Source organism: Leucoraja erinacea, chromosome 1 (assembly GCF_028641065.1).
Source record: "Leucoraja erinacea ecotype New England chromosome 1, Leri_hhj_1, whole genome shotgun sequence".
Taxonomy (NCBI): domain Eukaryota; kingdom Metazoa; phylum Chordata; class Chondrichthyes; order Rajiformes; family Rajidae; genus Leucoraja; species Leucoraja erinaceus.
The window spans coordinates 103,881,789-103,953,877 of record NC_073377.1 but is presented as its reverse complement, the minus strand read 5'-3'; the positions used below and the strand labels follow the sequence as shown (position 1 = coordinate 103,953,877).

Here is a 72,089-nt window from a genome sequence, read left to right as displayed (position 1 = left end):
TAGGCCACCCCTACCCCAGAAGATATCCCAATGGTTTATAAATCTAAACCCCTGCTCCCTGTCCCAGCCCCTCAGCCACATACTCAGATCCCCTATCTCCTTGTTCCTGCCCTCACCAGCACGAGGTACTGGAAACAATCCAGATATAACCACCCTGTCAATCCTGCTTTTCAGCCTTCCTAACTCTCTAAACTCACGTTGCAGAACCGCCTTCCCGACTTCGTTCGTGCCCATATGCACACCCACGTTCGGCTGCTCACCTTCCCACTCAAGGATGTTCTGAAGTCGGTCCAAGACATCTTGAACCCTGGCACCAGGGAGGCAACAGGGAGACCATCCTCAAGTCTCCTGTCCGCACCTCAGACAATGGAGTCACCCACCACTATGGCTCTGTCTCCAAACTGAAGATTTTGTAAATGTTCTTAATAACATACTTCTTCCCTGTTGCTGGCACAAGGAATTGCAGATGCTGGAACCTTGATCAAAAATTAAATTGCTGGAGGAACTCAATGGGCCAGACAGCATCTGTGGAGTGAAATGAAATGGACAGACAACATTTTGGGTTGGATCCGTTCTTCAAATTGATTGGAGTAGGGGGGGGAGAAGGCTGGAAAAGAGAGTGGCGACGAGACAAAGCCTGACGGGTTGTAGGTGATTACAGGGGGGCCAGTATGGGTGTGAAAAATGACAAAGATTAGAGGTGAAAATGAGACAAAAGGATGTCAAATATGGAAAGAAGGGGAGATGTGAAAATCTAAAACTGGAGGAGGGGATATGGGTGAATAGGGACATATTGGGGAGGTGGGGGGAAGAGGGTATAAAAGTGAAATTTGGGACTTGGGAAAGGGTGATGTGTGTTCCAATGTGGCCTCCTATATATTGATGAGACCAAGTAAAGACTGTGCAGTTGTTTTACTGAGCACCAGCGTTCCGCCCACCAAGACCTGCTGGAGCTCCCGCTTGCTATCCATTTAAATTCTCTTTCCATTTCCCATAATGACCTTTTTGTCCTTGGTTTCCTCCTTTGCCTGAGTGAGGCCACACACAAACTGGAGGAAACGCACCTTATATTCCAGCTTACATTTAAATGATATGAACATTGAATTCTCCAATTTTAAGTAATAAAGTCCCCAAACCTCCCCTCTCTTTCCCCTGCCCCCACCCCTGCTAATTCCACGGCTTTTACTGAAGAGTCAGCTAGCTGCTCTGATCTGTGCCATCCAAGTTCTGCATTGAGGCTTGGAATAATCATAAGATTGCTCATCCATCCATCCATCCATCCATCCATCCATCCATCCATCCATCCATCCATCCATCCATAAAACTCTGTGTGTGTGTGTGTGATTATTTTTGCCTTTGATTCGTTACTCCGCTAAAACCAGATGCCCGCCCGCCCACTCCACCCTCCCCCCGTACTCGCGGTCTGAAGCGCCGAGGATGCGAGACCATGGAGCTGACGCTCACTCTGAGGCCGCCGGCTGCTGGATGGTCCTACCCCTCTCCTCCCTCCCTCTCCTCCCTCCCTTCTTAATATAATATCAATGGGGGTGGTTAGCGTGTGTGTGTGTGAGAGGTTGGTTAGTGTGTGTGTGACGCCTCAGGCCGCCCCCTCCCCTCGCAACCGCGCGTTGCGGGAACAGACCCAACGGATCTGCACTTGGTCTAGTTTAATTATAAATGGCTCCTAACGCTGAGCGAGGCAGCCACCAGGGCACTTCAAAGCCATTGACTTTTTAGACTTTATTGAGGAATAAGACAGTTGTCTCCTGCACTCATCTTCATTGGATAGAAAATACTGGAGCTATTGAGTAGATCAGCAATCAGGAATACCACTGACCTCCAATCATCTACAGAGGTTGCTTGATCTGCAAAATCGATGAAACTTATTTAGAGCAGAAATGAAACGTTCCTTGGCATTTCTCTGTCGCATTAACCTCAACTGAAAGCTGGAACGAGTCCGGTGCATGGATGAGTGTATTAATACTGTCTATTTCTCAATATGGTGCATTTAGCCCATATTTGTAAAGGGATATTGGATGAAAGTCCACCAGAAAAAAATACCCCCAAAATGATAAAATTACCATACATCTCCAAAGGAGGGAGCCAAAGGTCCTTGAAAAACTGTACAATGCCGAGAACTATATTCTGCATTCTATATCTCTCCCGTCACTCTACCTATTGTACTTGTGTTCAGCTTGATTGTATTTATGTAATGTATGCAATTGGATAGCATGTAAAACAAAGCTTTTCACTATACCTCAGTATACATGACATTACTAAACCTAAACCTAAATGTAAACTATACAAGTGGATCTATACCACTATACACAGTGGTTCGATAGGGATAATGTTCTTCAGATATGGTTGTCAAAAGTGGATCAAGGTGATGGTTTGTGGGAAGCAACTTCTTAACCCTGGAGGGAATGATTCTTCGACTCCTGTATCTCCTTCCCAATGGTAGCAGTGAGAAGAAAGTACAGATAGGATGGTGTGGGTCTCTGATGATATTAACTGCCTTTTGAGGCAGCACTTTCTGTACATCCCTTCAACGGTGGGGAAGTTGGTACCCATGATAACCGAAGCAATGTCCACCACTTTCTGCAGACTCCTTCATTTTTAACCGTTCAAATTTAAAGATGGTGTTGGAACTATGTCTCTCTGCACAGTCATGGGTGCAGAGAGAGTAGAGCAAGAGATTGACCATATAGCCAAATGTTCCCCTGTGCTGATGGCCACTGAGGAGGATTAGTGTTGCCATTCTGAACTGATTGAACAGCTGAATAATGCATGGTTTGGTTCTTAGTAGAATTTACAGCAACTGAATTGAGATTGATTATTTTTGCTGCAGTAATCTGGTAGCAACAAATGAACTACATCCTTTATACTGCATATCGTGCCCTTCAGAATGTTCACTCTAACAACTTTTAGACCTGGTAAGTCACAAAATGCTGGAGTAACTCAGCGGGTCGGGCAGCATTTATGGAAAACATGAATAGGTGAGATTTCAGGTCGGGATCCATTTTCACACACACCAGACATGGTAAATTTACAACGATAAAAAGTTTTGATTACCTGGTGCCTTTTGTATATTTTCTGAACATTTCATAGTATGCCTTGAAGTAGTGTAGTCTGCTGTGGTATGACCAGAAGAGCAGTGACTTGTGCACACCAAGTTCCCACAAAGAGCAATGTGATAATGACCAGACCTGAGGTTTAGGAATGTTGATTGTAAGATGAATAATGGAGGAACCTTGCAGATAATTCCCCAGCTCTCCATCAGAATAGTGTCAATGGATCTCTTATGCACACAAGAAAGAACAGACAAAGCCTCAGACTAACATTTTAACATTTCCAATAGAGAAGCTCTCCTTCACTTTAATACTGGAATGACAGCCTCCAGTATAGTCAAGTCTCCAGAGCATGACTTGAATGCAGAACCTCTGACCTTAAGGTGAGAACACCACCAACTCTGTTGATGCCAATTAATCTTTATCAGGCATGACTTCCCAGGTGCAATTGGAATACAGCACATCAAGGAAAACTCAGAATAGTCATGCGGCTTCTAACTGTAAAAGGTGAAAACACTCTGTTTTAGTGTTGCAATATATTAAACATGCTTTATTAGAAACAAGGAACAGCAGATGCTGGTTTAAAAAAAAAAGAGATGAAGTGCTGGAGTAATTCAGCCTGTCACCAGTCTGAAGAAGGGTTTCGGCCCGAAACGTTACCTATTTCCTTCCCTCCATAGATGCTGTTGCACCCGCTGAGTTTCTCCAGCATTTTTGTATACCAGCTGAGACCCGCTGCGTTACTCACATTTTGTGTCTGTCTTTATTACAAAGCTGTGGGGTAATATTTATTTAAAAAAAAACAATTTAATGATGAGTATCCTGAGCTGCTTTGAAATTCTCGCTAGACTTTGAAATTCTCAACCAGCTCTGCAATGGGCTAACTGCTCGTCTTGGATAATGTAGTAATTGAGGAGAAATGTGACAGTCACGTGGTTTAGCCTGGTTGAATCTGTCTGTCATCTGTAAGCAACATGTACCATAATGTATTATGTGCATTCCACCACTGCTGGAGTGAGGCCACACCCAAACTGGAGGCATAGCACCTCATGTTTCACTTGGGTAGTTTACAACTCAATGTATGAGCATTGAATTTTCAAATTTTAGTTAACTAACCAAATCAACCCTTCCTACATCACCTTCCATCTAAATCCCTTCACCTGGCTTCACATTTTGCACTGCCTCTCCCCTTATCTCCTTATCTCACAGCCTTCTTCCCATCTTGGCCCTTTGCTCACCCAACTGGTAATCAAACCCCCCCCCACACCTGTATTCACCGTTCACTTGCCAGGCTTTATGCCACCCCCACTCTCTTCCAGCTTTCTCATCCTTGCTACAATCAGCCAGCAGAAGAGTCCCAATCCAAAACGTTGCCTATCCACGTCCTCCGGAGATGCTGCCTGTCCCACTGTGTTGCTCTTGCACTTTGTGTCTTTTACTGTGAATCAGTAATTTGCACTTTCTTGCATCTACCATGTATTAAAATAAGTTTAGTTTTGTTTAGAGGTACAGCATGAAAACAGGCTCTTCGGCCCACTCAGTCTGCGCTGATCACCATTGTGCCACCATGCCGCACCATTCATTTATGGTTTGGACCCAAGGAAAAGGCTTCACCTGCTACAAACATGTATGAGGCAGATATAGGCGCAATGATCATGCTTTTTTGTATCAACAGCAGAACAATGCAGAGACTGATCTTCCAATATGTGTTTGCCATTGGACCCCACATGGAGTGTACTACAAGTTTAGACTCCACTCTTTCTAATCTCCAATGTCATTTTGCTCTTGCACTGTATCTATAACCCATGCTACTGAGGAATTTTTGTACTAATTATTCCTCATCTAGTTGTGAAACTGGCAAGCTGAAATATCATCACATTATAACATTTATGAATAGGCTATGCTTTTGTTGTAAATATGCATTAATGAGCAATAAATCAGATAATTGACTGAAATGATCAGGCAGTATATCAGTCCATGATGCTAGGAAGTAACTAACCCATGCGTCTAATTTGCTTCCTGATGGCGTTCAGTGGCTTGTCAGTAAACCTTTGCTCCCTGACATTTGTCCTCTGCATAACCTTTTAAAGAGGATTACTTTCCACAGATTTATTGTTTGAAATATTAAGGCAGCAAAACTGAATGATGCATTCCTAAAATGCTATAATTTGGTACACATTAAAAAAATTGTTTTCTTATTTTTTCTGCTGTAGAAATGCAGTTGTGCTGTTGGCACATCAGTTAAATACTGAAGTAGTTTATTTCAAATATTGATAGCTTAGACAGTAATTTTAATTAATCCCCAGTTGATGGATGATTGGTCATATAGCTGCCAAGTTAGAGTGTCTTTCTCAGCTTTCACTTCTTTTACAAGTGGTGAAAGAGAAGTTTAGAGTAGTATGTATTTCACAAAAGGGGAAAAACATTAGGCTAGGTGTTACAGGAATGTGATTCAAATATCATTACCTCTGTAAATGATAACATGATGAAAGGCCCACTGAATAAGTAAACATACACTATAAATCCTGGATCGGACAACAAGTTACTTACAGACAAAGGAAGTATAGTTACTTCTTCTCAAAGCCAAGGCTGTATGGAACACAAAAAAGATGAAATCTACAGTAATAAACCATCCAACAGACCAGCTGTAAAGGAAATTCTCTCCGTTAGGGCCTTGAAGCATCTCCTCCATTCTCCTGTCCCAAAGGTTAAAACAAGCCCATGAGAATTTTTAAGGTGCTTTACTGACTGACTCTCATCGTTAACATTAAAACAGAACTTCTTTTTAGTTATTTATAGTTAACCATCGACAAACTATACAAAATATTCTCTAGGTATTCAGATTCAGTGCTCTTTCCAACTGCATTGCTTACAAGTCCGAGGTAGAGTGAATATCAGACTAATGGAGAAGAAAGTGTTTGAGGTGAAAATATGCACACAATTCACCAGGCTTCATCATTAATTTTCTTTCACTCTGATTGATTTGCTTTCCAGTAAACCTCAATAAAAAACAATGAGATCTTCAATATTCCCTCATAGCTGGACAAATGATTGGTGTAAAATGGATTTAAAAAATGGTTAACTCTTGTTTAGGAAGATCTCAGAATTAGTACCAGCATTCAATTAAAAGGGAACAAAATGAATTTTGGCGACATTTATATGAAAGCAATGGCATTGCCAGGCCAGTGATGTCTGCCTAATGTTTCAGTGATGATAGATTCCTATCTTCCCATTTGAACTGTTTTAAGCTATGAAACACACACATTATTTTGACACTGGCAATGGAGACAGTTTTGCTCTGTACAAGCTTAATTCAAATATACAATGGTTTCTGCAAAAAGATTAATCACCACCCAGAATGGGATTAAAAAAAAAAAGAAATCTTATGTTGTGGTATTGATTTGGTAAGTACTGGACAAGGTCTACATACACTTGGTTCAGTCATTGCTTTCTAACACAGAAGGTTATGATCTCATGTTTCACTTTATGACTTGATCCATAATCTATGCTGATGTTTCGATACTGTGCTGAGGAAGAGTTTTAATGATGGATTGTATCACATTTCACTTGAGCTGTGAAACCAAATTTGATTGTTCAGTTGATATCAAATGATCCCATCATACTGAATTCTCCTGCCTTCAACTCAATCATACACTTATAGTGCCCTGCAGCACAGAAACAGGCCTTTCAGCCCAACTTGTCCAAGCCCAACACGATACCCGTCTATGCTTGTTCCATTGGCTCTGCATATTGACCCATATGCCTCTGAACCTTTTCTATCCATGTACCTATCCAAAATCCTTTTAAATGTTGTTATTGTATTGTATGCTATTGTATTGTATATTGTATGCCTCAACCACTTCATTTGGCAGCTTGTTCCATAGATGTACCACCATCTGTGTGAAAATATTCACCACAGATCTCTACTAAATGTTTCTCCTTTCAATTTTGGCCAACTTTGGCCCTCTACTTCTTGATTCCCCATCACTGGAAAAAGAACTGTGTACATTTATCTTATCTATGTCCCTCATAATTCGATACACCGCTGTAACATCACCCCTCAATCTCTTATGCTCGAGGGAATAAAGTCTCAGCCTACCCAATCTCTCCCAATGAATTAGTCCATTGAGATCTGCCAACACTCTCCTCAATCTTTCCAAACTCGTTTGAACTTAATGACAACTTTCCTATAGCAAAACTTAAGACTATGGTCCAAAAGCAATCTCACAAACATCTTGTACAACATCAATATAATGTCCCAAATTCTGTACTTAATACCCTTTCTGATGAAGGTCAGTGTGCTAAAAGTCAAACCTGTGAAACCACTTTCAGGGAAATATGTACTTGTACACTTAGGTTCCTCTGTTGTACAACACTCTCCAGGTCCTACCCTATTCACTGTGAAAATCCTACCCAGGCTTAACTTACCTTGCACTTATCTTAATTAAACATTGTTTGTCATTCCTTGGCCCACGTACTCAGTGTTGATATCCTTTTTCACCATCTACGATACCATTTATTTTGGTGTCATCTGCAAACTTAAGCCCCTGTCCCACTTACGTGTCCTTGGCACGCTCATTACGCGACCTTGCGGTCGCATTGAGGCGCGACGGTCCCGCGAAAGTCGCACACGTTTTAAGGCGCCCGCACAGCCGTCTGGAGCGCGTGACGTCATTTAAAGATAGACACAAAATGCTGGAGTAACTCAACAAGACCGGCAACATCTCTGGAGAGAAGGAATGGGTGATGTTTCGGGTCGAGACTGTTCTTCAGCCTGAAAAATTTCGGAGGCCCGCGCGATGTCGCGCACAACTACATACCCCTCCGCGCTTCTCAGTGGGACCGGCCCCGCGCAGCCACACGATGCCCGTGCGCCTCAACGCGATGATGAGGTCGCGTAATTTGCGTGCCAAGGACACGTAAGCGGGACAGGCCCTTTACTAACCAGGTTTTGTGCTTTCACATTTAAATCACTGATATAGATGACAAAACAACAATGGCTTAGCACCAACCCATGAGGCACACCACTAATCCTTGACCTTTAGTAAAAAGGAACAACCTTCTACCATCACCCTCTGCTTCCTACCATCAATTATACACACAATTAGTTACCCCTCACTAGATACCATGTGATCCAACATTCCAGGATAAGCTACCATGTGGAACCTTATCAAAGGCTTTGCCAGTTATCTTTCAGCTGGCACTAGCAAAAATAGACTATTTGTATTTTGATTCATAATTTAAATCTTTGCCACTAGAGTGACAAGGAAGTATATCATCTGAATGTAGTATTAAACTGAGCTTCATCTTTCCATTAGTTCCTCTTCAATTAGGTATCAAACATCCATTCATGGCTTTCGAGGAAGAATACAGAGCATTCTGGGTGTCATCATTCTCTCAATAAACATCATCTCATTGGCTTCTGTGTTTGCATCAACCTGCAATTCTGAATATTATCCATGTGAAGTGCTTTTAGATATTTATTAGCTGTATGATGATGCTTAATATAACTGGACGGTAGTCTATCCACTTTGTTCAGAATTCCGCAAGGACATTGAGATTATATTGCAAATACTTAAGCAGAATCCCATATTGCTGCTTCATGTAATTTCACCCATGATTCAGAGGACCTGTTCTGGGTATGCACCCAGCACTGTTTTGCTTTGCCTAAATGTAAAATGGTTGTGGGAATTTAGATAGAGATCCTGGCCACAGGATCAATGCACATATTTATAGTTGTTTCCTCATCTAACAAAGTGCTAAATTAAAATGCTGAACAATGTTTTATGATATTGTAAGATAAGACCATGTCTGCAGGTCATTAATGTCTCATATGTTTTCTGTCCTCCACCAGTAACAACTTCACCACTGTCTTCTTGTGTATCACTGTACTTTTTTGTTCCATGACTTCATCTGGTTTTTAGCAAAATAATTTGCTCTTGAGAACATGTCAACTCATTTCATATTCAAGAAAATGCTTGAATCTGCATATAAGCTTCTTATAAACTTACCAACATATTCAGTACATCTAAATACACAGGCAGTCTGAAGAAGGGTCCTGATCCGAAATGTTGTCTATCCATTTCCTCCACAGATGCTGCCTGACCTGCTGAGTTACTCTGGCACTTTGTGTTTTACTCAAGATCCAAGCATCTGCAGTTCCTTGGGTATCCAATATACATATTCACTGCCTACCATGACCACCGTTGAAGGGAAAGGAGCCGACATAATCAAGAACCCCTTGCATCCCAGTCATTCTTTCTTCTCCCCTCTCCCATTGGGCAGAAGACACAAAAGCCCTAAAGAATCAACCAAAGGATTGTACCTAATTAAAAAATAGTTTCTACCCGCAGTTATCAGATTTTTGAATGGACTCTCATGTGCTCAGGATAAATTCCCGATCTGCTAATTTATCTTGTCATGGCCTTTGAATATTATTATTTGCTCATTCACTGTAGCTGTGGCACTATATTCTGAACCCGGTTTTGTTTCTCTTTTGCACTATCTGTGCAAAATACATTCCTACTCATGTATGGTATGATTTGCCTGGATAGCACGCAAAACAAACTCTTCATTGTACAGGTGCACAACCTTTTATCCGAAGTCCCAAATAACGAAAACCTCCGAATAGCGACATTTTTTCAGTCCTTGAAGAAAGGTCCTTGAAAACGTGCACCGAGGGCGGCCCGCAGAGGTGACAGCGGAACCTCCGGTCGGTCCTCGAAGAAAGGGGAACTAAATCCCCATTCATAAAAGAGAAGGTGAGGGTATATTGCGCGGGAGGGTTAATAATTGACAATCTGCTGCTGCCTGCCCGCTCAGTTAAAAAGTTCCCACGGTAGACTCACGATACACAGTGCATCGTGAGTCTTGCATGAGAACTTTTTAACTCAGCGGGCAGGCAGCAGCAAATTGTCGCTCCCTTCAGTTTCACCCCACCTACACCCCTCTGCTTCCCGGCCATGTGTGTGACCCCTTCCCTCCCCTCTCCAGCTCCCCGCCCATTGCACCGGCGCGGGGGTTTTGCACTGTCTTCATGTCGGAGCTAGTGCCAATCACCGGAGACGTCAGGACCAACGGGACATCGGCCCCCAGGCCCACTGCAAGCACGGAGATCCCAGAGACCCACAGCCAGCAGCAGCCCAGCCCCGCTCCAACTACAGAGGAACACGCTCCCCGTAGGGACAGAAGCTGATGGTGTGCAAGGTGCGTCTTGGTCTTGAGGTTGCGGATGAGGGGGCGCAGCTCGGGCTGTGATGTCTCCGGCCACCCCCTGTACAGGAGCTGAGACTGGGAACTGTGGGGTTGTTTGCAGTTGCAGAGGGAGGGGGCAAGGGCGGTACAGTTCCCAGTCTCAGCTCCATTCCAGGGGGGTGACCGGAGACGTCAGGACCAACGGGACACCGACTGCAAGCACGGAGATCCCAGAGAGTCACAGCCAGCAGCAACTCTAGCCCAGCCCCGCTCCAACTCCAGAGGAACCCGGGTTGCGGATGAGGGGGCGCAGCTCGGGCTGTGGGCGAACTGCCACTTGTCGCTGTAGCGGCCCATCGGGGAGCGGGTTCTTGTTGGTCCTGACGTCTCCGGCCGTCCCCCTGGACAGGAGCTGAGAGACGTCAGGACCAACAGAAGCCGCTCCCCGATGGGCCGCTACAGCGACAAGTGGCAGTTCGCCCACAGCCCGAGCTGCGCCCCCTCATCGGGACACCGACCCCCAGGCCCACTGCAAGCACGGAGATCCCAGAGACTCACAGCCAGCAGCAACTCTAGCCCAGCCCCGCTCCAACTCCAGAGGAACCCGGGTTGCGGGTGAGGGGGCGCAGCTCGGGCTGTGGGCGAACTGCCACTTGTCGCCGTAGCGGCCCATCGGGGAGCGGATTCCTCTGGAGTTGGAGGGGGAGAGGGGTACTGTGCTGTTTGATCGCCCCCTGCTATCCCAGGGACAGGGAGACACAGCGGCTTTTGAGAATGGTGGGCAATCACTTCCAAAGTTCTGCCCACACAGTCAGTACACCTCTCCTACACTTGTCTCCCGCACTAAGATTATCTCACTAAAATGATCCCAGCCTAACCCTCCCTATTCTCTCCTATTCTGCAAGAAAAAACTACATTGAAGACTCAAACTCGCGATCGAGTAACTGCCGGGATCGAGGCGCAAACTCGCGACCTTGCGGATATGAGCCGAGCACTCTACCACTGAGCCAGCCGTTAAAATCTACGCTAAAAATCTTCCATTCCGAAAGCCGAAAAATTCTGAATTACGAAAAGTGTCTGGTCCCAAGGCTTTCGGATAAAAGGTTGTGCACCTGTACCTCAATACACATGACAATAATAAACCAACACCAATACCAATAGGGCCTATCTCCTTCGCTCCATAGATGCTGCTGCACCCGCTGAGTTTCTCCAGCATTTTTGTGTAGCTTCGATTTTCCAGCATCTGTAGTTCCTTCTTGAACACCAATACCAATAAATGATTCAGAGCAACAATACATGGGAAATTAGGAAACTACTTCATCTCTGCTACATCATTCTATAATTTTAATCCGTGAATGTTAATGCAAGTCAAACTAAAATTGTACCATCTTACATTCCTCTCCCTCTGACACTCGGGGAAAGAATAGTTCTGGTTACTATTGTTAGTGACATGGTAAGTTGGGTAAATTTGGCAACATTCCCTATTGCTAGAAAATTAAAAAAGGTAGAGAAGTAAAAATACAAGCGTACAACCCACAATCTCGTGATCATTAATCTCTGCCAACCAGGCCAGTTGACAAAATAGTGACTCAAAGAATATACCTCAGGTGCGCACTTTTCCTACACAGAGTGACAACTGCTGTTCTTCCTCCACTATTGTTTCTAGGTAGAAAGATATCCTGAAAATGTATTGAGTATGACGCATTAATTTTCCTTGCTTCTTCTCAGTTTGTCAGAAAAAAAATATTGTAAAGATGATGCAATACTTTGGACAATCTGAATTGACTTTTACAAGTACACTTTATAGAGTAATGTCCTCACACTAAAACAATAAAGCTTTGTCCTCCATAAAGTGATGGATTGTAGAATCATCAAACTAAGAGCTTACATATGCACTTTTTTTGTAATTTAACCACCTTTTATTCTAAACTAATTAAATCAAACATTACACATATAATCAAGTAATTAGCAAATATGTAGAAACATCTTTGCACTTAACCCTGTGATGGATGATAGAGAAAAGGTTTACTCACGTACATAAACAGATTTAAAGAACTTTAACTTTACGTTGATTTGGTTTGCAGATGCAAAGCAGATATGCTCCAGTCCTTGCCCAACCTGCACAAAAATTAAATGAGGTTATCATATTTTTGGAGAATTGTCCTGAACTCAGATATATTTAAATCAACATTTTTTTAAATGTTGCTAAATCTTTTATATTAAAAGACGTATAACAATTACACCACTATTTATAAAAAGACCTGTAATATTTTGGAGATTAATTTACATGTCAAATGTTGTAACAAATTTGTGTTATACCACATAAGTTACGGCCAATAATTTAGTGAATACATCTTAACGAAAAGATAAAATGCTGTTTGGTTTGGCTCTTTCTGCAGTATTTACTCTTTGACTAACCAAACATATTGTGTGAGCATGGTAGTGGTTATTGTTACCAGATTGATAATCTAGAGACCTGAAATCTGGCACCATGCATTCAAATTTAAAATCACCTCATAAAATCAATCAGAAATAGGAAAAAGGTCTCGAATGGTAACCATGAAGTTACTGTATTATAATTGAGTAGTCTTTGTTTCACCAACATTATAGAGTCATAGACTCATAGTGAAATATAGCCTGTGGCCACACTGTTTAATGCTGACTACAAAAACACACATTTGCACTGATCCCCACAAATTCCATTATATTCTCCCTGCATTCATATAACACTCATCTACACATAAGGGGCAACTTACAGTTTCCAATTAACATACCAATTCCATGTGTTTGGGGTGCAGGAGGAAACCAGAACATAAAGAGGAAATCAATCTAGTCACAGGGAGAATGAGCAAACTCTATAAGACAGCTCCTGAGGTCCAGATTGTACTGACACTGTGGCTGTTGCTTGCATGATGGCAACTCCACCAGCAGTGTCACTGTGCCACCGAATGAGAAAGATGTTTATTAACTTTACCAAGACTTGCCTAAACATGATGTCAGATGCACGAGAATGTGGTTACTTTTGAAGTGGCCCGAGATCCTCTCAGTTATATAAAACAACTATGAATTACATGGCATGGGCAAAGGCGCAATCAGTCCATATTACTCAGAAAGATCCACATAAATAATTGGGAGAATTGTCCTACAGACAGATTTAGAAACATGTGGCAGACCTGGCCTTCACCTGGAAATGTGCCTCATGGTTCATCCATGGTTACCGGTTAGAGAACATTCGGATTGTCTTCTTCGGCACGCAGTCTTCTACGCACTTGCTGATGAAATCAGTCATGGCAGTGGTGTATTCATTCAGGTTGGCTGCAGAATGCCTGAAGATGGACCAATCCACTGACTCAAAGCAGTCACGTAAACCAACAGCAAAAGAAAACCTCACCTTCAGCAATTTATTTTTCAGAAACATATATCTTTGACAGTGCTAGGATGATTGGCACCACATAGTAGAAACAAAATCCACTTTATATATGGAGAACAGCCCCCCATCATATTTTATGGATCCAGCCATGAGATAAATGGAGATAATTTTAGAACATCTGAAAATGGTATATTTATGGAACATCAGAAGCAGCAGTATTGATTTCCATCACCATCTGTAATTCCATGGTCTGGTCGATTCTGTTAGGTCATTGCCATCAGGTTAAGAAACAATGTGGACTGCCTTGGCACAATGTGGACTGCCAACCTGGTGAAACTAGAATGCAAGGAAACTAGTATTGTGATAAAGAGAAGAAGTAGGATGCTCTAGTGAAAGAGAAGATTTCCGACAGATGTTTAATCAACGTAGAACATGTCCTTTCTTGTTTATTAAATGGAACTAGAAAGTATTTCACTTCAGGTTTTGATACATCCAAGCATGAATGCTAGTGGATGATTTTTTTCGTTCATTATAATGAATCTTTACTTATTATGGGATATGTAAGTGGAAAGCTACCTCCATGTCGCTGTAAATTTCAAATGCTCTGTAATCTTTTTGTCTCTCCTTAAAAGGTTGATGTCTTCAACAGTCATGAGATACACTTAGTGTTGTCAATAAATAAACAGGAGGTGTGATCTCAGAAAAGAAGGAGTTGACAAATGGCCAGCTCGACATAGATTACAAAACCTACACCAAACCCAAACCAATTAGGAGCAGATGAGGGCATTCAATCCAATTTGAGATACCAGCTACCAAGACAGACGTGTACAGCAATTCATTCTTCCCCCGCACAATTAAAGCAGCAATTCATTCTTCCCCCGCAAAATTAAAGCATAGAATAGTCTTCACCCTACCATAGTGACCCAACCAGATGCAACTAAATTTAAGGTAGCTCTTTCTTCCCAAGAACCTTTTCTGGCTTAAGTCCTCCCTCCACCACCTCCAGTTTAAATTCCATTTGGAATATTTTGGAGGGCCAGGAAACCAAGAACCAAGAAGACTAAATTACATGAGTGTTTGATGCATTCATGTGTACATATTTTATTCTGTGAAGATATTGGTGCTACCTAATCTCTTGGAAAAGGCAAACACCCTTTCCAAATACACTGTAAAACTTCAAGAAAATAAATTAATGAAACCTTCAAAACATTTGGAATACCATCATTATTCCTTGCAAGATTATAGGTAGCTTTAGCCTGTACCTGGCATTCATTAATATTGAACTACTAAAACTCAACAACCCATCTGCAATTGGAAACATTTGAATGGCAAATCATATTAGATAGGAGAAAAGAATCACAATGGTGTGTTGTTACATTGCACTGGTATATGATGCTCATTCCCACATGATTATGGATGAGGCTTTTCTCCTGGTAATATGTCATACAGCCACGTATTTATTGATAATACTTTGCCCTGCCGTTACATAGTGAAGGCAGTTGGGGCTTCGGAGTTCAAAGCTCACCAAAATGATTGCTATGTGTTTTAAATTAAAAATATTGATATCATTAAAATATTTAAGGGAATGAAATATATACTGTGGATGGCTCGATTATAATCTGATATAGTCTTGGAGGAAACCTGAAAACATCAAGGCAGGAGCTGGACGAGCATCTGGAAAGAATGTATGCGGATGACAAGAGACACCAGAAGACAGCTATTCCATCGGACATTCCACCAATTAAACAACCAGAGCACCAGATGGACATTAGTCCTCCAAAGTGGAGGGAGGTGGAACAAACAATAAAGCGGGCAAGAGCATCTTCAGCCCCAGGGCCAAATGGGGTTCTGTATCGACTCTGCAAGGGTGCTCCTGATGTTCTTCGCTTCCTGTGGAGGCTAAAGAGAGTGGCTTGGGAGAAGAGAGTCATACCCAAAGCATGGCATAGGGCAGGAAGAATCCTGATTCCAAAAGAGAAGGAATCCACAGATATAAGCCAATTCCACCCAATCAGTCTCCTCAATATAGAGGGTAAGATCTTCTTCAGCATCATAGCTTAGAGGATGACCAGCTATTTAGAGAGAAACAACCTTGTGGGTACAACTGTCCAAAAAGCAGGCATCCCAGGGTTCTCTGGATATCTCGAACATACAGTGCATTCTGAAAGTATTCAGACCCCTTCACTTTTTCCACATTTTGTTACGTTACAGCCTTATTCTAAAATGGATTAAAGTCATTTTTTTAAATCAGCAATCTACACACAATAGCCCACAATAAAATAAGTGAAAACAGGTGTTTAGAAATTTTTGCAAAATAATTAAAAATAAATAACTGAAATATCACATTTACATAAGTATTCAGACCCTTTACTCAGTACTTTATTGAGGCACCTTTGGCAGTGATTACAACCTCAAGTCTTCTTGGGTATCACACTACAAGCTTGGCACACCTGTATTTGGGTAATTTATCCCATTCTTCTCTGTAGATCCTCTCAAGCTCTGTCAGGTTGGATGGGGAGTGTTGATGCACAGCTATTTTCAGGTCCCTCCAGAGATGTTCGATCGGGATCAAGTCAGGGCTCTAGCCGGGCCACTTACGGACATTCACAAACTTGTCACAAAGCCACTCTTGCGTTGTCTTGGACGTGAGCTTTAGGTCGTTGTCCTGTTGGAAGGTGAACGTCTGTCCCAGTCCGAGGTCCTAAACGCTCTGGAGCAGGTTTTCATCAAGGATCTCTCTATACTTTGCTCCGTTCATCTTTACCTCGATCCTGACTGGTCTCCCAGTTCCTACCGCTGAAAAACATCCCTACAGCATGATGCTGCCACCACTTTGCTTCACCGCAGATATGGTATTGGCCAGGTGATGAGCGGTGCCTGTTTTCCTTCAGACATGACACTTGGCATTCAGGCCAAAGAGTTCAATCTTGGTTTCATCAGGCCAGGGAATTTTGTTTAGGTGCCTTTTGGCAAACTCCAAGCGGGCTGTCATGTGCCTTTAACTGAGGAGTGGCTTCTGTCTGGTCACTCTACAATAAAGGCCTGATTGGTGGAGTGCTGCAGATATAGTTGTCCTTCTGGAAGTTTCTCCCATCTCCACAGAGGAACTCTGGAGCTCTGTCAGAGTGACTATCGGGTTCTTGGTCACCTCCCTGAATATGTTAGTAAGTCTCTATCCTAAGGCCCTTCTCCCCCGATTGCTCAGTTTGGCCAGGCTCTATGAAGAGTCCTGGTGGTTTCAAAGTTTTATTTAAGAATGACGGAGGCCACTGTGCTCTTCGGGACCTGCAATGCTCCAAAAAATGTTTTATTCCCTTCCCCAGATCTGTGTCTCAACACAATCCTGTCTCGGAGGTCTACAGACAATTCCTTCGTCTTCATGGCTTGTTTTTTGCTCTGACATGCACTGTCAACTGTGGGACCTTATATAGACAGGTGTGTGCCTTTCCAAATCATGTACAATCAATTTAATTTACCACTTGTAGACTCCTATCAAGTTGTAGAACCATCTCAAGGATAATCAATGGAAACACGATGCACCAAAGCTCAATTTTGAGAGTCACAGCAAAGGGTCAGAATACTTATGTAAATGTGATATTTCAGTTATTTATTTTTAATTATTTTGCAATAATTACTAAACACCTGTTTTCGCTTTTATATTATGAGGTATTGTGCGTAGATTGACGATTAAAAAAAATGACTGTAACCAATTTTAGAATAAGGCTGTAATGTAACAAAATGTGGAAAAAGTGAAGGGGTCTGAATACTTTCTCAATGCACTGTACCAGCATGATTTGGCACCAAATCCCGACTGCAAGAAAAGAGAAGAGAGATCTGCATGTCATTTTCCTTGACCTTGCCAATGCGTTCGGAACTGTCCCTCACAGTTTCCTCTGGGCATCCTTTGACTTCTTCAGGATACCAGACTATCGCAAGCCTTGTCAAGGCTTATTTTCAAGAGCTGCAGCTCTGTTTCACCACTCCTGACTTCACGACCACATGGCACTGCATGGAGATTGGCATTATGGCGGGGTGTACCATCTCCCCATTGATTTTTACAATGGCTATGGAAGTCATCATAAGGGCCTCCAAGTGGGTAGTGGGTTGCGAGCGGCTGAAGTCTGGATTCCATCTACCACCTAGCAGGGCCTACATGGATGACATGACAAAAATTCCATGAAGAACCAGGTTTGGACAGCTGGAGGCAGCCCGGGATTGGCAGATGCTGGTGGATGTGGACCAACGGCTTACAGTTCCATCTGAGATAGCCATCACCAACTTGAGGCCTGATCTTGTGTTCTGGTCAAACTCTCAGCGCATGGTGTATCTTGTGGAGCTCACAGTCCGTTGGGAGGATGCTGTGCAGGAAGCCTTTGAAAGAAACAAACTGTGATATACAGAGCTTGCAGCGGAGGCAGAACAGCGGGGCTGGAGAGCTAAGATCTGCCCGGTAGAAGTTGGATGTTGAGGATTCGTGGCAACATACACCGTAAGACTGTTGAAGGACCTGGGGATCAGCGGACAAGCCCTACGCCCAGGGCTGGCCTTAAGCCGATTGGACCGTTTGCTCCCAATTGGGCCCCGCGAGTAAGGGGGTCCCACGCCAGAGTAATCTACTCTCGGCTCGGGTAGGTCTACCCAGGGTGTAGGGGGGAAAGAGGGGCGGAGAGAGAGTAAGAGGGTGGAGGGGGAAGAAAGGGGTAGACGGGGAGGGTGGTGTGAGGGGAAATGGAGAAGGGGGAGAGGGTGATGTGGGTCATCCTCTCCAGTCGCCGTGCTTCACACACACAGCCCTGGCTACACCCCTCTCTCCCCGGGGAGACACGGTGATCAATACATGGAGGGCCGGGCCAAGCTGGGGGTTGGAGCAACGTTTACAATCATCGGCCTCAGCTCACACCCGTCTGCCCGGGCCCCGGCATCTGCTCCTGCCACTGGCCCTCTCCCTCTCTTCTCTCCTTCCCTTCTTCCCTCCCTCTCTTCTCTCCTTCACTCCCACCTTCCTCTCTCTCTTCCCTCCTCTTCTTCCCTCCCTCTTTCTCTCCTTCCCTCCTCTCTCTTTGCCCTTATCTCCTTTCCTCCCTCCCTCCCTCCCTCCCTCCCTCCCTCCCTCCCTCCCTCCCCCCTTCTCTCATTCCCGCCCACACACACATCACGCACAGACAACTAACACACAACTCAGTAAAGATAGGGTAGAAGTCCAAACAGTAGGATGGGGCTGAAGCCCAAAATGTAATGGGTTTCGGCCCGAAATGTTGCCTATTTCCTTCGCTCCATAGATGCTGCTGCACCCGTTGAGTTTCTCCAGCTTTTTTGTGTACCTTCGATTTTACAGCATCTGCAGTTCCTTCTTAAACCCAAAATGTAATGCCTGGACTGGTTTTTCACCAATGGTTGTTGGTTTTCCAGGAACTATTTAATTAAATCACTTTTTTTATTCATTTCACTGTCACTAAAACAAGTGGTATTGTAACTATGTACTTTTCAGAGGTGATCTACACATTTTGTTTGTTACTTGTAGGCTTACATGTATGCAATTTTATATTAAAACTAGACCAAGTGCGTGTGCACGATTTTGGTGCCTTTGAAGATGGTCATCTAAGTAAGATTGTTTCATATTTGTTTCAGAATGCTTCAAACTATAATAACTGAACATTTCTTTCAGTTCTCTTAATTTTCAAGACAGTTATGGGCTTTTGACAGTTCTCGATAGCAGCTTTTTTGTTAAGTCAATGGAAAAGCAATAGGGAACAAGATGCTAATTTCCGAGTATGAAAATGGCCATTACTTTTTTAATACTGAAGATATGAAAGATCTGATGGGATAAATTGCAGACTTGATTTTTAAAATCTCAAAATTTTGTAACATTGCTACATTAAGTCGCATGCACTTTTTAAAGCGCACATTTTGATTACTTTCCATTCTACCATAGAGATATAAAGTCTATAATAGACTTTAATTATATTTCTATGAATCTACAGACCTTGGCTGGGAACCTGGGGCTCACCAAAATTGTTCCCAATTGGGCCCCGCACCTACTAAGGCCGGCCCTGCCTACGCCAGGCCATCAAAGAAACATCACGGGTGGCAGAGCGGAGTAGCCAGTGGCTCTGGCTGAAGAAAAAAGACCCCATTTGGCCTCCCAAATAACTGACTAGACAGATGCAGAGGGGGGTGGTTCTGGGACGCCAGAATGCACCTGGTGAGCCTACTGGAGACGTCGTGGGTTCAATCAGTGAAACGTCGATGAAAGTAGGTGCCCACTTGATAATTCCAATGACGTGTCTGCCTAGCCTTTCTCAACATCCGAGGAGCATAGGTGAGTGCAGAAGGCTCCCATCACCAGCATTTGGCGCTTTGGATTTTTAACATCTTGTCCTGTGTATTTGTAAACATTTCCGCTGACTTGTTAGCACGTAACAACTAAACTAAACTAAACTAAACTAAACTAAACTAAACTAAACTAAACTAAACTAAACTAATCTAATAAATAAGACATTATTCATTTTCATGGCACTCTGGCACTACTGGTAGAGCTGCTGTCTCATAGTGCCAGAGACCCATGTTCAATCCTGACCTTGGGTGCTGTTTGTGCAGTTTACACATTCTCCCTGTGACCACAGAGGTTACATTCGGGTGCTCTAGTTTCCTCCCACGTCCCAAAGTAAAGTGGGTTTGTAAGTTAATATGCCATTGTAAATTGCCCCGAGTGTGGATGGGAAAATGGGGTAACTAGTTTAGAATTAGTGTGAATGGGTAATCAGTGGTCAGAATGGACTTGGTGGGCTGAAGGGCCTTTCCCCATTCTGTATCTCTAAAAACTAAACAAAAAGTATAAAATAACAAAACATAAATTATTCCTGATAAATGCCCTCTGAGATACCACCAGGCAGATTTGCAGGCCACAAAGGTATAATAAGCTTCTAATAAGTAAGATGACCAGTAAATCTTTTGAAATGTGCAGTGCTTTCTTACTAACAAGTAAATAAAGATATCCCTCATATTCATCAAAGGGAAAAATATTTATTTTCCATAATCCAATCCCCATTAAATTAAGGTAGCAATTTATTCCAATAAAGTATTATTAAATAAAGGAGAGCATGGCAACAAGATTATGGGACTTTTGTGGGATGTCTTATTTTATTGCTCTTGCCAACTTTTGTGAAAGCGCTAAAGAACTTTTATGAAGCACAGAAGATTTTAAGTGTGCATCACTAAGTAACTCTTAACATCCAATGGAATGGACAGTTAAGTTAAGTCAAGTCAAGTCAACTTTATTTGTCACATACACATACAAGATGTACAGTGAAATGAAAGTAGTAATGCCTGTGGGATTGCGCAGAACAACAGAACAGACCAGAACAGAACTAGTATTTACATTTTTTAAAAAAAAGACACAACAGTAATTACGCCCCGGTGAGATCAGAGTTTACAGTCCTGATGGCCTGTGGGAAGAAACTCCGTCTCATCCTCTCTGTTTTCGCAGTGTGACAGTGGAGGCGCTTGCCTGACCGTAGCAGCATGAACAGTCTGTTGCTGGGGTGGTAGGGGTCCTTCATGATCTTGCTGGCTCTGGATCTGCACCTCCTGGTGTATAGGTCCTGCAAAGGGGGGGGGGGGGGGGGGGGGGGGGGGGGTATAGTTCTCATGGTGCGTTCAGCCAAACGCACTACTCTCTGCAGAGACTTCCTGTCCTGGGCAAACAGTTCTTTTTGGTTTGAGCAATGCCTGCAGGTCTCAAAACAAGTAGAATTGTCAGATATATCAGAAACAAAAATGATTACACATAATCACAGAACATGGTACATATTGGTAATGTCAAGGTGATTATCACAAAGGCATTGTAATTCTGGTTGTTGGAGACACTCTGATAAAGCACCAAGTCCCATTTATAAGCATAAACAGCAATCGGTTAAGAAGCCTTTGTGCATTAACTCTGAGCCTTAACATAAACCAGACTTACCTATTGTTCCTTGCACTTTCTTGCACCTCTTGAATATTACTTTGAAGAGCTTACATTTATAAACTGACTTTCAGAATACCCAAAATATGTCTGTGCCAGTTTATTCCACAGCGTCTTGCTGATTTGTTCCCTGTGACCTGCTGATATTTAGTTTGATAAATGCAAGCAAGCTCAGGATCTCATTGCATGGGCATTCAAGTGGGAATGTTCTTGAATGTTCTTGCAGACTCTGGGCAGTGAACCTGAAGGAACACTTTGCAGCTGGATGCGGCAACAGAGGGGAGTGAACCTGCTGCGTTTCACTCAGATCCTTCACCAGGAAGAACCATTCATTTCAGTGGAGCTTCAAGAGGAAAAATGTTACCTATATTATGTATGCTTTCAACGCTGGCTAGAATTATTTAAAATGTTTCATGTGATTTTCTTTAAAAAAATTGTTCTGAACATTGGGGAGTCTCAAAAATCTATATATTACTAAAACTCTCATCTTGTTTGTTTGTGTGTGAGTTTTCCTGAAACTCTGCCAAAACGGCACATGATAGTGCTACAATGTTTGGCCTACCTAACTCACCATTGTCCTGCGATGTAAATGAAACAAGTTTTGTTCAGATTGATGCTATATTTTACAAGTTATTGACATTTAAAACATAAAATAACTTAAAACAGCACCCCCACTTGCCGGCCGCACCTGCACAGTTGGGGGAGGCCCATCAGCCCCACAGTTTTGGGGGTGCGGAGAAGACACGCTGGGGACTTGGGATGGGGCTGGGTCTGGGGGCGGTGGCGCTGCTGCTCTGGGCCCGTGGGGAGGGAAGGGAGCGGGACCCAGGACAAGGACTAGGCCACAGCCACAGCCTCTGCCTCTCCCTCCCGGCTCCAGGCCGCTCGGCCCGTTCCCCCCCCCCACCCCCCCAACAGCACCCGCCTCAAGTACAACCGACGTGATGGAGAAAACGTGGCCAGCGGTGGTTTACATCGAGATCCTGGGAAGGTGAGGCAGGTGAGTTGGGGGGTTGATGGAGAGGAGGAGGTAAGGAGGGAGAGGGATGGGAAAAGTGGGGGAGGTGAGGAGGGAGAGTGGGGGAGGAAGGGAATAGAGGGAGAGGAAAGGGGTGGGGGTGGTAAGGAGTGGGGGATAAAGGGAGAGGAGTGAGGGAGGTGTGGAGGGAGAGTGGGGGGTGGGATAGGGGGGAGGTGAGGAGTGGCGAGGAGGGGGATAAATGGAGTGGAGGGCGGGAGGGAGAGGTGTTATGGAGGGAGGGAGGGAAAGAGAGAAAATAAAGGGGAGGGAGGGAGAGGAGGGGGATGGAGTTCTGGGGGGGATGAAGGGAATGGAGGTGGATAGAGAGGTAGGAAGAGGGTTAGTAAGGAGGAGGGGTGAGGAGAGGGGGATGAGGGGAATGGAGGTGGATAGAGGTAGTAAGGTAATGGTGAGGAGAGGGGGAAGAGAGAGGAAGGGAGAGAGGGGGTGAGGAGAGGAAGCAGAGGAGGATTGGTGGAGGGTAGCGAGAGGGAGCATAATGGAGGAGGGCAATGGGAGACTGAAGAGGGAGAGTGAGATGCATTCACAGTGATCTTATTCTTTTACATTATTGCCATTTTAAACTAAAAAACATCAGCCATGCATGCCTGCGCAGTTGGGGGCTATGGGTGAGTGGTGGAATATTGCATTGTGGGAACGGGGCCCAACGGTTCCCACTTGGTCTAGTATTTTATAAATGTGACAGCTTTGACAAAAGGCAAAGCCAAGGGCTATGTGTCAAAGAATTCAACAGCCGTCTTTGTAGGTGTAGTTTCTGGCCTGCCCATGTGACCTGAATGTGCCATACGATGCATAGAGTCTCGCCAATCAGTTTGGCGTCTTCTTGGCCAGTGTTAAGCCTGTTTAATCCAAATCAGGTTTATTTGTGACAATGAAGATACATGGAGGGAATGGGACATCGGCAGCACTCTACAATGTCCATATACTTCACTTTTGTTGACTTATTCTATCAGGTAGCATAATTTGCTCTCACTGGCAGTAAATATCATTAGTTGTTTGTGTTTATCAATGTTATCTCGTTATCAGTGTTAGTTATCTATGTTTTGGTGCCATTTATTTTATTGGTTGATGAAGATACCAGGAAAATTCACCCATGTTCTGCATTTGAATAAACAAAGCAAAATAGAGATCCAAATTGGATCTGTATTTTCAGCACTACACAAGTGAATTTGTTTCCCATTTTAATCACAAATTGTGAACACAGATTATTAGCACAATTTGATCTAATTGGCACCAGTAAGAGTGATATGTGTTGCACGTACATGCTAGGCGTTTTCCAGAATAGACATTTAAGCATCGAATTCCATGCATCGTCGATTAGATGCACAACTAGTGCTCTGTTGCACATTTTGTATATTCATTGCCAAGAGCTAAGCTCTGGTAATCCACTCATTTTCATGCAAGGTTTCAGCAATGGGAAGAACCTCCACCCCTCCACAGCAATCCTTGCCTCAAAACTGTACCATTTGCAAGGATCTTTATTCCTCAATGACTTGCATAGTTGATGGGATTTTAGGGTCTAGAGGACTGCAATAAGTTATAGTTTCATGGGTAGGATATCATTGCCTGACAACAGTGTTGCTGGGTGTGAAGTGGCCAGAAGGCAGAGGGAGAACTGAAAGAAGGAATTTGGCCAAAAAGGCCATTTCTTCAAGAAATTTCAGTAAGCACCGATCCAGGATATGTTGTTCTACAAATGGGAGGTGAAAACTGTCCTCTACTTGTTGAGGGGGAGCATTGCAAGCACCTGAGTTTACAGATACACGTGGTGCTGGAGGTGCCAGACTGTACAAGATGTTTGCTATTCCTCAGGTATTACATGGAAATTTCAGACTGTTCCTGGAGTGTGACTCAATTCCCCATCCTTCTCGCCGACCAGAGGGCGAATTTCAATTTTACCTAAGAGATAGAATTTCCCTTGGGAGCTCATTCAAATCGAAGACAAACTGATAGGATTAAAGTCTTCTCTCTGATTGATAACCTTACACATGCAGAACTAAGGAATCAAATGTGCAAGAAGGAACTGCGGATGCTGGTTAACACTGAAGATAGATACAAAATGCTGGAGTAACTCAGCGGGACAGGCAGCATCTCTGGATGGAAGGAATGGGTGACGTTTTGGGTCAAGACCCTCCTGCAGCCTCTCAGTTACTCCAGCATTTTGTATCTATCTAAGGGTTCAAATGTCAGCCCACTGACTTTGAGGAATAAATGTGTGAAAAGAAAGAACCACTTGTCAATGCAAAAGTATTTAACTCAAAATATGGATAATTGAAGACACATCTAGCTGTACATTTGTGGTTGTGACTAAAGCTCTTATTTTAGAATCATGTAAATGAAGCTTCATCACCCAGGCTTGGTTTTCAATATTAAATATTTCAATATGGGTCTGTGTAATGATTAAAACTTACGCTGGCCATTTCAATGTGCTATGCTGGAACATATTGTCTCAGATCAACTGTGGCTTCACTGGTAAAGATGTTTTGTTTTAAGGAAAGTAATAACAGTACAAAGGTGCAAATATACACAGGTACCATGACTGCCTCCTGGCATCTGTACCAAGAAAAAGTCAACTCTACTGCCACTTCATTACAATTAAGTTCCTTTACAAGTTATTAACTGGCTTTTATTTACACCCCCTCCTTTCGCTGATTGAGTCCAATTACATGTTAGATTGGTTCAAGCCTCCCCTCACCCCAGTGAAAACAGATGAAGAAAAGTTATACGAGGAAAAATTCAGTGAAGCTTGAGCCTTCATATGGACCAAAGCGAATGTAATAATAAAGCCCTTCATCAAAGTGACTTTTTCGCTTGGCCAGAAAGTTTCCAGCCACTCCACAAAAGTGACTTTAACCATAAACGTGCTGTACAAATTAAATTTGGTTTCATTTTCCACTCTGGGCTACATCAGGAACCTATAAACACTAAGTGCCAGAGTCATTGAAGATTGAAATGTGTAATTAACTGTCGTAATTTTCCTCACAAATCAAACATACAAAGACCTTGAAAGTTCAAGATGTTAAGAGGGTGCGTCAAAGTGATAAAAAAATGTTAAATGATACTGTCATATGGGATAAGCCAGGAGAACGGAATTCATCAAGCTGCCACAAGTGTAATGTCAGCAATATTTAAAATGGTCCCTGTTCTGTAGTCCCAGAGATCCCCAGTGTAGTTCTTTGTTGACTGCAAACTCTGAGATCATGAAATAAAAAAATATTGTTCTGTGCAATAAAAAAATCAGTATGGAACAAGTCTATCCAAAATGCAGTAGGTATCAAACATTCCTAATTAGATACAATTCTGGTGCTGTGGTATTTGTTCAGAGAAAGTAACCAAAAGATAGATGCATCATTCAAATTTACTGTTGCAGGCAATTTCTAATTTTGTTCACCATATAGACAGGATACAGATGCAAGGTTATCGTTAAATCTCTAAAGATTTGTTAGGAAATAAGAGCATTGGATTAGTTTCTGTCCAGAAACAGCAATTTTCAACCATGTTTTATCAACCAAAGATTGTGATGCAGGACATTTAAGCAAATACAATAATATAATAGGGTTTTATTTAATATCACTACATTGAATATCCTGGGCATCAGTCACCAATTTAATAGGCTTGAGGCATGAGGGTTGGGACCTGTTCTCAACCCACATGGATGTTTGAACCACCTTAAAACTAGCCTGGGTCCTTTCTCATGCAGGACTGACCTGAAATAAGCATGGCCCACACTTTATGCTCAATTTCTAGCTGGAATTCCTTCAAAGCTGGAGGCTGTCATGAAAAGAACCTAAATCTGTCCCTTTTGTGGGCAAAATCAGAAGGGAGAACCAAGGAATAATTCCATAGAATAACTATGCCTTTTGCAAGGCCCCTCATTGAATATCTTCCCAATCACTTATGAACATTTGACTGACATGCAACATGCATTGGATTTCTCATCTGGGAGGTTAATGGTTAATAAGATTGATATTGGACTAATTTAGGATGGTTCTTGGATCTCTCTATTCTGGGGTAATTGTAATGTTGTCGGAATCACTTCTGTCCTTTGATGCCTGTAAACTGTGGTGCTAATTAGAAAATTCACTTAACGTTATGTATCCAAATAAATAGTTCTTTAAAATATTTTAATTCCAGGCATGAAGGTTCTGCTGAAAAATGAAGTAATTATGCCCAATCTCATGGGCCATGAGATAATGGTGGTATGCAATGTTCTTGTACCTCCACAGGCATGTGGTTAGGGTTCTTTTATGTGTTGTTACGTAGAGTGTTCTAAATGATGATATAGAAACAGCAATGTATTTTCAAGTCAAGAGGATATGTGATATGGGGCAGATCTTGGAGTGGTGGTGTTTTCATCTGTCTTTAGTCAATAGATGGCAAGGAGATGAAAGGTGTCGGGGCAAAAAGTTAATCTTGCTCACATGAATAAAAGATGCAAAATGTTGTAATGTGATTCCCTCTGGCTCTGAAATTTGGTGCCTTTGAAAGCTAAGCTATTATATGACATACTGTATTTAGTGCAGGGGTCGGCAACTATGGCCCACTGGCCGGATCCGGCCCATACCCGAAATCATCCGGCCCATGGGCCATAACACAATCCGAGGGTAGTTCTCACACACACAGCCAATTCCATATCACACACTTGTCGACTCACTCTGTCCCTACCCTCCCACCACCTATTCCATCCTCCCAAATACCCAGAGTGAAAGCGCCCCCCACCCCAGTGCCACGGCATGTGTGAAACTAAAGCAGGCAGAGAGCGGCTTCGGCAAAGGGGTTCCTCGGGAGCCCAGCAGAGGGCGGGCTGGAGGAAAGTGAAGCATCAGCGGGGTCGGGGAGGAATTCCGCTCCGGCCACAGTTGCACCTTAGGTGCAGTATTTGTCGCAGGGGTAATTGTCTTTTTGTTACATTTATGTTGCGATTTTAAAAAATGATCATTAAACTAAACTAAACTAAACTAAACTAAAATAAGGATGGTTTTGTGAATTAAAAAGGTGGCAAGTGTACTTTTCAATACATCATATCCCATCCTTTATGGATTGGACTGATGCATGAAGAATTTCAATTTTAGGAAAAAGTAAAACATTGATTTTTAAATAAGGGAAAGTTGATAAAATGTTCAGTCAATTATTTGGGTACAGCTGTTGTGCCAGGGTGCAGGATTACCATCCAGCCCTTGGTGCAGCAGCTATTGGAGCCATTCTCTGGAACATTGACTGAATTAAATAAAATAAAAAAAAACAAAATTCAATTTTGAGGAAGTTGTTTATAATTGGCATATGCTAGGATTTTATACCTTGGAGCGCAGGAGGCTGAGGGATGATCTTATAGGGGTGTTTAAAACCATGAGGGCAATAGATAGGGTGAATGTACAGAGTCTTTTTTTTCCCAAGGTAGATGTATCAAGAACGAGTGGGCATGGTTTTAAGGTGAGAGTGAAAATCTTTAGTAGGAACCTGGGAGGCATCTATTTTTCCCACAGAGAGTGGTGGGTATATGCAACAAGCTGTCAGATGAACTAATTGAGATAGGTACAGTAACAAAAGACATTTGGACAGAAACATGAATAGGAAAGGTTTAGAGGGACATGGCCACACAGAAGTATCTGAGGCCTAGCTTAGATGGGGCACCTTGATCGGCATGGATGGGTTGTGCCAAAGGGCCTGTTTCCTTGCTTGACTGTATGAGAAGTAAAGTGACATATAAAGGCTGACCAGTAATGGTTTGAGAATGAGCTCGGAAGACGCACAACATACAGTATTTCTGTTACTACTTTGTTTGTAAGCACCCTTTACTATTTACATTACGAAAACTAGCAAATATAGTTGTCTTATTGGCAAAATAGACAGATTGAATAACTACATTTTGGGCAAGTGTGGAATTCTGTCTGTAGGATTGCTTGCAAATCATACCAGGCAGGTCAGTCAAAAACAAAATGTTTAACTAACGGCTGCTCCGTTGTCCAGTGTTAAAATGGTAAGTAGCCATTGAAAAAATTCTCAAAATTGAAAATTATTTAACACTTTATTTGCATTTTGTGAGTTGAATTTGCATTATTTACATTTTTGTTTAGATAGATTTTCCGGCTGATAAGCTAAATGTGTTTTGACAGTGATTGCATGTAGTTTGCAGCACATATGGGATTATTTCCTGCACACACACTCACAATCACACTCACACATACAGACACATCTTACATCTGCACATACTGCTGTTATTTTGGATGAATGACCTGAACTGGATGATATTTGATATTAACTCAGCTGTGGGGCTGCGGTTTGAGCACTTCAACATTAATCCAAGTTTAGTTTTCGATGCCTATCTTTCAATCAAAGCAGATTCTTGGCCTTTACTTGGATTCATTTAACAATAACGATTTGCAACATCAGATCTAACCCGTAAATACAACTGCTTTTTATGTATTTTTATGGAATAAACGAAGGTGATGGGAATTTTTTTTGTAACCACAAGTTCAAAAGTGAGCTTTAGTCAAAGAGTGAGATTCAACATGGGAATTCCTTAGCCTTAAAAATTCTCTATATTCTAATTTCAGTATCAGAAACAGGGGAAACCTAAAAAAACACACGGATGAATGGGATGAACTGTATGAATATGCCATTCCGTGGCATGAAGGCTAATTATTCCAGCGTATGGAAGTGATGACCCAAACGCTTATGTTATTGATATTATCAAAAGATCAAGGATCAGGATAGGGTTCCTTATTAAAGTTTGAAACCATTATGTTGTATATCTGGCAGATTTTCTGAGACATTGTAACTAAAATCCCTGTTTATTTTCAAGATTCATTTGAAAGAAGTTATACCTTATGTAGTGATATTTGTTGCTAGTTATTTGAATATGTTTAGTACTTCAATTATCAGAAAGATTGCACACCTAAATTTTGTGGAGACCATGCGTGGCTTGTGGGGAGCCTCCAGTAGGAGTCTATTCTATTTCTCCTGTCCAGTCGTTGCTGGTTAATGCACTAGTCATGCACTGCTTAAATCAGACAAGAATCTTAAATCATGATTAAGAACAAACGTATGTTTATATCCTGTCTCACCTTCAAACATTTCTTGTTTTTTGTGCTAAATTGTATGTATGCACTGAGTACGAGCAGCTTTCAGTTTCACTGTACATGTATAGTAACAATAAATGGCATATCATATCATCAAAAATTGACTAATTACTTAATCCGATAAATATTGTTTCATGCATCGTTTTGAGTAACAGAGATTCCAAATAAGCCCTGTCCTTGCTTTCTAAATGTTCATCACAACTTTTTAATATTTCCTATTCCTGAATCAAACATTTGATACTTGTTCTTGACTAAGAAAAGTAGATATTTCAAATGTAAAAGTCTTGTTGTGGGTCTGTCCCACTTAGGCGATTTTTCAGGCGACTGCCGGCGACTGTCAAGCTGCTGGCAGTCGTCTGAAAAACTGACAACTGGAACGGCGACTTTCAGAGTGGAACACACATAAAAACATCGGAAAGGCGGGGGCCAGGGCAAGCGGGGGTAGCGCTGTCTGAAACTCACACGTTGCAAAGCCAAGCAGACACACACCGCGATGAACAGGAAGGTTGGCGCTGTAATTAAGACGGCTATCATGGTGTATGGTAAGTCCTTTATAAGAGGGGGGGAGGGGGAGAGAAGGAGGGAGAAGGAGTGGAGACAACTTTTAAGAAGCCAGCCAACATTTAAGAAGCCAGAGATACACAGCTGTGAACAGTTCGACGGACATTTAAAATTACCGGTCGGTTATCCTTGATTCTGAAAACTACTGCTTACGTTTTTTTTCCCCAATGAGCCAATGAAATTCACCGGTCAGCACCGACTACAAGAACCTAAGAGAACCTTCAACCTCCTGGAAACCCACTAGGACCTCCTGGCAATCCACTTACGGCATGAGAATGCTTGCATAGAAACATAGAAAATAGGTGCAGGAGGAGGCCATTCGGCCCTTCAAGCCAGTACCGCCATTCATTGTGATCTTGGTGGATCGTCCCGTCTCAATAACCTGTGCCTGCCTTCTCCCCATATCCCTTGACTCCACTAGGTCCTAGAGCTCTATCTAACTCTCTCTTAAATCCATGCAGTGATTTGGTCTCCACTGCCCTCTGTGGCAGGGAATTCCATAAATTCACAACTCTCTGGGAGAAAAACTTTCTTCTCACCTCAGTCTTAAATGACCTCCCCATTATTCTGAGACTGTGGCCCCTGGTTCTGGACTCGCCCAACATTGGGAACAATTTTCCTGCATCTAGCTTGTTCAGTCCTTTTATAATTTTATATGTTTCTATAAGATACCCCCTCATCCTTCTAAACTCCAGTGAATACAAGCCTAGTCTTTTCAATCTTTCCTCATATGAAGGTCCCGCCATCCCAGGGATCAATCTCGTGAACCCGCGCTGCACTGCCTCAATCACAAGGATGTCCTTCCTCAAATTAGGAGACCAAAACTGTACACAATACTCCAGATGTGGTCTCACCAGAGCCCTACACAACTGCAGAAGTACCTCTTTACTCCTATACTGAAATTCTCTTGTTATGAAGGCCAACATTCCATTAGTTTTCTTCACTGCCTGCTGCACCTGCACGCTAACTTTCAGTGACCGGTGTACAAGGACGCCCAGGTCTCGCTGTACCTCCCCCTTACCTAACCTAACCCCATTGAGATAATAATCTGCCCCCTTGTTTTTGCTGCCAAAGTGGATAACCTCACATTTATCTATATTATACTGCATCTACTCTCCATGGCGGCTTCATTCTAGTCGTTGCTAATTTTTCAACATGTTGACAAATTCTCGGCGTCCATAATGAGGCCGCGACTGGTTCCCAGAATGTGAGAAATCCTCATGACCATGAAGGCGACTCCCCTGCAACCACCCGTGAACATGTGGCGAACATGTGGCGACCATGTGGCGACTGCATAGTCTCCTGCATTCGCTTAAAAAGTCGCCTAAGTGGGACAGGAACATAATGTCTGTAGAGACTTACTCAAAAAATTGGTTCCTGAAAGAATATCTGGGAGAAAAGCTGTTAATAAACAGCATATTTTAAAATAGAATTAGTATTACTTTTAAGATTTAGAATCAGATCCAATGTATTGTGTGTATATTTTACAAAGGCATAAATACATTTTGGACTTCAAAAACAAATAGTTGGACAATTCAGGATTCCTCTCCTAGTATTCTTTTATACTGCTCTGGACACAACCTCAATTTGTTTTTTTAGCCTTTATCACAGGCAAAGTGCTCATCACAATCTCCTTATCGCAAAATTTAACAAATGTTGCCTTTTGGACTTTGCATTCATAGAGCAATCAGATTTTGTAACCAGCGTTGAATAAATAATGGTAGACACTAAAGGTTGGAGCAACTCAGGCAGCATCTCTGGAGAGAAGGAATGGGTGACTTTTCGGGTCGAGACCTTTCTTCAGACATATTGAATAAATAACGTTGGCTATTGTGCACATTTAGACCTGTCCATGGGTTTTTGCATTGCAGTTTCATGGTTGAGAGTCTGCTGTATCCTCTAAAGGGCATCTGGGACCTGTGTGAACAGGACAACATATTGTGCTTATCCAGTCACACAGAAAAATATTTAATTCAATGTCAAAACATTACAGAAAGCAAAATATAGTAAGCAAAAATAAACTTGAATTATGAATGAGATAAAAGAGAACAAAAGATTAAAAATAATGCTTTATTTAAAAAATGATCACTATTAATTATTTAATTGATGATTAATTTAATCATATCAAACAAACACCTACTTGCGATTGAATAAGCCCTTGCTTTTCCTGGTGAGTTTAATGTGCAACACTGATATGAATCCTTTAAAATAATTTTGTTCAGTAGTAATTTAGTGTAGAATAACTTGAAATTGAAACCACAGTAGCAATGGTCATGACTTTTATTTAAGGTAAGTACGATTCAATACAAACAGTACAGATGATGAAAGGTCCAATTATCGGTTATTTGGTAAGAGGATTGTTTGCAGTTCCTCATGTCTTCTGCACACAAATAAGTGGCTATATTTGACTGATATGTTCTTTGGTTCATCTATATTGAGAATAATTGCAGCCTTTTGGGATTTATCAACAAATTGAAAGTACAAAAAGTCCATTCAATCAAACTCAATTCTATATATTCAGACTCAGATCCTCAGTCCTCTTCTTTGTTTTTAGTCTTAGCATACGTTTTCCTGGTATTACAATTGAAACTGCAAGCAAGAACACCAAACACAACAAGGCTACAAAGTTTGTCTGTTGTTTAGATGTTACAGGTATCAAATGATCCCAATATGGTAACTAATGCATAAACACAATTGTAACAACAACCATGGCAGGTTAGCTTGCACCCCTCTAAGGTGGTGCAGACTAACTTGATGAAGCAGGGGCTGACTTTAAGTAAACTGTGGGTTTCCCTTTAGTATTGCCCACTCACAAAATCCAAATCATGAATGATGTTCTATGTACACTGGAATTATTAGAAGTGAACAGAGAATATAAATTTGGGGTGCAGCATTTCTTCGAGATTTGTAGATTTGTTTTACTTATAGTATGATTACTGGCACCAATCTCTGTTTATCTGTGTTTTGCTCATTCAATCACCAAATCAATTTTCATTGACAATTTTCCCTGGTCCTCCTACTTTAGTCATCACTCTCTCTGGAATTGTATCCAAACTAGTGCCCAGCATGACTTACTTCTAACAATCCAGAGACTTCATTATCATTCCCATGATTTGTTGCCCCTTCAATGCTACCAGTGGCATCCTGTGTAGTGCCTTATGAAAGACATTCAGAGAATTCATGTAAATCACATCACTAATTCCCTCTCATACACTAAATCTATGATCCACTTAAAGAAAAGTTATATTACTTCTGCCAAGTTCAATCTTCGTAATCAAAACCCATACTCGCTCATTCTGATTATTTTCACTGCATTCAGATATTCAGTAATTTCATCTTTAATGAAAATTTTCAGAATTTCCCTGATAGCAAATGTTCGACTATCTGGCTTGTTCTTTTTGGAATTGAGGATAAAATCGCCTGCCCCTCAGTACTCTGGCATATGTCGATAATATAAACTGAAACACACTTTATTGGTCCTTTAATCTTACCCAATTCTCTCTGGCTTATTGATCCTGTCAGGTTCTGGCATTTTGTCTTCTTTTAGTTTAATTAATATCTCAAACAATGTTTATTGTACTTGTTATCAACCTCACTTTTATCCAATTGAGAATATATCTTCCACTTTAGTAAACATTGATATGAAGTGATTAAATACCACCACCAATTTTCATTTGTCCTCTGCTAGCTCACGATTCTCTTGTTGTGAAGGTGGGGAGGTCACACCTCACATTTAACTGCTTTCATATTCCTTATTTAAGTTTTGCGTCATTTAAATGCAGGTACAGGCATATTTGATGCTTAACAGAAGGGCCATCTGTCTGTACTAATCTATCATTGTAATTTTCTGCTCATGAAATGATGTGGGAGACAGATGTTTATCAATGGGAACAAAGTAACATCAAACATTTGGATCTAATGGTGTGCAGGTTTCCATAGTTGCGTGCGCTGAATCTAAACAACATGAGTTCAGAAATATTTTCTCTTCCCAATTTTCATTCCTTTATCTGCTGAAGGTAATGCTTCATGCTGGGGCCTGGCCCCAGAATTATGTTAAGCTCCCCAATAGCAGAGAGGTGTATGGGCTATGCCACTGCCTCTGCACTCTGCCAAAATACAGTATCATAAGTTCTGAGCCAAAGTGCTTTGCAACCTTTTGGTCACTACCCCACCCTTTTCAAATGAAGATGATCTATGTATTATTTTGCAAAGCTATAATAATTGACCTGGGATTTTCCTACCTGGTGTTAGTAACTTGGACAGAACAGCTATTAGTGTCCCAAACCTCCCACAGCTGAGTCAAACATGAACGTTTTTGAGCTTCTGAATGCATTTCCTCCTCTAGGTAAACACATGAGCAGAAATGTCTCAAGTTTGCTCAAAATCTCAATAATCTCTAAGTGTTGAATATGTTGCATTAGCTAAAAGAGACGTTAAATTGATGAAACTGGCAAACCTCTCATATTGCAATGTGCATTAATTGCAATCAATCTCACTGCATGAGGTGCATCCTTCCTGCTAAGGCCTACATATTGAATCACATGACAAGGAACATAGAAACATAGAAAATAGGTGCAGGAGGAGACCATTCGGCCCTTCAATAGACAATAGACAATAGGTGCAGGAGTAGGCCATTCGGCCCTTCGGGCCAGCACCAACATTCAATGTGATCTTTCTGCTTCAAGCCACAATTATAAGAATTTAATAAAACAAGTTAGGAGACAGTGATTTTTATTTGTTTCTTTGACTGGGCTAATGTAAAGCACCATGAACTTTCCAGGAATTTGTAAATTAACCAGATCTCATGATTTATCTCCTCGATGCCTTATGTTGCTAGGCTTTTGTTTCAGCCAACAATGTCTAAAACCTTTGAGTTAAGATGGAAAAATATTACATATGACTGTATTGCCTCCAGATGAGAGCATGGTGGTGGTGGAAAATGAGGAGAAGTAAGGAAGAAATGTTTACCATTACACCACCTTTTCTGCCACTTTGGGGGATTTCAATTGCCCCTTCATCAGAGCTACTTGGCTCCTCTTGCCTGTGAGAGTCTCTCAACATGGAATGAGCCCTTCAGCCCATCAAGAATGAACTGACTGTGGAGTTCCCATTCAGCACTAATCCTATGTTAATTATGTTTTTATTCTCCCCGGTTTCCTGCTAATCCCCAGCCCCCAGATTATGCTACAATCCGACACAAGAGGCAATTTACAGAGATGAATTTGCCCACTAGCCTGTATATCTTTGGCACCTGGGAGGAAACTGGAGCAGGTGGAGGGAATCCACACAGTTGCATGGAGAATGTGAAAATCCATGCAGGCAGCATCAGAAGGCGCACATGGATTTGGGTCACTGAAGCTCCAAGCTGCACCACTGAAATGGGTAGTCACAATGAGCAAGTTCCTGCTTTGTATCTCCACTGCTGCCGATGCCAATAAGCAGAAGGGTAGAACTGAGGCAGTGGGTGAATCGGGGAAAGCCATTCTTTCAGATGTTGGATGTAGTCACTACATCTTATTTTGGAGAGCCCACAGCACAGATTACTCAAAAACCATTACATGCCTACAAACATGCCTGTGATGCTTTGGATTGTTATGAGGTGCTGCAATAATGGTTGTGTTTCTGTCTTTAGCTGCTGTCCCTGGAGATGTTATTGATCTTCCCAGCCCAACCCACCTCCACTTCCACTCCCCATCTCAGCGTTATGTTGCTCACTCCATTAGCCTCACAGATAGCACATTTTTTCATTTTAGTCTTAAATAGTAATGATTTCACAACCAAAACATCACAACCTCATCCTCTTTACAGATGTTGATTCACATGGTCCATATTTACAACTCAGGTATTTTCATAGATGTTTAGTAATTATATTTTTGAACAAACTTTAAAATCTGACATGTTCACAAAATTTACATTTGCAAGCCATGAATATGTAATTATCGAATAGATAGATAGATAGATAGATAGATAGATAGATAGATAGATAGATAGATAGATAGATAGACAGACAGACAGACAGACAGATAGACAGATAGATAGATAGATAGATAGATAGATAGATAGATAGATAGATAGATAGATAGATAGATAGATAGATAGATAGATAGATAGATAGATAATTGTATATATACAGGTATCCATGAACCAAATTATTACTACAAAGTGATGCAAACAGAAGGCCTGTATAAATGGCTACTCTGTGATTAGGAGTACTAGATAAATCACAATAAACTGAGTATACATTACCAATAACATACTGAATAGTCCTGGCCCTGATCCACAGACAGCATTCAAGTACATGTGTCAGAAGGAAATGCAGATGCTGGCTTATACCAGAGATAGACACAAAATGCTGGAGTAACTCAATGGATCAGACAGCATCTCTGGTGAAAAGGAAAATAAGTTGCTTCAGCATTTTGTTTCCATCTTCTGGATTCAAGTACAGTCCCATACACCTGTGCTTATCTTAAATGCTTATGGAGGGATGAGCAAACTGACCCCTCTGCACTCAGCAGCCATGAGGTAGAGCAGGCTGTGATTAACTGACAGATCTCGACCTTAAATGCTGAGATCTTACACCGATATTAACACGCAATGACCGGAGACTATGTTTGACAGCTCCATCTCGCTACCTTTTCTAGTGAGTGAAGGGAAGAACAATGTAAAGAATTGATGAAGACTACACTTGCCCACCTGGCCTCCTCTGCTTGGTGGTAGGCAACGCTGGCAGGGTGAGACTTCCCTCATGGTCAGGGGGCCAGGCAACTCACTAGATTCTATTTGCTGCTTTGGTCAGAGACATTTAATAAACTGTCCAAGTTGATTTAAATGATTTAAGAACATTTTAAAGAACTAACTTTGATTCATTGCTAACAAATAATTAAAGATATCAATATAAATTAAAATACGTCAACCACTTACCTGCACTTTCCTTTGTCCACAAAGGTGGTGGGCTCCTACCCCCACAACTCCTATGTAAAGCTGAGGGGCCAGATGTGAACTGCATCTGGCCTCTTCCCCCAGCACACCAATGTTCAATGTTCATTCCTGAGGCAGAGTGAGAAGGTGGATTTGCCAGATTGTTTCAGAGTGCAGCTTCCATGGAGGTCCAGGAGGAGTTGACCCATAAGTAGTTGACAGTCAACTACTTGACCCTGCAGAATATTCCTGTTGCTCAGCTTGCTTCCACCCAACAGCATGAAAAACATGAATTTGAAGCTTGCTGAAGAGACTGTACTTCCTGAGAGAAATATTGGTAAGGCCATCTTATTCTGTAAAATTTAGAAAATATCACAAAACAAATCACAATTCAGACAAAAGCTTAAAATTCTCCCACTGTTCATTAATAGAACCATTTTAATAAGCAAACAACTTTCTTTAAACCATGTTAAAGATTTGGCCCAATTTAGCAAATCCTAAATTGTTCCAGAGTTATTAAGTTCATCCATTAAATTCATCATTCCACAAAGTGCTCCTAAGTTGATGGCAATTGAATGAAACATGACTATCTGCATTGGAAATTTCAACAGTTTGCAAGAAATAACCTCCTTTTTCATTAACGTTGCACTCACTTTTCAGGTTAAGGTTGTACAATAAAATAAACATTTCTGATGGATTTAGAATCACAACTATATAAAATAAAGTGGCTAACAACAATTAGTTCAAAGTACTTTTGTAAATATGAATTTAATTCAAAAACAAAGTGCAGTAAGAGTACATATTAGAATTAGACATCATAAACTGCTTCTGAAGTGAAATGAGTGGACTACATCTTTGGGTTTCGATTTAGGATGAGATTTATTACTGCCACGTGTACTGAGGTACAGTGAAAAGCTTTGTTTTGCATATTATCCAAACAGATCAGATATACGTATCATATATAAATACAATTAAGTTAAACACCAGTACAATAGATAGAGCAAAGGAGAGGATACAGAGTGCAGAATATAATTCACAGCATTGTAGCGCATTATAGCAAATCATATTCCAATGTCCACAATGGGGTAGAGGTGAATCTGACAGTAAACTAGCTTATGGAAGGATCATTCATAAGCCTGATAACAGAGGGGAAGAAGTTGTTCCTGAGTCTGGTGGTGTGTGCATTCAAACGTCTATATCTTTTGCCCGACAAGAGCAGGGAGAGGATCAAATGACCAATATGGGAATATTTTTTGATTATGTTGGCTGCTTTTCTGAGGCAGCGTGAAGTGTAGATCTTGGGAGTACTGTTCCCAAACAAAGCTATGATGCTACCTCAGAGAATGCTTTCTTAAGTGCGTCTGTAGAAGTTTGTAAGAGTCCCTGGAGACATGCTGAATTTCAAGGTTCAAGGTTTCAAGGTCAGTTTATTGTTACATATACCAATTAAGGTACAGTAAAATTTGAGTTACCATACAGCCATACTAAGCTCTCAGTCTCCTCAGAAAATAGAGTTGTTGGTGTGCCTTCTTAGCTGTTGCATCAATATGGTTGGTCCACGACAGATCAATGGTAATATTAACACCAACAAACTGGAAAATGACAACCATTTCCACTTCATTACCCTTGATGCAGATTGGAGCACATACTCCACTGTGCTTCCTGAAGTCAATAACTGATTTCTTCATCTTGATTTCAAGGACAGGTTATTGCCCTGACACAATTTTACTACATTTTCTAACTGCTTCCTGTAGTTTGTCTCATCATTGTTCATGATTTGGTCCACCACAGTGGTGTCATCTGCAAAGTTGTAGATGAATTTTGAGCCAAATTTGGCCGCACATTCTTATGGGTATCCGTATTGAAAAGTATTGTGGAGGAGGTGTTGCCTCCGATCCTCGCTGAGTAGGGTCTGTGGGTCAGAAAGTCGAGGATCCAGTGGCAGAGAGGGGAGCTGATTCCTAGGTACAGGAGTTTGGAGTTGAATTTGGAAGGGATCTGAATGTGAATGTCCCCAGGTTTGAAGAGAGGGAGATCTGTCTCTCAGCTGAGTTGATTCTGCAAAATTATTTATATTTCCCCACTATCATACTGTCTGGAGAGGATGAGAAAAAGAATCAGAGATCTCATTGGTGGGGAATTGTATTTTTCTATTTTCACATAGACACTTCAAGCATATTGAATATAATAGTTGCCCCGGCTTTCCAGAATGATTATTTTACAATTGCTGTGAAATTTTAAGCCTTATGGATGGGTGTGATGCTATTAACCTTTTTTGGTCATTTGGCCCAACAATAAATTTTAACTGCGTCTGAGGTATATGGGCAGATACATAATTCATAGCTTAAAGTGTTTCACTGGTCCTTCCCTGTCACAAAGCTAAGCTCAGAAATTGATTCAATACCTGCACCATTAAGCCCTGTGTAGCAGATGGGTGGAGAGCTGGCTTACAAGCTCAACATCAACAGTCCTGTTCACTGCAAAATGAACACTGCACAATAATTTATTTCTTCACATCAAGATTGCAAGTATAACTACATTCTGAAAGTGCCTGGTCATGTATCATGATTGGGGTAGACACAAGATGAAGAAAGGTCTCGACCCGAAACACACATTTCGACCTAAAATGATCCAATGTTTTATAGATCCAGGATCAGTTCCTGTGGATTGGAGGGTAGCTAATGTTATGCCACTTTTTGAGAAAGGCGAGAGAGAGAAAACAGGGAATTATAGACCAGTTAGCCTGACATCAGTGGTGGGGTAAATTATAAACGATGAAATAGCAGCACATTTGGATAGCAGTATCAGGATCGGTCCGAGTCAGCAAGGATTTACGAAGGGGAAATCATGCTTGACTAATCTGGAATTTTTTTAGGATGTAACTAGGAAAATTGACAAGGGAGAGCCAGTGGATGTGGTGTACCTGGACTTTCAGAAAGCATTTGATAAGATCCTACAAAGGAGATTAGTGGGCAAAATTAGGGCACATGGTAATTGGAGTAGAGTGCTGACATGGTAGAGAAGTGGTTGGCAGCCAGGAAACAAAGAGTAGGGATTAATGGATCCCTTTCAGAATGGCAGGCAGTGACTAATGGGGTACCGCAAGGCTCGGTGCTGGGACCGCAGGTATTTATGGTACCCGGACGTGGCATCGAGGGATGAGAAGCCGAAGCAAAGAAGTGGAAGCCAAATAATCGAGTAGAAATGAAGCCGAAATGCCAAATAACCGAAAGCGTACAAAGCTGAAACGCTAAATAACTGAAAGGGTGGGACGCCTAAAAGTAAACTAACCGAAAGTGCGGGACGCCTAGAAGCCAACTAACCGAAAAGCTGCGTCACCTAAAAGCATACTCTCCGAATGGCCGTACTGTCAAAATGCCATATACCTGAAAGGTTGCATCGCCTACAAGCCAACGAACTGAATGCCGCTCCACAGAGAAGTCAAATAATGGACATGACGTTGCCAGGGGGCGGGACTTGTCAGCGATTGGTCCTGACCCCAACATCCATCACATCACTGGCCGGTGGAGATGGGAAGGTGGGGGTCATTTTCCCACACAAGCCACAGGCGACTGGGCACACTGAACCCGAGCACCAAGTTGAAAGCGGCCGAAGGTGCGCATCCCTCGGGACAGCCCCCACTCTCCCACGGCCATGGCCGCCCTCTGCCTCGTCTACCCCGTGCGGCCGCACTGTGATGGGCTGTGGGTCGGGTGAAGCGGAGATGTAGAACAGGCTGGTCCCTCCGCCCACCCAGAGTCACTGACCGCGATACACCGCCATCGGGGACAGTCGGCTCGGGGCATAGTACATTGCTTTTAAAACATGGGTGGAAACACACATTCCCTGGCGGGCCGATTACAAGTGTGCATGACAACAGACAAATTTATCACCTCCCACTGTCCCCCCCTCCCCCCTTGACAATAAGAAGCACGTTTTATTTATTACCATCTGGTTGCCTGCGTAACGTACACAAGCTCCCACGCACAAAACACCAGATAATCTGTAAACTGTTTTAACTGAAGATAGACACAAAAAGCTTGAGTAACTCGGCAGAGCAGGCAGCATCTCTGGAGAGAAGGAATTGGTGATGTTTCGTGCTGAGACCATTGTTCAGACCAGAAGACTGAGTCTGAAGAGTCTCGACCCGAAACGCCACCCATTCTTTCTCTCCAGAGATGCTGCCTGTCCCACTGAGTCACTCCAGCATTTTGTGTCTACCTTTGGTGTGACAGTTGTCTCATTTCATCGGCTTCATGTATTGCGTGCATAGAAGAGACACTTTACATGCCGCTTGCATCTATTCAACCAAAAGTGTGTACTCTTAATGAAATCTCACATCTTTGTGAGGGATGGAATGGATGTGACCACCGGCTAAAGCAAAGGCATAGTTAGGACGGAAATAATCCCACCGCTTAATTAACCAGGTTCCCGAATGTCAGAACTATTTATACATGTAGCATTTTCTTTCAGATAGTTTGCTTTTAGGGATCCCGCCCATTCGGTTAGTTTGCTTTTAGGTGTCCCACCCTTTCGGTTAGTTGGCGTTTCGGCTTCGTTTCCATTTGGTTAGTTGGCTTCCACTTCTTTGCTTTGGCTTCTCGTCCTTCAACGCCACGTCCACACATGGTTATTTACAATATACATCAATATACAATATACATCAATGAAGGGATTCAAACATTAGCAAATTTGCAGGTGACACAAAGCTGGGTGACAGTGTGAACTTTGAGGAGGATGCTATGAGAATGCAGGGTGACTTGAACAGGTTGGGTGAGTGGGCAGATGCATGGCAGATGCAGTTTAATGTGAATACATGTGAGGTTATCCACTTTGGATGCAAACACAGAAAGGCAGATTACTATCTAAATAGTGTCAAGTTGGGAGAAGGAGAAGTACAACGGGATCTGGGGGTCCTTGTTCATCAGCCAATTAAAGTAAGCACGCAGGTACAGCAGGCAGTGAAGAAAGCAAATGGTATGTTGGCCTTTATAACAATAGGAGTATAGGAGCAAAGGGGTCCTTCTACAGTTGTATAGGGCTCTTGTGAGACCACACCTGGAGTATTGTGTCTGTGGAATTCTCTGCCTCAGAGAGTGGTGGAGGCCAGTTCTCTGGATACTTTCAAGAGCGAGCTAGATAGGGCTCTTAAAGTTAGCGTAGTCAATGGATATGGGGAGAAGGCAGGAACTAGGTACTGATTGGCAATGATTAGCCATGATCATATTAAATGGCGGTGCTGGCTCGAAGGGCTGAATGGCCTACTCCTGCACTTGTCTATTGTCTGTTGTGTATTGTCACACATTTCTTCTCCCCAGAGATGCTGCCTGTCCCATTAAGTTACTCAGGCATTTTGTGTATACCTTCGATTTAAACCAGCATCTGCAGTTCTTTCCTGCACATCATGATGGGGGTGATACATCATAAAAAAAATGCGATTGTTATCTCATTTGGATAAGTGCAAATTATAATTGCAAAATTGTGAAAAATGTCTGTCTATGCAATCTGGAATCTGTGCATGGGATTTTTCTTCATCATTCTATTTTGGTCAGTACTGAATAAACATCTAGGGCAGAATTATATGACTCTCTGATCATCTATCAGTCAAGGAATAGGTATGTATCTAACTCCCAGGTGATTTAAGGGTACGCATGGTTTCAATTCCTCGACAGTCTGGGAGGTGATTGCCAGATTCCATCCTGGTGGCAGGATTCCATCTGACTGCCAGATGGTGTAACAGTGAATACACATTCCTTATCAGGGTCTTAGAGGTCTCCCCTGTCTTTCATCACCCTCTGTTTCTTCCTTGAACATGGGCCCCAGCTATGCCTGTCTTTGTTGGTTATGTTGGACACTCCTTTTTCCAAACGTACACTGGCACCATTCCCCAACTCTTTCTCAGTGACGTTGACAACTGCAAAGGGGGCTGCATCCTGCACCTTAGCAGAATGAGTTGATTTCCTCAACTTTACTACGAACTTCCATCTTGCCCTCAAATTCGCTTGGATTATCTCTGTCACCTCTCTCCCTTTCTCAATCTCTGTATCCATCACAAGGGATAGACTATCAGTTGACACATGGTCCAAAATGCACTGCCTCCCACTGCTACCTAGGCAACATCTCCTCCCACCCTGCCCCTTGCTTTCTATTCTAGGACTGTCCTCCTGCATCAGTAAACATCCATTCTCCCTGCGGTTGTGGATGTAGCTCTCAACTGTGTCTCCTCAGTGTACCTCAATTCCGCTTTCACTCCCCTTCCTTCCTGACGAAATAAGGAGAGAGTTCCCCTGGTCCTCACCTTTCACCCCACAGGCCTCCGTAACCAACACAGCATTCTCAACCAGCAATCACAACTTCCCATCCCCACCTTTTCCAATTACCATAGGGACCACTCTCTCCACAACTCCTTGGTTTGCTCATCCCTTCCACCCAACCCGCTCCTTCCCCAGGCACTTTCCCCTGCAACTGCAGGAGATGTAGCACCTGTCCCTACACCTCCTCTCTCACATCTGAGGGACCCCCGCAGTCCTTCTAGGTGAGACAGTGGTTCATGTGCGCCACTTCCAAACCCGATGTGGCCTTCTATACTTCTGTGTGACCAAGCATAAACTAGTCAACCGTTTTGCCCACTCCATCCACAAAGACCTCCCGGCTCTATTCACGAAGACCTCCCGGTTGCTAACCAATTTAACTCCCTATTCCCATTCCCATACCAATCATTCTGTCCTTAGCCTCCATTGCCAGAATGAAGCCACATGAAAAATGAAAGAGCAGCACCTCATCTTCCACTTGGTTAGCTAACAACCCAACGGGATCAACATTGCAATCTCTAGTTTCAAGTAATAACTCCCCTATCCTCTGTACCATTTCTCTCTACCTTGCCCCCCTCCAACCTGGTGTGCACCACTTCACCACTTCAGTCACCCTGCTCGTTTCCCCTCTTCCATACTTACATCTCCCCTCCCTTTTATTCCTTCCTTTTCCCCTCTCTTCTGCCTTGTTTCTTCCATTGGCTTTCCATTTCACTCCTCTTCTTTCCTTATCTGACAACTTTGGTCTCAATTTTACCTCTAGCTTTTGTCACTTAATCCACCCTTCTGCCAATCGCCTCATTTCACTGTATCCATCTACTACTTGGCAGGCTTTACACTATCTCCACCTGTCCTTTTCCAGCTTCCTCCCTGTATTCCATCTGTTTGAAGAGGAATCCTGACCATTCACTAATGCTGCCTAGTCTGCTGAATTCCTTCAGCACTTTCCTTTGCTCACGATTCCAGCATCTGCAATTCTCGTGTTGTCTTTCATCACCCCAAATGTGGCCTTTCCAGCATCTTGTACAACTGTAACTAAACATCCCAACTTCTCAATACTCAATACCTTGACTCACTTGAGTAAATCCATCAGTTTGTTAAATTCGGCAGTGCCGACCTGGGTCCAAGATTTTAATGACTAAAGTAATGGCAATGTGGTGGGTTGTCAACAGGTGCACATTCAGCAATATCTGAATGGTTTGTGGTTTGGTGTCATAAGCATTACATTCTGAATTGCCTGCACCAAAAATAAAATCATTTAGGTACCCTTCTGTTTTGGAACAAGGGTTGAGGAAGGGTGGTAATGGTATGTTGTTGTGCTGTCAATAGGGTTGTGGAGGTTTCAATTGGCTGGACATTGCATCTAGCAAGATAATATCTGAGCTCTTGGGAAAGTGATGGCAGTAACAAGTTGAGAGATAGTTTAACAATGGAAAGAAGTTGAGGTATAGATGTTTAATTGTAAATTTGAATTGGGAAAGGCAACTAAGGCTCAGTCAGTGAAATGATCATGAGAAAGTGTTCAAAGAGAGTAGTATGATAGGATTGATGAAGGTTTCAGAGAAACAGCTGGGAAAAGATGAAAAGGGGTTTGCATTAAGGAACATAAACTTAATACAAAATAAACCAGTGCTGCTCATCAAGGACTGGAATAATGACTGTGCAAAGTAGAATTCTGATTTTGGTGTTTTGGATGTTACGGTGAATATTGGCCTAGCACATTGCAAGAACAACATTAGTTCCCAAGGTTTTGGCAACTGAGGAATTAACTTGTGATATAGTTAATCAAAGTTGTATGGGTAATTTTGGTAATACATTAATTGAATATTCTATTAGAAACTTACAAAATTCTTAAGGGGTTGGACAGGCTAGATGCAGGAAGATTGTTCCCGATGTTGGGGAAGTCCAGAACAAGGGGTCACAGTTTAAGGATAAGGGGGAAATCTTTTAGGACCGAGATGAGAAAAACATTTTTCACAGAGAGTGGTGAATCTGTGGAATTCTCTGCCACAGAAGGTAGTTGAGGCCAGTTCATTGGCTTTATTTAAGAGGGAGTTAGATGTGGCCCTTGTGGCTAAAGGGATCAGGGGGTATGGAGAGAAGGCAGGTACAGGATACTGAGTTGGATGATCAGTCATGATCATATTGAATGGCGGTGCAGGCTCGAAGGGCCGAATGGCCTACTCCTGCACCTAATTTCTATGTTTCTATGTTTATATGTTTCTATTGGTTGTAGGTTTGACTTATTCTGGAAATAGAGACTGGATTAGTGGTTTGGAAATAGGGTATAATGGGCAAGAATAAAATGGATAATGGATGAATAAAATGGTGGAGGAATTGAGATAATTGTCAAATGTACACATGTGGAAGTTAGTCATGTGCCTTCAGATCTCATGGCTGAATGACAAAACAGAAATTAGGAAGAGCACCAGGGCCATATATGGACATTTGGCAGAACCTCACAGTGGCAGTGATTTGGGATCCATTGTTATTTATATGCATGTTGTAATCAGTGTAATATGACTAAACAAGTACTGGGTAATAGAGAATAAATTATGATAATTAGTGTCCCTTTTAAATCTCAGCCATTGACCCTAGTGCTGCCTGGATTAGGGGATAGTAGATATAGGGAGAGGCTAGACATACTTGGATTGTTGTCTCTGGAATGCTGGAGGTTGTGGGAACTCTTGATAGAAATATATAAAATTACGAGAGGTGTAGACATTTAGAACATTCTTCCCAGGATGGAAAATTAAAACATTAGAGGGCATAGCTTTAAGGTGAGAGGGTGAAAGTTTAAGGTAAAAAGTTTAACAGAGCTGTATGGGGCAAGTGGTTTTCACAAAGAGTGCATGTGCCTGGAACGTGCTGCCAGTGATATTGGTTGAGGTAGGTATGATAGTGGTATTTAAGAGACTTTTGGATAGGCATATGGGTATGCAGGGAATAGAGGGATATGGATTAGGTGCAGGCAGATAAGAATTGGTCAGCATCATGTTCAGCACAGGCATTGTGGGCCGATGGGCCTGTTCTTGTGCTGCACTGTTCTATATTCTATTTCCATGTACTGTCAGACTGTTGAAAGAAATAGTGGGTGGCTTTGCAAAGTTGAAAAGCATTTCACTGGAATTTATGGTTGACGAGACCCTATTAATGATTAGTGTTGAGCTAGCTTCCTTGTAGAGATTTGCCTAGGGGGCCCTGTTCAGATTACGAGTGGGTTTAGGAGAGGTGACTGGTGACCACGGGAAGTTTTATGGACACATGAGCCACTGAACCACTCACTTTAATATTGATGACCCAATACTTTGACAATGTGAAAACTAATAGCAGTGGAAATGTGGACACTTGGATTAGTGTGTGTATGTCAGCACACATGCTATGGTTAAATATGTGAATAGCTCAAATAACCTGCCAAAATATTTGCACTTCATCATCTTAATAATTTGGCATGACTGCACAAGTGAGAGGTTATCATAACATGATTCATTGTTACAGTTATTACTATGGTGTGAGTTATCCCGCAAGCCTTCCTAAATTACCTGATTGTATAACACATTAGGATAACTATAAAATTGAAATAAACTAAAAATCCCACCCTACTTGCCCCAGTGTTCCTCTAAATGGTCTGCGGTTATTATAGAATAAGCATTGATAAAACTAAATATTCTTGCAATCATTGAAGGAGTACAACCTGACGGATCACTAACTGCAACCTCGGGTTGAAATGAAGGCAACACATCTTGTAATTTCCTAAAGTTCCATTAGGTGGTGCCAGCCACATGTTGAACTGAAGCTGGCAATCTGAAGTATGACACAAAAAGCTGTAATCACTCAGCAGGACAGGCAGCATCTCTGGAGAGAAGGAATGTGTGCCGTTTCGGGTCTCGACCCAAAATGTCACCCATTCCTTCTCTCCAGAGATAATGCCTGCCCCGCTGAGTTACTCCAGCTTTTTGTGTCTATCTTTGGTTTAAACCAGCTCCTGCAGTTCGTTTCTACACAATTTGAAGTACTCTCTGTGCACATCACGCAGTGTCTACTGATTTAATTTTACAGCCCAGCAAAATATCTGTAACATAATGAGCTCATGGCGAAATATAATTAGCTTGGCATTATGTGTGTTGTGTTATGCTCTTATTTTATGCAATGTGTTATGCTCTTATTTTTTCCAAATTCACCCTTACATAAAAATGAGGAGTGGAAATATTTATCAGATGGTAAGACACTAAATGAGGTGCAGAGAAGCTTACTTTTACATTAACACAATTTATTAAAGGTTGTTAGCACATACATTACCTAGTAAAGAAATGAAAAAAACCTTGATTTCATTTCAAGGCTCAGAATGCAAAAGTGATGAGATTGTGCTGAAGTTATACAAGTGCAGGTAAACTGCAGATGGAATAACATGTACAATTTATAGCACTCCTTCATTAGCAATATTTAAAAATAATGGAAAGGTTTCAGCATATACTTTTGGATGCAGGGTTGTGGTCATGACGAGCGAGATGGTGGAATGATTTGAAAGATGTTGGAAGAATGAGACACAGCTCCAAAATGATGAATAGTTCTAATAGGGTGGGTTGCCCTGAGGGAGTATGGATATAGTAAATTAAAGAAGTGCTCAGAAACATGATTGAAAATCTGCAGCATCCAACCATTCCCAGACTTGGTCAGGCTGAGGATCCATTGCATAAGCTTTTAGATGATCAAATAATCAAGAAAACAGTGGCGGCTCGGCACACACCATACCTCTGGACATATCTGCTCACGATGAAGAAGTGAGTCTTCCATGTTGGAAGAACAGCACCATCTCAGGAAGACCACTGAACAGGTTTGTTTGACAGAAGTAGATATGGAAATAGTAGAAGATACAGCACTAATCTTGCGAGAATATTGATGGTTGACAACAGTTCCTGGGAGAACCATAACCTGATAGGATGAGATCTGATAGGATAGCACGTTGATCCAAGTATCTCAACGTCTCTGTGCCAGAGTAAAATACACAGAGGCTTGACAATTATTTGGGTTGTTTGTCTTTCTTCTTTAGTTTCTCATAATTAAAGGAGGAATGTAACATATGTGTAATTTCTAATGTTGGTCACCCCTTAAGCATTCTGTCATGTGTTCTGTACTGCTCCATCTGTGTTTAGTGAAGAGAATTCAAGAAGCCGTCTGTTTGGAAGGAATCCATGGAAATAAATGCTGTCTGGTCCTGTAAGAATAGAATAGAATAGAATAGAATAGAATTACCTTTATTGTCATTCAGACCTTACGGTCTGAACGAAATTTCATGCCTGCAGTCATACATACAATAATACAATAATAAACAACAACAAACACAGATTAACATCCACCACAGTGAGTCCTCCAAGCACCTCCTCACTGTGGTGGAGGCAAAAATCTTAGGGCTGCAGTCTCTTCCCTCCTCTTCTCCCTCTGCGCTGAGGCGATACCCCACCGGGCGATGGCACAAACAGTCCCGCGGCTCACCGAACCCCGCAAACGGGTCGGTTCAAACACCGCGGCCCAGGGTGGTCGAAGCTGCCGCCCTCCAGTCCAGCGGACGCAGCCGCTGGCCCGTGGCTGAACCCCAGACTCAGGTCACCGCTGCCAGAACGTCGTCCCAGCCACCGGAGCACCGTTCCAGCCCCTAGCTGGATCGCCCTCACGTGAGTGCCGTTCCTCCCTCGAGCTGGGCTGCTCCGAGGGAGCGCCGTACCTCCCTCGAGCTGGGCCACTCCGACGGGAGCGCCGTACCACCCTCGGGCTCGGACGCCCCGACGGGAGCGCCACAGCCCCTCACGGGAGAGTCTCAGCCACGCGCCAGGCCGCCCTCACGGGAGCGTCACAGCCCCTCACGGGAGCGCCGTTCCAGCCCCGAGCCGAACTGCCCTCACGGGAGCGACCCCAGGTCGATTCCTGACAGGCTGCCTCCGGAGTCTCGAGGTCGTCAGCTCCGCCATTAGGCCTCAGCGCAGGCGGAGGCAGAGAAGGGGGATACGACAAAAAAGTCGCATTCCCCCGAAGGAAGAGACAGCAAGCCCCGTTACAACCCCCCCCCCCCCCCCCCCCCCCCCACACACACACAACAACCTAAAAAACAAAAAACTTAACTAGACAAAACGAAAAAAAAAAAACAACACAAAAAAAGTAAAAACAAACGGACTGCAGGCGAGCCACTGCTGCCAGGGCAGCGCCACCTCTTCCGTAAGCTGTGCAAACCCAGGACTATCCCAGCATCTCTCTACTACTGGAACGATACCTAAGCACTGGAAAATGTATCATACAGTATCTTCGTGCCCTCCCTGCTCACTGGAAAATTGAATTGAAATGTTCACACCCACTCTAAAATCCCCTCTTCAATTCGATCCGATACGATAGAACAAAAGTACTTGAAGTAACATAAGAATCTGATCTGTAGGAATCTGAAGAACGAAGGTCCAGCAGAAAGGAAAAGTTTAATTACACGGAAACAAAATAATGTTGCACAAGAAAGAAAATAAAAAGTTTGGTCTGTGTGTGGCTGGTGTTTCAATCTGCCCTCGAATCTGTTTAACATCCATTTGCTGAACTCCACTCAGAACTCAGTGGGACATCCTGATGTTGACACTATATAAAAAGCCCAACCTCCTGGTGAAGCACAGACTTCCTAAAAGTAGTTCCAAAGGTGAAGCATTTCAACAATAATAAGAAAAGCTTGGAGTTTCATTCAATCTGACTGAACAAAATCTGATTCAATCTAAATGGAAAGAAGATAGCTGAGACTCAAAGTTGATCAAGATTTAGGAATTTGGGAATACTCAAGGTAAATATTGCAACGTGCTAATTGACTTCGTAAGGGGTTAGGCAAATGAATGTTACCAGTGAGCTTAATGGAATCGAATATACTGTACTAGTAGCTCTCATAACCTCGAAGATGACAAAGTATTTCTTGTTAGAAAAGCATACACAGAGCGCTGTCTATTTCTTTCATTGTCAATAATGTTTTCAAAATCAAATATAATTCCTCAGCACTACAGATTACCGTCTGTTCCTACCAACCTGTCAGCTTGTAATGATCCAATTAAACAATAGCCCATTAACGCATTACTCTGCCAGAGAAAAATTGGCAGCATTGATTATGTCCAAGTGTTCATTTTGGAAGTGCTCCAATTTGTGGAGATTTGGCTTCCAGCAATTGGTTTTATTCTAATCTCAAGTAGGAAACCCAGTATTGTAAAGGCAGGTATTATATCACCGTTTCAGAGCACAGCCAAATTACTTGGCATGTAAAAGCTTACCATATTGAAGAGTTCTGCAACAGTGGGTGCACCTGCCAGCAGTTCATTCACTCTTCTGTGAAGTGGAATGTAAAAGCAAGTTATTTTCGATTGACTTTTTATTTTTTGGGCCAGGAATGCATTCAATAGTTTTATTCTACAAGTCTCTCAATGTACTTACACCACAAACATTCAAACATGCAACACACATACATGCACACACACTGTACCTCACACAGACGCAAGTACATATAAACATGTAAAATGCATATGTGTGCACAAACCGTATTTACATATGTGTAAACCAAAAACATAGACACTCATGCACCTACACAAAGCATGCATATTCAACATAAACAGCTGTATACACAGCACAAACTGCTGCATACACATGGCACATAGAAACACAGATGCACCCACACACATGCTAATATACATAGCCAAATACATTCACATGCTGCTTGAACATTTCAGAATCAACTTTGCCTGTTATTTTTACAAAATAAACTGAAACCAAGCTTTCTGTTTTTATACATTGTGATCTCGATGGGTTTTTAACAAATTTGTTGCAATGGACTGAGAAAGATGTGTTTACAGTAATGGAAACAATTGTGAGTTAAGTCATCCACTGTTGCTCCATTATTATCGTGAAGGTGTACAGTGTAAAAACAGACATGGGCATTAGTGACCCAATGAAGCTGCATCAAGGCATATCGAGGCTTAAAGACTAAACAACAAAGTCAGCAAAATATTTCACATTATTAAACAAATCTGTTCCTATTTTGTAATTGAACACTTGCATCGGTTATATCTTCATTGCCCTTTGTTCCAATCCTATGGTATAGTAGATAAAATGACATAGGCAGGAAACCTGAAGTATGAATATTTTCTTTGGTTGGTAATATCATCCATGTAATGCTAGCAACCAAAGGCAAATTTCTCCCCGATCCCAATAAGTTTTTCATCTTCTCTGAACCCATTCAAGCTTGACAATATATTTCCTATAACATGGTGCCCGGAACTGAACACAATACTCTAAATGTCGTCTCACCGATGTCTTATACAACTGCAACATGACCTCCCAACTTCTATACTCCTATACTAGAAGTATAGAAGTTATATACTTCTCTATATTAGATCTGGGGTTTGGGCTGAAAGGGTCTGGTAGAATGGAACATGAATCAGTGAGGCAGCAGCATTCATTAGTCTGGGCATGCAGTGAATGAAAGTGTGGGAGAAAGTAGGTATGGTCTGTGAATGTCTGAATGCAGTTCCCTCTTGCTAGCCATCAGCATGAAGGAGCAGTGCTCATCTGGGAAATGCTCACTTGATTGGTAGGCTTTCCACCTTCTTCGTGTATTCCCTGGACATCTGAAAATGGAGAAATACTGTATTTGGTTGAAATCACTGTATTTTTCAAAGAAGATCAATGATTGAATATACTATACCATGCCTACGATGAAATGTTCATTATACATCCTCTATTCAGGAGTTCGTCAACATGCAGTTATGGTACTTAAATTCCCTGCTTAATGCCTAGAGGTTGCAGCTCATCACAAATTGGTCAAATGACCTCTGCACATAGTTCTTTCATTTGTAGTTTCACCAGTGTTGTCTCTGAGTTGCAAGCCAGACCTTATACTTTGGGGCTAATTGTAGGTGCAATATTGCTACATTTCTGGCACAATTCAGAAATTTGCTTAATTGGTATCCTCAGGATCAGCACCACTTAGTACGAATAGCTACAAATCACGTTTTCCTCTGAATTCATAATCCTCTAGAAATAGACTTGGTTTATACTCTCTAGAATTTAGAAGATTGAGAGGGGATCTTATAGAAACTTACAAAATTCTTAAGGGGTTGGACAGGCTAGATGCAGGAAGATTGCTCCCGATGTTGGGGAAGTCCAGGTCAAGGGGTCACAGCTTAAGGATAAGGGGGGAATTCCTTTAAAACCGAGATGAGAAGAACTTTTTTCACACAGAGAGTGGTGAATCTCTGGAACTCTCTGCCGCAGAGGGTAGTCGAGGCCAGTTCATTGGCTATATTTAAGAGGGAGTTAGATGTGGCCCTTGTGGCTAAGGGGATCAGAGGGTATGGAGAGAAGGCAGGTACGGGATATTGAGTTGGATGATCAGCCATGATCATATTGAACGGCGGTGCAGGCTCGAAGGGCCGAATGGCCTACTCCTGCACCTAATTTCTATGTTTCTATGTTTCTATGTTTCTATGTTTCTAAATAGCATTTATCCATTTCTATTTTACGCTTCTAGATTTCCTTAAATCTGATTTATTCCAATTGGAATAAATTCCTTCTTTTCGGTAATTTCTCATGAATTTTACCTATGGGCTGCCGAAATCGAATCAGAATTTCTAGGTAAAAATTGTGATGTATTTTGATTCCTACTGCTGGGACGGACCACTACCTTTGTTACCGATGCTGGCGATTTTATCCAAGCACAGCTCAGAAGACTTGGAAAATGCACACCATTATATTGTTTGTAAACACTGAATTAGATTTTAGTAACCCGAATATCTCATTTATTTTTAATTATATTCCATGCATTTAATAGTGCTTTCAATAACCTAATCCATATTTTAGACAAGGCTCTGCTCACAGCCCAGTGACTTGAGAATGCAGATCAAAGAACAGTGCATAGGGGTCAACATGGTCAATCTCTGACACACTACAATCTCTGGTCATTAATAAACGGTGGTATGGATTTGGCACCATGTGATCTGTGACTGACCCCTCAATTAAATCACTGGTAGATTATGATTTAAAGCACAAGCAAAGCCCCATAATGGTAAAGTGCGCGTAGTATCACAGAGCTGGACTGTGCAACTTTTCATCAGGCGTGTTTAGCTGCCATGGGTTTATGGATGCTGTCACTATACCTTTTTGTGACAATTCATTTCCAAATTACAGACTATTTTATGCGTCAGGTCTCAGGAACCTCCATATTTTATCTTAAGACTGTTCTTAGGATTGCTTTGGTTTTTAAATACAATTCTTGTAATAACAATCTAAACTCCAGGGGTATCTTGCAAGGTAACTCTGTGACAGCATGGCAGAATAACAAGAAGGTGACTTTAAATGTTTATATTATTTCAAATGATTACTCTGTGGTCTTTAGACTTCTGCCGTTTAGAGGACATACCGTTAGACTGCTGTCGTTTAGAGGACAAAACAGCCACCATAGTGCCGGTGCCGAAAAAGTCTAAAGTCACCAACCTGAATGACTACTGCCCGGTTGCCCTAACTTCAATCCCAATGAAGTGCTTCGAAAGGCTGGTCCTCTCCCATATCAAATCCAGCATCCCTGCCTCACTGGACTCTCATCAATTTGCATACAGGGCAAATAGACCAACAGAGGATGCCATCTCTCTGGCTCTTCACACTGTCCTGACTCACCTGGACAGACAGGGCACGTACGTGAGGATGCTCTTCGTTGACTATAGCTCTGCATTCAATACGGTCATCCCCACCAAGCTCACGACCAAACTCCACCAGCTAGGCCTCAGCTCGCCGATATGCGATTGGATCCTGAACTTTCTGACGGAGCGACCGCAGGCAGTGAGACTGGGCCCGCATCTGTCCTCCACTATCACCCTGAGCACCGGCACACCACAGGGCTGTGTACTAAGCCCCATGCTCCACTCCCTCTTCACTCATGACTGTGTTCCTGCATTCGACACCAACACCATCGTGAAGTTTGCAGACGACACAACAGTGATTGGGCTGATCACCGACGGTGATGAAACAAAATACAGAGCGGAGGTGCAGAACCTGGCGGACTGGTGCACATGTAACAACTTGTCACTAAACACCTCCAAGACCAAGGAGCTGATTATTGACTTCAGGAGGTCCCATAATGGAGAATATGCCCCAATCTCCATTTACGGGGAAAGTGTGGAGAGAGTGTCCAGCTTTAAGTTTCTGGGCACTCACATTTCAGAGGACCTCACACGGTCCACCAACACCACTGCGCTGGTCAAGAAGGCACAGCAATGACTGTTCTTCCTGAGGACATTAAAAAAGACTGGTCTGCCCCAACAGCTGCTGACAACGTTCTACCGCTGCACCACAGAGAGCATATTAACGTATGGCATCTCTGTGTGGTATCTCAGCTGCACAGAGGTGGAGAGGAGAGCTCTTCAGCACATCGTCCACAGAGCGCAGAGGATTATTGGGACACAGCCTTGGAGGGCATCTACCACACACGGTGCCTCAGGAAGGCCGTCAGCATCCATAAAGACTCCTCACACCCTTGTAATGGACTGTTCAAACTACTTCCCTCCGGCAGACGTTACAAGGCCTTCTACGCCCGAACCTCCAGACTCAGAAACAGCTTTATTCCCAGAGCTATAGCGCCTCTGAACCGGCCCTGTTTAGTGCCCCCCATCCACCCTGGACTGTCTCCCTCGGATGATCACGTCACACAGCTTATTTATTTATTTTATTTTTCTTTTACATCGGTTGGAAGCTGCATACTAAATCTCGTTGCACTGATGTGCAATGACAATAAAAGATATTATTATTATTATTATTAATAAGGGGTTTACTCGTGAAGAATGGATAGGCGTTTGAAATGGTACCAAGTTCCTAATGGCAATGCCAACTAAATGTTACAGAGGATGATAAGGACAAAAAGATGCTCCATGATTTTCACCCTTATATCCTACACAGGCAACACAGGAACCAACATTCTTTGTTATCAACAGTCTGTGTTAAAGACTATTATGTTCTGTGCTCTTTATTATTCGTATGGCTGTATGGCGACCACACATTTCACTGTACCAATTGGTACATGTGACAAATAAATGTCTCTTGTATCTCTCCTGCATCCAGGAACTGAGGTCAGGGAAGGTCCACAAGTTGCACTCATTGTTTAATAGCTGCCTGTTTGAACAGCATGCTTTTTGATTGATCCCTTCCTTGGTTTCCTTAGTATGGATCAGCTTGGTTTGATGCTGGTCTAAAATAGCTGGCAGCGGCTTGTTTGACGGGTTTAAGTATTTACTACAATACAATACAATACAATACAATACAATACAATACAATACAATACAATACAATACGGTTTATTTGTCACATTGCACAAAAAGTGCAAGTGAAATGAATATGTCAGCAGCGATACAATGATAAAGAGCACACACAAAAACACAATAAAAATTTAACATAAACATCCACCACAGCATTCACCACTGTGGTGGAAGGCACACAAATTGGCCAGTCCTCCTCCATTTTCCCCCGTGGTCGGGACCTCAACCCTCCGCAGCCGCCGCTGCGGGCGTCCAGATGGTAAGGACAAGGTACGAGTCCAGGTAAGTCCAGAGTCGGCTCTTCCCCACCGGAGACCGCGGCTTTAAGTTGTAGGCCGCAGGCCGGCTGGCGAAGATTTAAAGTTCTCTCCACGTCGCAGCCAGAAACGCTCATAAGATTTGGAATGGAGATTGTTTGTAGGTGATACTTCATAAAAGATGAGATGCCACAATGGTTGACATTGGATTCATAGCTGCAATAGAGTGATGCCTTTCTGCACTGTGATGCCTGTGATGCCTCACTCCACTGACCACCGGAAATTGGAGGAACAGCACCTCATATTCCGCCTGGGTTGCTTGCGTCCGGATGGCATGAACGTTGAATTCTCCCAGTTTTGCTAGCCCTTGCTGTCTCCTCCCCTTCCTTAACCCTCGAGCTGTCTCCTCCCATCCCCCCTTCCTTCGGCTCCTCCTCCTCCCCCTTTTTTCTTTCCTTCTCCCCCCCACCCCCCCATCAGTCTGAAGAAGGGTTTCGGCCCGAAACGTCGCCTATTTCCTTCGCTCCATAGATGCTGCTGCACCCGCTGAGTTTCTCCAGCATTTTTGTGTACCAAGGTTAGGAGATGGGCAGGTCCATCATGGTCCATAGTGTGGAGCTGGTGTCAGTGTTTCCATGCAAGGATTCTTATTGTATTCAAATTCCTAAGTAGGTAAGCGATAGCACTATGCCTTACAACGTCGGAGACCCAGGTTCGATCCTGACTACAGGTGCTGTCTATATGGAGTTTGTACGTTCTCCCCATGACCTGTGTGGGTTTTATCCGTGTGCTCCGGTTTCCTCCCACACTCCAAAGATGCACAGGTTTGTATCGACTTGGTAAAATTGTAAATTGTCCCAAGTGTGTGTAGGATAGTGCTAATGTGCGGGTATTACTAGTCGGCATGGACTTGGTGGGCCAATGGGACTTTTTTTGTGGACATACTCCTTTATGTGTTCATCATTGTTTGGAGATCCCATCAGCATTTGGACTTAAAGCTGCCAAGACGACTACAACACAGGTCTGAGGAAGTATTATACGAAAAATCACAATTTATATGCAGCATTTCCTCACTTTAAGAAGAGGATGTATTCCTGAAAAGCATTTTATGTGATATCCCTCAAAGCTACATCAGGATTGTATGTGATATTACTTTGTACAATGCAGTGTGTTATTCATCATTGCAAAAATCCGTTTTAGATGCAGAAAACACATATCACGGTCAATTATGTTAGATCAAAAATTTGTAAATCAATAATTTGCAAATTGAGGAAATTCTTTAGAAGTGGACGTGATGGGAAATTAATAATGAGGTAATTGAAAATATGAATAAGTCGAAAACATTTGGCAATATTGCAATGGAGTGCAATGTTTTCATCGTTTCTGCAATGTGAAAGTAGATTCACCACGTTGAAACTTAACCTATGTTTACTTGTTGCATATCAGTTCATATATCCTGAAGTAATCATCAAACACATTCATTCCATTGAAAAGATCGCAGTCTCTATTTGAATTACAAACCTAATTCAAATTGTTATAAATCATCTGCTGGAGTTCAAACTGCTGGGAATGGGTGGTTTTGGGTTTGGGACTATGAAGGAGTCTGGAGTTCACTATGCAATTGAACAGGTTTAATGGTGGTTGAAAAGATCCTGTAGCAATGGGGTAGAAACTAAAATAGCAATAGTAGTGTCTTTGTGAATGATGCAGTGATTTGCTTTCTGTGAATGCTGTTGATAATCATAATACGCACTTGCAAATCCAGCCTATATGTCATGAGAAGAATGCATGTGCATTGCAGGCATTGTTTCTATAGTTTAAGAGGCTTCATGTCACTCACAAAATTAGTACAACACAGAATCTTGCACCCATGGCATACAAAACAATACTTCATTGTCAGCATTGGCTTTGCTGGCATCTCTCTCATTTGTGCATTAGATACTCTCAGTTCAAGCTCCACTCCTGGATCATGATTTCCTACAGCCATCAATGGTGGTTACACACCATTAATATATAGTGTGTAATATTAAACACTATAAAATCCAAATAACCTCTGAACTACATAAACTTGGGGGCATTGGTTTTGTCTTTTTGTACTATTGCATTTCATTGTTCTGTTTGGAACATACTGCATGACAATAAAAACACTCTTGATTCTTTACGATGACAAACATCTGACTTAGATGACACTTTAGTCCAATATTGAGTAATGCGGCCTATAGTTATCCCCCAGTCAACCGTGCTCAATTATACAGATGATTTAGTAATTATCATATCGTACAAACCAGCTCGTCTGTAGTCAGGATCAAAGCCAGAATTATGGCTGTGCTGCCCAAACACAGTGCTGCCCAAAGCTGGAAATCCAACATTAAAACATTTTTTAAATTTGTGCGGCACATTGGCTGCTTACAGCGCTAGAGATCCGGGTTTGATCCCGACCATGGGTGCTGTTTGTATGGAGTTTGTACATTCTTGTGACCGCATTGGTTTTCTCTGAGATCGTTGGTTTCCTCCCACACTCCAAAGATGTGCAGGTTTGTTGGTTAATTGGTTTGGTATAAATGTAATGGATATTGTTAATATGTGGGGATTGCTGGTCGCAGGGCCGGCCTTAAGTCAATTGGACCAATTGCCTTCAATTGGGCCCCGCGCCTAAGGGGTCCTGTGCTAGAGTAATCAGCACTCCCGCCCCTCCAGTCGCCGTGTTTCACGCACACAGCGCCTCTCTCCCCGGGGAGACACGCTGAACAATAGAGGGAGGGCCGGGCTGAGGTTTGGAGCAACGTTTACAAACCTCAGCCTCAGCTCACACTCGTCCGCCCTCGGCCGCTGCCAGCCCTCTCCCTCCCTCCCTTCTCCCCTTCCCTTCCCTCCCTCCCTTCCCTTCTTCCATCCCTTCAGTTCTTCCCTCCCTCCTCTCCTTCCCTCCCTCCTTCCTTTCTCTCCTTCCCTCCCTCCTTCCTCTCTCTCTTTTTCTCTCTTTTCCACACACACACACACACACACACACACACACACACACACACACACACACACACACACACACACACACACACACACACACACACACACACACACACACACACACACACACACACACACACACACACACACACACACACACACACACACACACACACACACACACACACACACACACACACACACACACACACACACACACACACACACACACACACACACACACGCAGGATGGCGCTGTAGACCAAAATTTAATGCCTGGACTGTTTTTTCGCCAATAGTTATTGGTTTTCCAGGATCGAGTTAATTATTATTATTTTTTTTTTTCATTTCACAGTCACTAAAACAAGTGGTATTGTAACTATGTACTTTTCAGAGGTGATCTACACATTTTGTTTGTTACTTGTAGGCTTACATGTATGCAATTTTATATTAAGATGTAGCTTAGATCTGTTTGGTCCATTAACTAGCAGGCACTTTCTAAGCGCACATTTTGATTACTTTCCATTCTACCATAGAGGTATAAAGTCTATAATAGACTTTATTTGTATTTCTATGATTCTACAGACCTTGGCTGGGAACCTGGGGCTCACCAAAATTGTTCCCAATTGGGCCCCGCACCTCCTAAGGCCGGCCTTGGCTGGTTGGTGTGGACTCGGTGAGCTGAGGGGCCTGTATCCCACTGTATCTCACTGTAATATACTAAATAAGGTATATTTTCTATTGCAGTAGCCAGTCGGGTGTGATGAGGTTGGGTAGGTAGGTCCCCAAGATCTAATTCATTCTGTGCAGCTGGAGTCGTGCCATTCTACAATCACGTGCAATATCCAAGGTGGCTTTTAAACTGGCATTAAGAAAGCATTGCAAACAATGCCATCTAACCATTAACGGCACCAAAATGATATGATTTTTCTGTTCAAGATGAAAAGAATCATTCTAGATGCTCTTCTCGCCCATCTGGAATATATTCAACGGAAATCTTATGCCTGACAGAGGAATTAAAATTTGTGAAACCTCTTAGCTGGGCATTTATATATTGCAGTCTTGTGGTATTAATTGATGAGGTTTGTTAAAGTTTATGTTTGTGCACATTTGTATGGGATTTTTTTAAATGTTAAGAGAAGTCAATTATGAGGCAGAAACGACACCAACACTAAAGTGAATGTCTAGTGGACAGCATCCTTCCTTGATGGAATTGCAGCTTTAACTTAAAGTAACAAACCATATGTCAGTCTTGATTTACAGACTTGATTTTACAGGGACCACTTTGGGCTTCAACTGTTGATTGAAGCAGTTCATGCAAAGAAACAATATGTTGCAGAAAGCAAAATCCTGCAAATGCTGGAAATCAAAATGAAACAGGAATAGCTTGATGTATTCAGCAGGGCAGGATAAATCTGTGGAGACAAAGGCAGAACTAAAAATTCAGGTCAATAACCTTTGATTAGAAATAGCAAAAGAATTAAGGGCCTGTCCCACTGACGCGACCTTTCAGCGACTGTCTTCAATCTCAAGGGCAATCGCCTGAAAAACCTCGAGCTGGATCGACCGTCAGCGATGAAACTGCGAGATGGATTGACCGACCGCACACACAAACACATAGCAAAGGCGGGGGCCAGGGGAAGTGGGGGAGCGCTGTCTGAAATTCACACCCGCGATGAACAGAAAGGTAAAAGACGGCTGCACATTGTACGTTAAGTCCTTTAGAGAGCACGGGGGGGGGGGGGGTGTGGGGGAGGGAGAGAAGGGGGAGAGAGGGGGAGAGAAGGGGAGAGAAGGGGAGAGAAGGGGAGAGAAGGGGAGAGAAGGGGAGAGAAGGGGAGAGAATAGGGGAAGAAGGAGGGGGGAAATGGAGACACTTTTAAGAAGCCAGACATCGTTTAATAAAATTTAGCGGGCATTTTACATTTGGTCCTTGGTCCTGAAAACTCCAATGAGCCAATTAAAATGCCTGGTCAATGAAGGAGATTGTCTACGGCTGCCCTCGACTGCCTGTAACTACATAGTGACCCCACTCCTCTGCTCTACGAGTTCAAAAGAACCATGCCGACCAATTTTTACTCGCGAAAAATTTTACAACATGTTCCTCAACCAAGCTGAATCTGTGAGTATGTAGGAACTTTCCTCGAGCATGAAGGAGAGTTCCAGTGACCTCATAGGACCTCCGAGGACCATGTGTCGACCATGCTGCGAGTTTGAATCGAGGGCAACCTCTTCTAAACTCGCAGATTAGGTCGCCGCAGTGGGACAGCCCCTTAAGGAAAAATATGTTTTGTGGTGCAAAGGAATGTGGATGTGTTGGAGAGCTGAAAAAGATAAAGGGGCTGTCCCACTGCGGCGACCTAATTCGCGAGTTTAGATGAGTTTAGGAGAGTTTGAAAAAAATGTAATGTAGAAGACCTCCTTCGACCTCCTTCGACTATGTTGAAGACTAGCTTCGACTAGCATCGACTAGCTTTGGGAAAATTGGACTCCGAATAGTGGAGAGTGAAGCCAACCTCCTTCGAACTCCTTCGACCTCCCTTCGACCTCCCTTCGACTATGTTGAAGACTATCTACGACTACCTTCGACTACCTTCGATTACCCTTGATTACCTACGAATAACATGCTGACCTATTACGACCTACTTTGACTAAACCTACGAGTAAAAAAAGCATTAATTTTTTTCAAGGCGATCTTTTTTTACTCGTGGGCTTTTTTCAACATGTTGAAAAATACGGCGCGACCTAGGTAAGGCCTTGAGAACGCGAGGACTATCCTCAAGCATGAAAGAGAGTTACAAAGACCTCCTAGGACCTCGTGTCAACCATGCTGCGAGTATGAATTGAGGGAAAACTCGTCAGAACTCGCAGATTAGGTCACCGCAGTGGGACAGCCCCTTAACAGAGACAAATTGAAGTTTGGTTAACAAGGAAAGCAGAGTGGCTTCATGGTGTATATTTCTTGAACAAATGCAGTGAATTATAGAATAAGTTGCTGAACCGTAGCTGAGTGAGTAAAATGTGGTTCAATTACACTATTTTTAGGATAATTATTAAAATTGTCACCAAATGTCAGTTTTTGTTATACTTGGCATCCACACTCTGTCATTCCTCGTTGTTCTTCTTCCCATGTATGAAAAGAGCAGCAGAAAGATTATGTCGCAGCTCGCAATATCAAAAGGGAGTACCCAAGTTGAGTCACTATACATTTTCCTGAAATTGGAACAAAGAAGCAGCACGATGGCGCAGCGGTAGAGTTGCTGTCTTACAGCGCCAGAGACCCAACTTCGATCCTGACTATGGGTTTTCCCCGGGTGTCCCGGTTTCCTCCCACAATCTACTGTATGCTAATTTGCTTTGGTAAACATTATAAATTGTCCCTAGTGTGTAGGATAATGCTAGTGTATGGAGATCGCAGGTCAGCACGTACTTGGTGGGACTGACGGGCCTTAACCTGCGCGGTGTCATGGAACTAAAGCTTTTTTTTATTGTTTTAGCTAATAATTACCCAAGCACCATTTAACAATGGGCACCATTAATTTAAAGCCTGCTTCTGAACTGAAATGGCTGTAAAATGCATTTTTATGGATCTTGCAATCTTCCAATGTAGCAAAGCTAAGAACTTCAAGTATTGATCAAAACCATATGGAAATTTAGTCACACTGTAGCTCAAATTTATTACATTGTTTTACATCTGTCTCCCTGTGCAACTCTGAGGCAGGCAGCCACTGGGGAATGGTAATGGATATCCTGAGGACTTCTGCCTGTTACTCTATGCCAAGAGGTGTGACAGATTAATGGATCATTGTCCCTTCTGATTTACCTATCGTCCTGTGACAAGATAAATGATCGGCTAACTGTCCCGCAGTGCCGAGAATCATAGTAATAGTGGGCTGGAGTCATAGATTCATAGCGTCAGACAGCGTGGAAGCAGGTCCTTCAGCGCAACTTGCTCGCACCGACCAACACGTCCCAACTACACTAGACACACCTGTTTCCACTTGGCCCATAACCCTCTAAACCCGTCCTATTCATGAACCTGTCGAATTATCTTTTAAATGTTAAATAGCACTTGCCTCAACTATCTCCTCTGGCAGTTTGTTCCATATATCTACCACCTTTGGTTTAAAAAGTAAACGCTGAGTTTACTATTAAATCGTTCCTCCCTCACCTTGAATTGAATTGAATTGAATTGAATTGAATCCTTTATTTGTCATTCAGACCTTTCGGTCTGAACAAAATGTTGTTGCCTGCAGCCAGACATGTAATAATACCAACACACAATAAACACAAATTAACATCCACCACAGTGAGTTCACCAAGCACCTCCTCACTGTGATGGAGGCAAAAGTCTTAGAGTTACTGTCTCTTCCCTCCTCTTCTCCCTCTGCGCTGAGGCGATACCCCACCAGGCGATGGTAAGTCAGTCCCGCGGTTCAAGCTCCGCGGCCCGGGGGTGGTCGAAGCTGCCACCCTCCAATCCAGCGGACCTTAAACCCATGGCTTCCAGTTCTCTATTTGCCGACTCAGGGCCAAAGATTTTGTGCATTTACCCTATAAGATCCCACATAGGAGATTAGTGGGCAAAATTAGGGCACATGGTATTGGGGGTAGAGTGCTGACATGGATAGAAAATTGATTGGCAGACTGGAAACAAAGAGTAGGGATTAACGGGTCAGTTTCAGAATCGCAGGCAGTGACTAGTGGGGTACCGCAAGGCACGGTGCTGGGACCGCAGCTATTTATAATATACATCAAAGTTTTAGATGAAGGGATTCAAAGTAACATTATCAAATTTGCAGATGACACAAAACTGGGTGGCGGTGTGAACTGTGAGGAGGATGTTATGAGAATGCAGGGTGACTTGGTTGGGTTGGGTGAGTGGGCAGATGCATGGGAGATGCAGTTTAATGTGGATAAATGTGAGGTTATCAAATTTGGTAGCAAAAACAGGAAGGCAGATTATTATCTAAATGGTGTCAAGTTGGGAAAAGGGGAAGTAAACGGGATCTGGGAGTCCTTGTTCATTAGTCAATGAAAGTAAGCATGCAAGTACAGCATGAATGGTAGTGAAGAAAGCGAATGGTATGTTGGCCTTCATAACAAGAGGAGTTGAGTATAGGAGCAAAGAGGACCTTCTGCAGTTGTACAGAGCCCTAGTGAGACCACACCTGGAGTATTGTGTGCAGGTTTGGTCTCCAACTTTGAGGAAGGACATTCTTGCTATTAAGGGGATGTAGATTAGGTTCACAAGGTTAATTCCGGGGATGGCGGGACTGTCATATGCTGAGAGAATGGAGCGGCTGGGCTTGTATACGCTGGAATTTACAAGGATGAAATGGTCTTATATAAGATTATTTAGGGTTTGGACACGCTAGAGGCAGGAAACATGTTCCCGACTTTGGGGGAGCCCAGAACCAGGGGCCACAGTTTAAGAATTAGGCGTAAGCCATTTGGAATGGTGATGAGGGAACACTTTTTCACACGGAGAGTTGTGAGTCTGCGGAATTCAGGGCAGTGGAGGCCGGTTCTCTGGATGCTTTCAAGAGAGAGCTAGATAGGGCTCTTGAAGATGGCAGAGTCAGGGGATATTGGGAGAAGGCAGGAATGCAGTACTGATTGTGGATGATCAGCCATGATCGCATTGAATGGCGGTGCTGGCTTGAATGGCTGAATGGCCTACTCCTGCACCTATTGTCTATTGTCTATTGTGAATTAAAAACTAAATTTCAGTTTTCTTTAAACATTGCATAATATTAACGATGATGTTTTCAAATATGTATGTTATTAAATCAAAAATATACAAAGGTTTGTTTGTTATGTGTTAGTGTGATGTGACAGCTTTTGGGTTTTTGTTCACAATGTCATTTACATCAAATTTAATGGGGAGAAGTGGAACCTCAGGCACTCGGTGTTGCCAGTATTCTAGATCCCAACAAACCATCTATTGAAGTACTCATGCGCCCACAAAGGCTCTCTACAACAACATGGTTTGGGAAACATAACCACATTTTCAATGTGAAGCTGGCTGTGAATTATCGAGTTTATCGTGATATTGAATTTTCAGAAGAAATACAGTAAATCGAGTTGCTTCAAATACTGGACGTCTAAAATTAAAACAGAAAATGCTCTACCCTCTCAGCAGGTGATGTTGCGTATATAAGAAAAGTAACAGCATTAATGTTTTAGGTGATTAGATTATCAGTAGAATTTCACAATAGCCAATGCCATGTTTCTGGAAGGAAATATGAAGATGCCGACTTCAGGGAGACTGGGTTGCTGGACATTTGCCACAGTCAGCCTTACTTGGAGAGCAGAACCTTCTACTTTTCTGTCTCCTCACACCACCACACAGTCCTACTGCTGCTGCAAGAGACACACCGGCACCAGGTAGGTTGTGGACAATGGTATCAATCTTCTGAAAATAAGATTCATTCTTTGGCCCTTGTTACATCTGTGTCCTCTGGTCCTCTTGTCCTCGATTCCCCTACTCTGGGCAAGAGACTCTGTGCATCTACCTGATCTATTCCTCTCATGATTTTGTATACCTCTCATCCTCCTGCGATCCATGGAATAGAGACCCAGCCAACTCAAACTCTTCCTATAGCTCACACCCTCTAGTCCTGGCAACATCATCGTAACTCTTTTCTGAACCCTTTCAAGCTTGGCAATATCTTTCCTATAACATGGTACCCAGAACTGAACACAATATTCCCAATGCGGTCTCACCAACGTCTTATACAAATCTGTTTCTGCTCCTCTCCACTATCTTCTTCTTTGGAATAAGTTTTATTTCTGTTTGCACCCCCTAACATGTTGAATTCAAACTTCCTGCACTAACTGCCCTGCTCCCAAGTCATGGCATTTTCTGCAACTTTCCCTCCTTTCTGAAAAAATTAACTTTTATATGCAAGTTTCGTTTTCCTGATCTTGCCCGGGATGATTTTCAAAATTCCTGTCAGATGATTCTTAAAAATTGTCTGCTTCTTTGTAATCTGTTCAATTTCATTCTGTTGGACTATCCACATCAACTCAAACACATTTCAACCAATTGTTGACAATGTTGAATTTAAAAGACCAAACTGAATGGCACTAAGTAATATGTGTAGCATTCAAGTACAATTAAAGCTTCAGTTCTCTGCTTATTTGATTATATTGGACATTTCACCTGTATGAAATGGTGGTGTACAAGGTCACATAAGCCATGGGCTATTTAAGTTGTGACAGAAATCTTCATGATTGTTAAGAGTAATAGATGTCTGGCACCCGCTTTTCATAAAACCATTGACAGCCACAAATCTGAAATTCCAAACCATTTCCATGCCAGTTTCAGAGCATATTCATATTGAAGGCAGGTTATTAAAAATATTCAACAAACCTTCTGAAACTAGCATGAGTTGATGAAAGTACCAAACAGATTCAGTTATGCACAGTTATTCTATTTCCAGGTGTACAATGAAGTAAAAATAAGTTTGGTTTAATATTCAAGTGAAGTAAATTTAATTAACGGAGCAGTTGTCATACACTGGTTAATATAACTCATACAATATATGTCGCATGCAGACATGTCCGTTAGAATAGTTTACATAATTGCTGAATTACTAATCGAACATTTGTGTATACATTTTGCCCTGTGACAGCTCAAATAATATCCCTTTACATATCATTCCACAAACTCTGCAATAGCCCAATTAAAATTCACAAGTAGCAAAATACACAAAGGAATTTCAATCCAGTTTGCAGTTAGTTCTTAGTTATCTAGTTTTGTACATCATAGTCATCATGAAAATTATAAACACAAGGTGTAAATTTACTTCTTCCTCTGGTTAGTGGCATTAAAAATAGCACACGATGCATGGTTCCTTTGTCAAATCCTCATCATGTCAGGCAGCACAGGTAGAGCTAGCTGTTGACTCACATTGCCAGAAACCTGGGTTCGATTCTCACCTCAGGTGCTGTCTAAATTGAGTTTGCACGTTCTCCGTGTGACTATGTGGGTTTTCAATGGGTGCTCCAGTTTCCTCCCAAAGATTGTGCCTCTGTAAATTGCCCCCTAGTACGTGTAGAGCGAGGATGAGCAAGTGGGATAAGTTAGAACTTGTGTGAATGGGTGATCGATGGTCAATGTGGATTCGGTGGGCTGAAGGGCCTGTTTCCATGATGTGCCTCTAAAACTAAATGTCCTAAAGTTGTTCATGTTTAGCAGTTAATGTATTGAAAGCAGAGTCCCACAAACAGCATATAATAGATGTCGCGATTGGATGCTCTTGTGTTGATCTAGGGAAGAATGCTGTCAAGTAAACTTTGTTGCTTGTTCTTGAATTACTGCAACGGTGAAAGATTTGTGAGAGGAACAATAATTCTGTAAAGTGACAAGAATGGCTGCTGAAGCAAACAACCGCAGACACCAGAAATATGCAACAAGAATGGAAAATGGCAGAAACACTCAATAGGTCAGATAGCAGAGTCAACATTTCAGGCCAATGTCCCTTCATCTGAAGAGTCAATTTCCTTAATTAGAAGCCTATATTTGCCTGTGCTACAACTCCGACCAAGCTTCAATGTAAAGCATTTCATTAGGACGTGACAGATGCTATAAAACTCAAGCTCTTTCTACATGAGGGAGGGTCATTGACCTCAAGTATTGACTCTGCATCTCTCTGCACCAAATCTGCTTGACGTACTGAGGAAAGAACTGCAGATGCTGGTTTAAAGGTAGACACAAAATACTGGAGTAACTCAGCGGGACAGGCAGCATCTCTGGAGAGAAGGAATGGGTGACATGTCGGGTCGAGACCCTTCTTCAGACAAAAATAATTGTCTAGTCATGTAATGTTGGTGAATACAAAGAGTTAATAAGCAATTTTACCTGCAAAAATGTGTTCATTTAAACCATCCTTGCTGCAATCCACCTATTCTAGGGTTGCATCTAAAACCTACAATCTAGGATTTTGAAACTCTCACCAGGTTTTGCTTTGTTGGTGGAATGGGATTTTTGCACATTGATTGATAGGAAAACTTGCCTAATCACATTGTGACCTATATATTTTTCCTTGCTGTAATGTTACTTTAAAAGACTGTGTAATGCTACTTTAAAAGACTGCATGGCATTTCAGCTGAGACTCCAACTGAACTCTTGGAAAGTGTGTTCTGGAAGTCAGTGAGCCAAGTGTATCACCCTGCCTGTGACACTCTATTGAGGACACCGAGTTAAAATGTTCCTGTCGTCCTTTCAATGCACATGATCCTTGAATCATCGCCTGCCTGCTAAAAAATACTCAAGAGATTTTAAAACAATTCTTAAGAGCTCCTTTCTAGTGCCAAGCAATAGTTTTGACACATATGGGTAAAATTAGCATCCAATAACTTGACTCAATCACCAAAGAACCTTAAAGAATGTAATGCAAAGCACCACATACCTTCAGTCTGAGCACATAGAACATGTCTTCCAATGGACACTTGCTAATGTCTTTACACAATGTTTATAGTTTGTGGTATGTATTTAGATCTCAGATGGAGAAAAGTAGTTCTGAGAAGCTGATTACTTCCTCTAACCTTATGGGTCTTAATGAAAATGCATTAGCGATTTATCTTGAGATGGATTTGAATCCTTAAAAAAATTATATTCTTCTTATTATACCAATCTAAAACTGACCCAAAATGAATGGAAATTCAGAGGAGAGTTTTCCATAACATTTTTAAATACATTTGGACAAGTACGTGGATAGGAAAGACTTAGAGGGATATGGGCCAAATGTGAGCAGGTGGAACTAGTGTAGATGGGGCAACTTGGTCGGCGTGGGCGAGTTGGGCTGAAAGGCCTGTTTTCACGCTGTGAATCTAAGTGATTCAACATAAATGAAAAATTAAATAGAGTGGAATATATGGGATTGCAAATCGTGATTAGGCTTCAAATTGAAGCAGTTGATTAGTTGTGAAGCATCAAAATGTCAAGTGCTTCACAAATCAAATTATTTCTACCTTTCTGTCCTTTATTTGAGTTACCACTTCATCTTAACAGTTTGCAGAACTCTCTGGAGTTACAAATGACCATGAATTTCATTGAAAAGCAGGTCCAGGGGCTGGGTGATTATCTTGAATTATTCTCAATCTAATTAAATAATCTACTATTCAACACATTCATAAACAGCGGAAAGCAGATTTACTTAAATTTGCATAATTTTTTGTTGAACCAGATTTTACAATATTTGACTTTTGAATAATAAATCTAAACCTGAAATTTGGTTTTGTTATTGCAAAAATGACTAAAGGGACTTGGAATGACAAAATTGTTTACATGATGAAACATACCTGCCATGTTTTGCTTTGAATGTTTGTCCATATCATTGAATGGTAAATGTAAATGGTTCCATCTACTAAAGATTTAAAAATAGATGCAATTGCTAAGTCAGTAGAAATGTTAAGCACTTCAACAGTATTTTAATCTGTGCAATAACTGGTTAACAAATGTTGCTTTATTCCTGTAATTTGATTGGAAACATTGACTGTCCCTTTGTTTCAACTGATGCCGTCTGACCTGTTGAGTTCCTGCAGCAACTTGTTTTTTACTTTCTTGAAGCTGCTTGAATTGAGTCTTGGATTTTTATTAAAAATAAAGTATCCAATTTCAATATATGGTGGGCTGAACTAATTCAGTTATGGTTCCATTTTGATGCTAGCTATGGCTGTCAGAGTCTGTGACAAATGTCAGTGTAAACAATTTGATGTATGAAGATATCCATACAGCTGGTTTAATGGCCATGATGTACAGTCATTTCCCACAAATCTATCATGAAATAACCTGTACTTCGTTACAGTGAAATTCTCAAGTCAGTAAACAAGACAAACTGGACAGATTATACCGAGTACCTCATTTGTCTTTTTGTAGAAAGGGGGGCATTCCTGAACTTGTGCCAACCGTCAGTCAGAAACTCTCAACGTATCACCACATCAGAGCTAAGAGGTTTCAAATTCTGCTCCTCGTAGTGTTTTTATATGAGTGCATAATCTGTTCTCTGTAGTCTTTTCTCTTTCGTTAGTCTGGTGTAGATTTTTCAAATCTGCCTTTCCATCTTCACACCCTGAGTAACATTGATTGACACTGGTTATTACTGAATGTTTTCTTAACCCTCCAAGAACTAAATTTCCCTCTTGCTTGCCGCACATCAGCATGTTTTTCATCACTAAGGGTCCAACAAAAATGTCAACCAATGTAGTTATAGACCAGCATTTCTGCTGGAGATCAGCATCCCTTTTGTAGCATAATATGCAAAGGCTAATGTCACAACCGAAGGGGACAACATCTTATTTCACATATTAAAAAGTGATTTTAATCTGAATTAATATTAATAACTTTCAATATTGCAATGTATGTTCAAAATCTATGCAGTACTTACATAGAGCAAGCACATAGATGTCCGCGTGAACAATGAAAAGTATTTTCTCCTCTCATGATGACCCCATTCCCACAAATGAAGTGAGCCTTACACTCAAAGTCTACAGTAGCATAGTAAAATGCTGAGTTATCTGAATTCACCCAGACAGGAAGTTAGAATACCAGATTTATTCTTAATTCTCATGGGCCAGAATTTCCCATTTGCTGATCACTGTTACTGACTATTTGCATGAACAATATGTACGTAGAGCATTAGTCTCTCTTTGCCTCTCTCTGTTGAAGCATCTAGCAATGCAATTTGATTGCCTTGACTGGCAGGTGAAAAAGTCTGTAGAGCTAATAGTACTCAGCCAGCCAGCACATCCACACCTTCAAGAGGGAAACAACTTTACATATTGCTATTTTATTGTCTGACACTTTAACGATATGTTGAAGTAAGTTCTGTATCTTAACACTGACTCCATCCTTCTCCCCTGAGGTTGATAGTAATGTTTTATAACTTTGATCCCATTTACAATTATAGCCGTGTATTCTCATCAGCTGCTGAATTCCTCACCTGAAGTTTTTATACCTTGAGACCTAACTATTTCAAAACTATGCTGAGCAGACTTTCTAAATTCCATTGCCCATATGGTAACTCTCACCAAGTTTAGTTCTCCCTTCACTGCTGCGCTTCCTAAATTGTCCACTCTATCTCTTTCTTCATGTCTATCCTATCCCTCTTCCAGACTTACAACCTTCTCTGATCTCTGTGCACTTCCAGTGTGGCAATCACACATTTAAGTGCTCCATTTTTGGTGGCCATGCTTTCAGTTGCCTAAACTCTGGAATCCCCTTCTTTAAGTAGCAATGTTACAAAATGTTGATATTTTATAAATCAAGTCTGTAATGTATCCCATCAGATAAAGCATAAAAAGAAGTTTAATTTGACACCTAATTCACTTTCATATCTTCAGTATTAAAAAGGTTATGGCCATTTTCATACTCGGAAATTAGCATCTTGTTCTCTTCCTTCGCTATTTCCTTCGCTCCATAGATGCTGCTGCACCCGCTGAGTTTCTTCAGCTTTTTTGTGTACCTTCGATTTTCCAGCATCTGCAGTTCCTTCTTAAGCATCTTGTTCCCTATTGCTTTTCCATTGACTTAACACAAAAGATGTGATCAAGGACAGTCAAGTGGCCATACCTTTATTAAAGATTAAGAGAACAAAGAAATTTTCAGTTATTATAGATTGAAGCATTCTGAAACAAATATTTAACAATCTTAATTGGATGACCTGAAATTAAAGCATATAATTAGTTAGTTACTCAATTGTAGCTAATTCCAAAATTCAATTACTAGATCTAAACATCTATCCATTTCTTAAGAAAAGATTTACATTTTTAAATAGCCTAAATGTCCAAATAACATTCACACAAGAATTCACAATATAACATGATTTTAAAATCTCATTGTCATAAATTTATAGGCCAAATGGAAGGAATTTAGTATTTAATTGCTGTAAATTAATGGCCATTTAAATCATCTTGCGAGTAGGATTTTGTGGAACATGCTGGTTTGGAACGTTGCGGTTGCAGTGAATTTGAAGCCCATGTCGGCCTGAAAAATACTGCTGGTTCGGATGGGCTCCAAGTCACCTTCTCGCAACTTAAAATTTTG

The 72,089-nt window shown here is 42.1% G+C and overlaps 1 long non-coding RNA gene across 1 annotated transcript; it reads right to left on the bottom strand.

The window, feature by feature from the left end:
* Window positions 1-47,773: 47,773 nt before the first annotated feature.
* On the bottom strand, window positions 47,774-52,984 carry LOC129699367 (uncharacterized). The gene is made up of 3 exons (XR_008723836.1): window positions 52,096-52,984; window positions 50,790-50,844; window positions 47,774-48,721 (listed from the first exon to the last, which is right to left on the bottom strand). It is a non-coding gene; the product is annotated as an uncharacterized LOC129699367 (long non-coding RNA).
* Window positions 52,985-72,089: the final 19,105 nt, after the last annotated feature.